Source organism: Vanacampus margaritifer, chromosome 12 (genome assembly GCF_051991255.1).
Source record: "Vanacampus margaritifer isolate UIUO_Vmar chromosome 12, RoL_Vmar_1.0, whole genome shotgun sequence".
Lineage (NCBI taxonomy): Eukaryota > Metazoa > Chordata > Actinopteri > Syngnathiformes > Syngnathidae > Vanacampus > Vanacampus margaritifer.
Genome location: NC_135443.1, coordinates 11,691,773 through 11,761,967, shown reverse-complemented (window position 1 = coordinate 11,761,967; position 70,195 = coordinate 11,691,773). Strand labels below are relative to the sequence as shown.

Sequence of the window (70,195 nt, the reverse complement as noted above, 5' to 3'; positions counted from 1 at the left end):
ATCTGGTTTCCTGATTCGGACCAGCTGTTGGCTTAATAAGTTGCAGATTCAACATTCGACCCAGACAGTCATGCTTAATTAGTGAGGCGAAACAGGACTCAGACATTCAAATGGAAGTAAACACATTTGCGCTGAAGCACTAAAACTAACAATCACCACACATGAATGGACATTGCGATGATGGTAGGTGAGAGAGTTACAGCTAAGTTGACTGAGCTTGTGGACTGGGGAGGGAATTGATGGGAGCTTTATCGTTGCTGAGCTGTGAAAAGGAGATTAGACAGTTGAGATAAAATTTTGCTTTCAAATTGAATTTGAAATTCTTTTAAAGATTCAGCCAGCAAAAATCTATTAGTGAAGGTAAATTGTCTAATGACCAACCTTTCAAGCATCAAATCTCCTGTGGTCATATGTAATAACATTTTCTCCCATAAAAACACCATTTTCACCTGAATTTTTAAGAAGCTTACAGGGATGCCATACTCAGTGGTTCATCAAATTTTACTTTTAAATTGTGTTCCCCTGCAGCTATAATCACTACAGAGGTTCTTTTAGTCTCATTCTTCTTTAACAAGAAACCTTTGCTCCCTAAGAAGAAAAGGAAAACTTCTTAGAGTTAAAGTGCACACTGAAGGGCAACTGTTCTTTATACGCGTCACAAGATGTGGGTCTAAAGAGCAAAGGCCTCAATTCACATCAAAGTTAGCATTTTAAATTCTACAAATTGCTTCAACTGAATCAACTACTTGGGGTTTGTATGCCCTCTGTCCTCTCTATGTGGGTGACAGTGAGACCTTGGTGGGATTAGAGATGCTGTTCAGAAAGAGCTGGACTTAACTTTGATGTTGGCTGAAGCAGGACCATTGTCAGCTTGACCTTGTGTGTGCTGGCTGACCTTTGCAGCTGTAGCACTGGCTCATCTCCAACTTAGAATGTCTACAAAAGAGGGGCCAGGGGGCCTTTTTATATCCTTGCTGTCTCTGGGATCTTCTTTTCATGTTCAGCATGTCTGTTTTACTTCCCTTTTAGTTGTCAATGGGGTCCAATCATCTACAGCTGATTAAACTACGTTCTTGCCTTTATGAGGAAATGTAAGTGCATAGAAATACTTTTAATAATACTTTTTTTTTTTTAAAAACAACGGTCTTGGAGACAACTGGGCCATGAATGCACAGTTGTGTGAGTTAAATATTTAAGGATACTATTACCTGGATATTTTATTAGCCTTGAAGTTAAGTCGATGTATTTTGTTTTAAAGGTGTGAGGCTCTTTCCGAAATACTCCCCATGGGTACCTGTCAAGTCATAATGAAGGACTGCAGATGTCGTGTGGGATCTCATTACACAGATTGTCGTTCAGGCGCTCTGATTCTGACATCAAGTGCAAGAACACACATGGCCAGATGTCAGTTCTCATCAATATCATACACGTTTGTGCTGACACCACAAAGACTGCTGGAAATATCACGGCTAGTTGCCAAAGCAAAGAAAGAACGAATCACGGCTCTTTTCGAGAACCACGCATCTGAGTTTAATCAGATGGAGCTCTGTTAAAAGGCAGGGATTTCTATATTGTGGCTAAATTAGTTTCTAAAGGGATTTAATAGGACGGGAAATATATTATAGCAGCAACTGGTTAGTTTGGTTACTAGTACAGTATGGCTAGATTTCATGAATCACAATGAGGTTCCACTTGCACATGTTCTAAAACCCAGTCAGAAGCACATCGTTGTGAATATTCAAAGAGATATACAATAGGTAAACGTGCTCTCGGCACTGGAAAGGATGATCACTCAGGTCATTAGAACGCAAGTCACTGAGCGGCTTTAGACAGTGATCTTATTACATGTTACGCATAAGGTCACCGAGCTACGACTCTCGCTGCTAGCACGACAGTCAAAACGTAATTATATTGTCTAAAGTTGCGTAACAAAGTAACCAATCAAAAATATCAGTTGTGTATTGTCACACCGCTTCAAGAATTCTGTGACAGTGTGACAAGTGTGAAACAAGAACAACATTGCAAACAAACGCAAAAGAGAGCATAGAGAGGACTAAGAACAACAAAGGGTGTGCCGCAGACAGGTGCTAATTAAACTTTGACTTGGTTCATTTGAGCCACAGTTGGAGGAGGGGTTCTCCTTTTACGTGGGGATGAGGTAATCCCCAATCCTAATTTATACCAGCCCGTCACAGTCTGTCTCCAGGCTCATCATAACACACCTCTTTGCTCTACCTCAGGGGTCAGCAACCTTTCCTGTCAAAGGAGCCATTTTAGGCCAAGTAAATAACAAAAAAAATCTGTCTGGAGTCTCTAGTTTCATTTTATTTTACCTTTTATCTACATTTTTTGATTTGATTAGATTTTTATTTTTCATACATTTTTAGACTGTTCTCCCTTTCTGGCAAATGTCTGACTATTTTGACAATTTTACGGACAGATTATATTAATTTCTGGCCTCTCTTTTTCCTTTTTGGACATTGTATAGCTATTTTTGTACTTCTTTTCCTGTCTTTTTTGCTATACATTTTCTGAAAATTTTTGGCAACTTTGTGAACATTTTATGGTAGTTTTCGGGATTTTTTTCTCTTTTGTTTTTAGACATTTTATAGTTAGTTTTTGAATGTTTTCTTTTTCCTTTCATTTCTTTTTTTTAAATAAATTTTCTGACAATGTAAACATTTGAACTCTGCCATTTTTTAATATTTAATTATTCATGTTTTATTTAATCACTAGTTATATTATTTCTAAACAAAAATCAAAATAAATATGCAAAAAACAGAACAAAACAAACAAAAAGACTAACTTCTACTAATATTTTTAGAGATCCAGGTGCAGACCCCTGCTCTGTCTCTTCACCATTCATCTTTATTTCCAGTGCAGCCATTCATATTTACTGTACCATTGGTTTATTGCAGTAAAGCTTTTTGTTGTTGTTTTTTAAGAGCTGAACATAGTCAGTGTTTATCTTGCATTGTTTCTGGTTTATGAATATTTCTTCTGTTTCTACTGGGTGCTTTTGAGTCATGTGAGAGGCGATGTGACTTCTTTGACGGAAAAAAAAACTTGGGAAGGGGAAGCCAGGTCTTTTTATAGATGTAGATTTGGGACTGGCGGGGAGGGACTCATTAATGTCCAGCTTTCCACTGGCAGCAGCGAGGATATCAAGCTTTCTTGTGGAGAATCAGCTTACATCAAGTATTTAATTTAAGTCTAATGTATAAACTTAACTATATAGATCAGTTACGTTCAGCTAGTATAAATATCCTTCTGTTGCATAATAAATAATCATATTGTATACACCTCTCTAGCTGGGTACTATTAGTTATGCCTGCACATATTTAAATTTATATATTTTAGATTTGTAGATAATGCACTTATTAAGATAAACATGCCTTCTTTATGGGGGATGGGTTCTATAGTATATTTTGTCCCTTAGCTAACTGTACATATGAATGGGGCTGGACTGGAATGTCCAATCTCATGAATGTCAATTGTCTGCAGCCGGATTTAAAGATCAGGCTTCTCTGGTTGTGTAGAAGTGGACAATGAAGATAGAAAACAGATTTCAAGACATTGAAAGTGAAGGAAAAGAAGTGAGCAAGACAAATATAAAAGAGACGTGCATTGAAGGCCAAAGCAAATGGTGAACAAGCCAAAAGAGATTCACGCTGTCCGACTCGTGCAAGGCTTAGCAGGCCCTTCCTTTGCCACCACCTGCTCCTCTTTAAGCACATCCTGTCATTTAATAGCTAATCCCTTCATTCACTCCACTGTGTTTGCTTACCATTGTTTCAACTCCCTTCAAGCTGTGGTCAAGGGGTGGTTCAAAAGTTCGCAGTGTATGGAGAGCACGCACACTCAGTGACTGAGGGCAAAGTGAGTGCATTTGCCCCTGCCAAGCAATTGTCTAGTAGAGAAAATCCTTGCGCATGTATGCGCAAGCAGTGTTTGGTTGGAACCTTTGCGGCCAAGGAATTTTTTGCGGTGTAATATGTGTGTGTGCATAAAAAATTTTGGGGGAAAATGGGCGAGTAATGATACCTAATATCAGGCCGATACTGTTATCGGCCACCCTTTTGTGGCTGTTTTACGATCATTACGAAATGCCACATTGGGATACAGTATATAGCTTTCATTAAAATTATCTGTTTTGGCGGGAAATAATTTTGTATCAAAAGTACTTGGTATCGTTACTTGGTATCAGTGACTACTCAAGCTTTGAGTACTCAGACTGCTTGTACTTTGTAATTGTACTTTGTTAAAAAAAAAAAGAGTCAATATTTGTGTCATTATGCTCAGTTACATTATTAGCACGTTTGTTATGCTGTTCATGGGACTGCTGTTGATCAATGTGTCATTTTCCAACTGTAAAGTTGGGAAAATTGGAGAGAATAACAAGTAATTATACAAGAAATTAACCAGTAAACTTAAAAAAAAAAAATACACATTTTACATCTTTGGCTGTCTGAAACCTGTTGGCTTTACATTTGCCTCAGTCTGGCTGATGCAACTTTTTGGGCTTGAGTAGGCAAAAATAATCACGCCATTCTGGCAGAAGCAGTGGGACTGTGCGCACATTTCAAAAGAGGCCATGCGCTCATCAAGGGAAGTAGTGAGTGTTTCTGTTGAATGCATGGTGCTTCCTCTATTATCAGACTCGGTTTCTCTGTAAGGATGTCCTGACTGTTTTATGAGCAGGATGTCCTGTGTCACTTCAGAGGATTGCCTCTCTTTTGTCGACCCTGAAGGCTCTCAACTACTCATTTCAGCTGTCCCGGCCCCACATGTGTCCTTGGGCTGGGACTATCTTGCATTATCTTGCTTTTTTTTTTTTTCAACTATGGGGTTTGTCTACTTTACCTACCAACAAAGCCACTTAAATCTCATGGTGATCAAAAACAAGGCTGCTCTGAAATGGTGAGTGTGAGCTCTGGAAGAGGACATCAAAAGCGCAGCAAGAGTGACAGCTGGTCCTCCTCTTGGCCAGGCCCCCTGATAAGATCAGAGTGACAGGAGTACATGGGACCCTACAGGTACCCCCCCTACAGCCCCATGGCACTCCTTTCTGCTCCCATATGGCCACTAACAAGTCCCTCACCTACCAACGTAAATTCCTCCTGACATGTGACCCTTTTTTCTTCATAGATCCCCTGAGTGATCAATATTAGACTTTTACTGAAACTGTATATCCAGGACTATTATTGAGACAGTGACAGAGTTGTGGTTTTTGCCTTTATACATCACCACAATTAATTTTAAATAAAACACGTAATTGAAGTCTACAGGTTTCACGGGAATAAAAAGTTGAGCATTTGATTTGTGTTAATCATTTTTTGCAGAGTACCTCAATTTTCAGAGCAATGTGCGGTCCATTCCCTTGTTACTTTTTTTCCTTTTTTTTCTCTTTTTTTTCTTTCTGGAGAGCTCAGTATTGTTCATTCGGTAATTTTACCGATTTGACATGTCCCATTCCCTTGTTACTTCAAGACAAATGAAATATAAAAGTCTGGAGTTGACGTCACAACTGCCAATTTGGACTCAAACACTATTTCAGGACAACACAATTTACAGACTATGGCTATGTGACAGTTTGGTTCATTCTTAGGAGATTAATGCGCTTATACTTTTGGCCCTAACTATTGTTTATCTGTCTTGAATTACACTACTAAGAGTATTTATCCATGCAATTTACTTGATGCAGATCTCTCCACTTCCTTCCTCCACACTATTTGGCTGCTCTTCACGTGTGACTGCTCTGTTCTACAAGAGGTCATAAATCCACAGCAAGCACTTTCACAATGGCTGCTGGAAATCTGGAGCTTCCTTCAGTAAAACCAACAAAAGGCCTAATGGATTCAAGTCTGACACTGATTAAAATATTCTAGACTTAATGCAAAGATCCCTGCTTGTCTCTCTCCAAATGTGCTTGAGCCTTTTTAAATGTCAAGTCTGAAAGTGTCAATATTCTATTAATTTTATGATCACAAATCCACTATTTTATGGCCTGGGTTTAAATTCATTTATTTTAAAGGAATGTATCTATGTTGGAGCGCATGATTAAAGTCGAAAAATCAATACAGATATAACTCCATGTACACAAACGCACAATACATTTTCCAAAGCATGTGAGGCTGTCCAATTAAATTTTATTCAGCAGGGGGAAGTTGCTTATTACTGGGCAAAGTGTGGCATTTCCTTGGGGTCAATATTGCTGTTTGGTTTGTTCGCTTTTGTCTCTCAGGTATTGTTAGTGATTGGCTTCTTCTCCCCAGATGAAACAGAGAAAAGCTCACAGGTGCAGTGAAGAGGCTCCCGTCACTGTGAGATTGCAGAAGATGCTTTCTTCAGCATGCACAGAGTTCTGGATGTCTGCTCTGCAGTTTCACTTATTTCATTAGTGTCTGTTTTTTTTGGGTTTTTTTATACTGTTTTTGTATTTCAGGGCAAAAAAAAAAAAAGGCAAACAAACATGATACTGTGAAGCATACAAAGGTAATCTCAGCCGACTCCACTAACAAGTCGCAAGACTCCCTGAGGTCTTGCCTCTTGAGTGATTTGGACAAGCCGCCCCTCTCTTAGTGCAGAGGTCAGGGGTCATGCAGGGAACAGACTGATCGAGTCTTTGCACCCAGAAGTTCAGACAGCTGTCACTATCTACCCAGAAGTATGGAGCACAGATAATCACTGTGGTAAAATCACTTCTTCTTTTTTTTTTGCTCAATTCCATATGTAAAAACACACAAGAGTGACAAATGATATAACAATATCATGTGTTGTTGGAAGATTTAAATAATCCAGTTAAAAGGTCAAAAGTTTGAAATGGTGCATGGTATGTTATTTGTATACATCATACTGATGAATGTTTCTTAGAAACATGACTCAAAGTAACTTATGGGGGAGGGCTGGCCATAACCTTTTGCACTGAGAATAGGAAGAAAATTTATCTTGTGATGTAAGCAGGAGAAAGCAGACAATAGATTGGAGAGTAGGAGGCATCAGTTTCTCATAAATTATATTTATTTAGAATAAGACATAATGATATATTTCAAAGCAGTGCATCAAGACAACATATGGCGTATCTTCCTTTATCTTCCCCTGACAGTTCGCACCATGGCTTCCTGGCATAAACAAGTTAAATAAAAAGGTGGCAACTGGACTTCCTTTTACGGCTGTTAAGATAAACATTAACACCTGACGGTGAATGTGCTTCAAGATAAACCAAGCCTAATGCATTTGATTTATTGGGCTACAGGCACAGATGACGGCATCTGTTGAGAACATTTTGTGTGCTGGTCATGATGTTAAGAACACAGATGGATAAATCTTAACAATCTGGACCCACGGCTCAGTGAAAAGTCCCCCAGAGGGCTGAATGGTGACATGTGGATGATATGTTTATATGGACTGTGTACCCATGCAGTAAATCACAACAGGTCTGGAGTGTAAGGGGGAATGACAGTCTAAACTGGGGCCCCATGTGTTTCTAGAGAAAATGGGGTTAGTTTGGGGCTAACTTTGTTACTTTTAGGGAGGTTGACCCAGCTGGTTTGACCCCAAAGTTTCTTTGAACAGGACAACCCAGGGTGACACTCTTGACTAGTTTGTTGAGGGATTTACACATGAAGGACAGGATTTAGAGGATCTCAGAGGACTGCTTGCAACTGAGCTCCCTCATCTTTTTGAATGAGGCATTTCAGACATTAAAATCAAAACAGATGAGCTTCACTTGCGCTGCAGCATGTCTCCCCTGAGAGGAAATATTGCTGGTGAGTGAGTTTCCACAGATCTGGATGAGGTCAAGAATGAACTTCAAAGAATCGTTGGTAAACCACATGCTCAGTTTGTGGCGAAAAGCCTATCTCGACAGGTTGGATTACGATACAAAAAGAGGGGGTTTAGTATTCAGCAACTCACAAAATATCACAAGACAACACAAAGTAAGATTAAAAAACAAGATTAAATGCGTCTACAAGCATTAATTTAGCAACACATCATACAAACATGCTTAGATGTGCCAGTTCAAAGCATCACTTATAACTCATGCACTACATGACCTCATCGAGGATTATGTGCTTGGCGCCACTTTGTAAATACTGCAATCATAAAAGAACGAAGAAAATATGGCAGAGAGGATGACAGGGGTCTTATAGGCTCCAGTCAGGCTGCTCACCAGCATCCGGCAGGCGTCATATAATAAAGGTTGACACCCACGCACTCATGGCTCCCTGGCAGATCTATGTCATTGATTAGGGTTGTGTGCACTTAAGTGGGATCAATGCCCAACCCTTTTCATTGCTGTGCTCGTAACGATCTTTACAGGCATATTGTCCCTCTGTGAGATCCATAAAAGTTGAGACATCCTTCGGCAATATGAGAGTATGAAAACAACAAAAGCTAAACAAAAGAAGGCAGTCATTCCATTCGACACAATGACTTTTCAGCTTGCCGTAACACTGTTTAGAATAGCAAACCTGAGCTCTGACTTGTTAACTGTACATACTGTGGATGCTCACTATACACACATGAAAAGAGCATTGAATTATTGGCCTACATACTGTAGGTAAAGCTCCATTATCAAAGGTGGCTATTTGACATCTTGTTTACTCTCTTAGGCCACTTTCTACAGCACAGCAACAGTTCAGTTTGCCACAGCTGTTTCCCCACTTCAAACAGTACAGCAGGAATGTGCCAAAACCACACCAAATTGAACCCACCATGAGGATGAGGCTATCAAAAAAAAACATAAATGGAGGAGAACATCGAGCTCCTTCTGCTTCTCGGCATGTATGAAACATTTTAGCAAATTGTGCCACGACAGCAAAGAGACTGTGGAGTAGAATTTTGCAATTGTGCATCTGCAATGGTATTTTTGTAATTAGCCAGAAAGTTGATTTGAAATGATTTCAGGCACCTATATTGTATTTACATCAGTTTTAAAGGGGAAGTCAACCCCGACAAAAATTTCTCGACAATATGTTCTATGCAGCCCCACTGGTCTAACTACGATACTCTGGTTAGTATTGCATTAGTGGAATATGAGTAAAGCAGCAAAATCCAGCAGTTTTTTAATCAATATCAGAAGGCAGCCATTTTGTTACTCTCTGTCGAGTGAAAATGACATCACAGCTGCTCAGGTTTCAGGTAACAACCAATCACAGCTCGGCTTCAGAAAACAGGTTGTTGCCTGAGCCCTGAGCAACTGTGATATCATCTTCAGTCGACAGCAAGTGGCCAAATTGAGATGGATAAAAACGGCTGGATTTTGCTGCTTAACTCATATTCCACAAAAGTAATATTAATTAAAATGTCATGTTTAGATTAGCGAGGTCACATATAAAATATTGTTGGCAAGAATTTTTTAAGGTTGACTTCCCCTTTAAAAGTCAGTTTTTTTTTTTGGATTAAACCAATTATATGATTAGCCATGAAAAAAATAGTAAGTGCAACCCACTGATAAACTGTCAATACAAATATTGAAAGAGTACCAAAAATGTTTTGGCAAAAATCAGCTTTGAATGTTCTTTGATTATGTTGTCACAGAGCATTTACGTTCTACTCCGTTCCTGTGTACACTCTATGACTACATTAGCATGCACTCGCTAACCGTTTCAAATATTGGCAATATTCAGATTTTGAAATGTCATGTTAACACAAAAAAAACTGAATGTGCTCCTATTCATCTTTTTAAAAACCCGCTTAAAAAGGCGCCTTGGTTGCCCTTTTTCAGCTCAGTGGACTAGTGGTAGAGTGTCCGCCCTGAGACTGGGAAGTTATGGGTTCAATCCCTGGCTGGGTCATACCAAAGACTCTGAAAAACGGGACCCATTTGCTTCCCTGCTTGACACTCAGCATTAAGGGTTGGAATTGGGGGGTTAGATCACCAAATGATTCCCGAGCGCGGCCGCTGCTGCTGCTCACCCCTCCCTCAGGGGATGGGTCAAATGTGGAGAATGAATTTCGCCCCACTTGGTGGGTGTGACAATCAGTGAATCTTAATCTTAATTTGAATTCAGTATTTGGTCATATAAACACACTCAGGGTACTGCCATTGAATGGAACATTGGTTTGTGTTCTGCACATGCGCTATTTGTCAGGAATCTTACAGAGGAACTACTTACACGCCAGCCATCTTACGTTGCCACTTGCTAAGCAAGCAGAACTTGAAAATATTACTCTGCTGTTTTTACATTATACATTATGACTGTGGTGTCTTCCTCCACCTACTGTGATTGATACTGTAATGAAAGGGTGGCAGAAACTTTTTGGCAAAAAGTGTTATGGTTATTTGGATACCTTTATGCCTTTTTATAATGGGTGCAGTGCAAAAAAAGGTGCAACTGTAAGTGAATACAGGGCCTGGGGGTTGTGCTACTTTGGCTCGGATGTGGTATCCAGATGACCTTTGCTTTGGTCTGAGTAGAAAGGGGGGGGGGGGGGGTCATCTGGCTGGGGTGATCCATGGTCATGCAAAACAAATGCCAGAGCATATCCTGTGTCAAAACCCAGGGTGTAGTTAATGCAGCCTTATCTACAACCTTAAGATAAAACACCAAGATTAGAGTATTTACATTTGGTTAATTTTTTTTATCCCGCCTGGCATTCCTTCACAAGCCTCAAACAAATGCCAAGTCTCTGCAGTGAGGCCCTTCTTACTTTGACAGACAGCCCACAAGATAAAGTTACACCCTATTGCACAGGAGGGCACAGCTTGGACATATCTCAGTGTGTCTCCAGCTAACAAACAGCCCAGCTCTCCAGGAGATCCCCTATGTGTTGTCATGGCAGTCTTCCAAACACAGTAGGGATGCATTTAGGGGCTTTGTATTTCCTGTGTTTACCAAGCGTCTTGGGCAATCCTGCAGTGAGGCGCAGGATGCCTTCTCCACAATGGCAGCAGTGAAGTTGTTGGATCCTCCATGGAGGAACAGCACACACACAGGCAGAAGAGGGAAGCTAATCCCCGATGACAATAGTGTGCAAGGCCAGAGCTGTTATGTCACCTTACCACGGTGGTGGCTCCAAAGCTAATAACAGACACTTAACATTCTCCCTCATCTTACTTGAGCCATCACACAAGTAGACAGAAGTAATCATTTGGTGCGATGTTGCACATAGGCTTGGAGATCTTCGTTGGCCATAAGTGGATTTGTCAAGCAGGAAACCAGGCTGTATTTAGAGAAGGATCTAAGTAAAGGTCAGAGGATCTGATCTGTTTTTAGCTTGACATCAGCTAATATAGTACAACGCGATTTGGGTTGGAGATCTAAGTGGCTTTTCCAGGTGTGAGCTCAATTTGAGACATTGTTCCCATTCACCAAGCACGCAATAAGCACCAGTAATGGGCTACTGTAAATCATTAAAACCCCAGCAATAGTGGTGGCAGGGGACTAACTGTCATCAGTTTGCATCTGTCTTTGTTAAGATCAGCTCAATTATGCGCTAATGCGTTCTACTGTTTAGCATAATGAAAAGCTCTTCATGTGAAGTTGCTTCCAAGACAATAGAAAGAGTCTGCTAACAGCTGTCATTCGGGAGGAATATACTTTATTATCTCTCTGGCTGCAACAACAAAAAAAGTTTAATGATTCAATTTAATTGTTTTTTTATTAGCTTGTTAATTGGTGGTACATTTGTATGTATTGTATATTATGTATCATATAACTAACATAGATTAAAACAAATTAAATGCATGACATTTGTGTCATGCATGTAAATATGATGGTCCATATTCAACAGTTTTGCACGCATTAGTCATCTTGCAACCAGGATATTCAATGGCTTTTTCTTCTAGAAGCCATCAGTGTACAGGAAAATATTAGCTTGTGCCTAAATATTTCTAGAGTCCTCTGCTGTGTCTCTGTTTTATTTGACTTCTCAGTTCTGTAACTTCCAACTGCTTTTATATTTCCTGTTTGTTTTACTGCCCCCGAACGTCTTCCCCTTTTCTTGTCCTTTTGTTTGTGTTTATGCGTTTAACAGTTAAAACATGAAGTTGATGAACAAGAGAAACAATGCAAGGCCCATCACTTGGTTTTATTTGACTTAATGAAACACTCTTCATTCATTCAAAGCATGAAGTGCAAGAGACTCATGAACCAAAGAGAGGGTCCGTTTGCTTTGCGTTGTCAGCTGACTTGTACTTCACAACACATTCCTAGTGTTCTTCCATTTCTCATAGCAAAACTGACATTGCAACCCCCTGCAGAGTAGCGTCCTTCATCCCTCAGTGAGTCTGCTGTCTAATGAGCGGCTTAAAGCCATTACTTCACTGCACAGTGCTTTGGTGTTGCCGTCATGTTATACAGCCTATCTGCATTTGCCTCATTTCAGCTTAACTGTTTAAAGTGCTTTTTAAAGTGAACGCTGAGGGAACTGAGTGGAGGCTGGGCTCCATAATTATGTGTATTTGCCCAACATGCACTCAGCATAAAGCCTGTAAGGAAGCTGTCACTGCTGCATGATGCTAATCTTTAAATTTGGTTTTACTATGTGACGTTTGCATGTTCTCCCCATTTTTTTTCCGGGTACTCCGGTTTCTTGTTTCTGGATGGTTGGATGGGTGGATGGATGGATTATCATAAGCCAAGTAGCAACGTGTGTATATGTGTAAAAAAAAAACATCAATGACGCTAAATATTCAGCAGCAGTGCTTGGAAAATCAAAACAATAATTCAAATTGCTGTATCAGTATATCAGAAAAAAAGCTCCCTAAATCATGAAACTATTATATTTATTTATTTATCTATATAAAAGGGGCATTATCCTATTTTCAAATGTGTATACATATTTTACCTAACCTGCACTTATGGATATTGCATAATTGTATCTCGTCTCATTGAAGTAATTATAAAATGAGTAGGCAACCAGCCAGTGCTATTGCACTCACAAAAATATTTCAATCCTAACTTAAGATTCATGTAATTTTTTGTTCTTTCTGATTTTTTTACATGACAAATTCCCATTTACTTTTTTTTTTTAGATCATTTTAACACAAACCTACGAAATAAACCTTATATAATACATATTAATTAGTCTAATAAAGTCTATTTATTTGAAATGCATAATCGACAGGTTTATGTATTTAGTATTAATAAAGTATAATTACTCAAAATTATTAATAATGAGAGTATTTATTTAAAATACATAAAGGATATTCTTAGAATTGCATAATAATCTTGTTGCCTATACACGATAAATATACTGCTATGTGAAAAACACTTATGTCCGTTTTTTTTTTTCATGTTTTTGGGACAAAACTGAATGCAGACATCCCAAAAACATTTTTTTTTTAAATTATACTTTATTAATACTAAATACATAAACCTGAGGATTATGCATTTCAAATAAATTGGTTTAATTAGACTAATGAATATGTATCATAGAAGGTTTATTTGGTAGATTTGTGCTAAAATTATCTATAAATAAATAAATAAAAGTAAATGGGAATTTGTCAATACAATACACAAATCTTAAGTTAAGCTTGAAATATTTCTGTGAGTGTGTAATCATAATGCACGATTACTCCTAAGTACAGGTAAAGGTAAAATGATATAATACATTCATTGCCCTGACAAAACAATAAAACCCAAAAATATATTTGAGTTACATACAGCTAAATAACAATATGAAGTGGTGCAGATAATCATGCTGTTTTGAGCAGACTGTGGCAAATCAAAGTCCTCTTCTCACACAAACGCAACATGTCTGAAATGAGTTTTGGTGTGGATCTTCTCCCTCTTGCTGTGAGGTGCTTTTTTCATGTAACACCCATTCACCAAATGTCAATTGGCAAATAAAGCAGAGCCCACACCCAGAGAAGACCCTGATTAAGATACCAGTTCTCTTTAGACAGGGTGGGAGGCAAGGAGACGCTAAATGTGGGTAAATAAAGAATTATAGACCTTTAAATGGCTGCAAGCTCACAAACACACAAATACACAAGGTAACGCCACAGCCACTACCTGAATGACAGTTGTCTTATTTATGGTTTGCTTTTTACACACAAACTTCAGATGCTTGGAATATCACCATTATCACTCCATCACAATATAAAAGGAGAAAAACAAACTGAGGAAATATGCTAATAAATCATCTGCAGCACAAAAGGTCCTCATCTCTGACAAGATAAGGTCACTCATGACAAGCCCCTGGTAAGTAGACAACATTCCTTTGTTAGCTTTTGAACCTTCTTTTTGCTGCGGGGCTTTTCTACTCCTCCAAGAGGACCATTGTTCCAGTGTGGTCTTCACAATGTCTCAAGTGTGTAGCTCATCTGCAGCGCTACGTGCCTCTGATCCTTGATTTGCCATCTGAATGGACTTGGACGACATAATCAGTATCAATTGAAGTTATCATCAAGTAAAGCAAGGATGATGAAAACAGATACAATACTTGCCTTCCACGGCATAGTTCGGTCCCCCCCCAAAAAAATCTAAACATGTAGCATTCATGAAGTGTAATCAAAACATAGTTATGATGATAGTTCAACTACTCTTAAATAAAATTATACATGCACACATACTGTAAATGTTAAGTAGGGATGCCTTGCTCAAGGGCAAAGAGGTTGGGGGGGGGGGGGGGGGGGTTGAGCCAGTATAAACTTCACAGTCCACATTCTTTATCACTCATTCACAGGTACCCTTCATAAATGTACTACCAACAAAAAAAAATCACTGCACCAATCCCATTGCTTGAGGAACAATGCCCAAATTATATCTACTCAACATGTTCTCATTGAAAAGCTCGTCATGGGTTCAACCCCTCAAGTGTCCAGAGTGCAAGCAACAGAAACATCAAAAGATTATTATTATTCCTGTTTGATCCGCTTTCCTTGCCTGTTGTATCAATTATTCCGGTTGTCTTTTTCAGTGCTGAATGAAGCTTTTCCAAAGTTTTTGTGGTTTATTTTTAATTTGTGTCAAAGATCTATCTAATGTAGACTACTGAAAATGGGGATATAAGTACCGTTGCTTATCGCAAGTTTCAGGGACATGTAACAGTTTCCCATGGAAATGGAGATCTGTGCATTACCCTTCTTAACTTGATGTTTATTCTATAATTATGTGGTATAAAAATTGTACAGTACGTCATACGAAATGTAGACTCCCAATGCCGCAACCCACCACAGAGCCACATGCAAAATTTGTTTTTCACTCCCTGTCTTCTATGCTGCTTATCCTCGCTAGGGTCGCAGGTGTGTTGGAGCCTATCCCAGTTAACTTTTGGGATAGAGGCAGTGTACATCCTGCACTGGTCACAGCACTGCTTCATTTCATTCATGATCAATTTATCAATGAGTTTGGTTGGAATGCAAATAACCTGTGAAATGTGCTCCTGTCCAGCATATGCTTAGTTATCTCACTTTAACAAGCCCAACGGGAAAACCACAACACAACAATGTGCATCTGGTTGTTTACAGAATCTAATTTGCTTTCCAGGTCCTGACCATGCTGTCCACATTGAATAGCCCCTATCAAACTACACGTGCACACTTTTAAGACACTACCCTCCCCCTGCACATTCACCCCATGTTACGTTCCTGGAAGCTTGCAAAGAAGTAATCAATGAGTCATGTGTCCTGATAACAGCCAACTCCCTATGGGGCATCTTCAAAGGGCTCCTGAGGAGATGGAGAGGGAGAAGCATTGCTCTCCATGGGGTAATTACAAGTTGGAGCTCAATGGTTTCTTCTTCTTTTCAGAAGCGAGCTTAAAGACAGTCCTGTAAACAATTGAACGAGTTCTGTTAGTGCAGCAGGAGGCTGCTTCAACCACTGTTCTCCAACTGGTGATGCATGTAGACCAGTCATGTACACAAACGCACATAACATGGCACATGTACAGTACTGTACCGCACTGTATTGTGGTGCAATAGTTACTAGGTGAGAACAATATACAACAGCTGAATAGGCAGGAGACACACATGGAGACAATTTCATGTTTGGTGCAGCTGAGTACACGGCTGTCTGTCCCGGGACAACCAAGCCAAGTGTTTTTGTGCTACTCGGTTAAAAGGGTAATAAACTAGGCAAACAACACTGTCTGGCAGTCTTATAGTATTTTGTTTGTCTACCCTGCTTGCATCAAGTGCTCATTCAATAATGCAACTCATTTATTTCTTATAGACGAAACATTAAATCACAGTCATTCAAAAGAGAATTTCTATGTTTGTTAACTTTGAGGCAAAAAAAAAAAAAGACACCGCAGCAGCTGCACAGCAGAATCAAGTGACGCACATCTGATGTGTATTTAGGTGAAACATTATCACAATATCCATGAAAGCTAGATAATCAGCACTTGAAAGACTGTGACTAAATTGAGACAGCATGACTGAGGACATCTTGGGTTATAACTCCTTTAAGCCTTGTCAGCACAATAGTAGAAAAAGCTGAAGACAAACCATTAATTAGCTCCATGTTATGAGACAGTGCCATAATGCAGTGCTTGAACATTTAACCAATGGATAATTATTTTCTGTCAAGAATTAAATAATTGATTAATTATTATTATTATTATTATCATCATCATCATTATTCATATTATTATCATCATCTCGATATATTGCATTGACGTTATACGTCACTAAATAACTGCAACCGAATAGTTCATTGGTTGATAAACGAAAAGTATCATTCCAAATGAAGCTCTAGACTTACCTAGTTAGTGGGTTTACTTAATTAAGTGGCCCATGAGTTTAGTGAAAGTGTGACGCCCTGACAAACGTTAAGAAATGATCAGCTACTACCCCCTTGTGGCCATGAACAGAGAGTGCAGTTTAGAAAGGGTATTCATTGTAGCTGGTAGGTTCAGTACATAAAATAGTACTTAATATTGAAAATTTAAACTGTAACGTCTATTGTAATGTTGTAAAATTCATGAAACCTAATATAATTATTGGCTACGAAACTATTAAATGTCAAATATGGATAAAACGTCCTTGTGGCCTGTCTTGCGGGAAAGCTAAATTGTGTAAAAGGTTTTTAGATGTCACGTCATGCAACTTGTAACAACTTGCCCACGTCGTGTCATGAAACAATCGCCTACGAGATTTGCGATCATTGAACGCACCATCACGCCCTAATTTTTCCCAACATCCGGGAACTTTAGAGCTAACCAGTGTGGAGACTGGTAAGGAGGGCAGTGGTGGAAAGGCGAACTGATGACAGCTGTCAGTGGGGACAAAAACACTCCCAAATACTGAAGAGAGGACTAATGTCGGACCCTTAAGACACAGACGGGGGAGGATAACACCTTTGCTGTGTCGAGGGGTATTTATAGACGTCGGGAAGGTAATTTGACTTTTTTTGAGTGGGAAATCTCAGTGGCGAGCACTGCCAGTTTTCCCTGTCTAGTGAGAGAATCGAGGGCTAGCTTCAGTGTTAGCAAGCTAACGCCAGCTGAATCAGTCTGCTCGACTTTTACTACTTGTACTGGGTTGGGAGCGTTGTTGAAACATGGACATATCTGTACAAAAGTTACGTTTTTGTTTCGCGTTAGTAAAATGTGTGTTAAAACTAGTTAGGCCAATAGTTAATGGCAAATAAGAGGGGAAATGCTAGTTAGCTAGCTTACCAGTATGCAGACAAGCGTAACATTTTCCTTCGCGTTACGAGAGAACTTGTTTTTACCGAACATTTCCACAAGATCAGTTAAATGATACGCTTCCTAAATTATAGAGATCAAAGGCATTTGAATTTTATTTGGGATTTGATCGTGGGTGGAAAACTTGTGGGGTTTTCAGTGACGTTAGCTTTTCAAATGTAGTTAACGCTTGCATTGATTGTTGATCATAAACTACAACAATGAATTAATTAAAATGATAGTGTTTTTAAAGACGTTAACATGTTCGTCTAACTTAAAGATTGTTCCCCCCCAAATGCGATCGGACGGTAATGGTTTCAACGTCCTTATGGCGGTTTTCTTTCTTTTGTCTGTACCAGCCAGTCAAGGTGCTGTGCTTTCTGTAAATATAATCCGGCAACTGAATCATAGTGTCTAAATCGCACGTCACAGTGTTGACGGTGAGGAATATCATCTAGTCAGACCGCTCAGTCATAGCATGAACCTCCAGTTCAAACCAGACAGTTATACTGTAGTCTGTTATTGTTTTTTTTATCAGTCTTCTTTTTCTTTTTTACAGCTGCATGCTCAAATGCTATGCTTGTCACATTTCAAACTGGTTCATGTCACACACAACCGTTATCCGAAGCCCTTGTTGCATACATGAGTGATGTGTTTTTGCTGGAATAGAAGTTTAAGATAGGGAGAGTTGGTCTGTAATGGTCTATATTGCCTGCAATGATATGGAGAGTTTAAAATGTACAGCAATATCAGCAAGTGCAGTTGTGTTGTTGTTGGCCAGATTAAGTAAGACTTGCCCTCTGATTTCCCACTAGGTTTTTACAACAGTCAAATTCACACCATAAATTTTGCACATCACTGGAGGAGCTGCTACAGTTGAAGGGACAACATGGGCACACAAGGCACTGGTAGGAAGCGTGCCCCGCTGAAAGATCGCTTCTCTGCAGAGGATGAGGCCTTGAGCAGTATTGCACGAGAGGTAAGTTTTCAAATAGTGATTAAAATACATGCTTTTTCATTAGGGTGTTTCAATAATAGAATAGTTTGTTTTCAGCGCTTGCAGTTCACATCAGTTTACAGCCTACTTTCCATTCACAGGTAGATGATTTATTACTCAATGTTAAATGCAGGCAGTATTTAAAGTCTTTATCAGCACTTTATCAAAAGCTTTGGACATTGATCTAAGATAGAAAGGATATTCAGATGAAAATCAAAAGTAGGTAACTAAAAGTCTCCATTCATTTAATTAAATTTTTTGATTTACAGTACATGAATATTATTAAAATAATAGTACACAATACATTTACATGATTAGTGTCTCTCAAACAGCACCATAAACTAGCCTTCAGATTGGCCGTAAATATGTTCCGATGTAGTATTCTGAATTCATTTTGTTTCGGATTAAATCAGCATGTAAATCTGCATGCTACCCCTGTTATTAACAACGTATAATCTATGTATATTGTTCAAGTATTCTTTCTTAAGATGTCAGTTGATTAAAATAGCAACTCAATTTTGGAAAGATGAACTGCTTCCTGATTACTTTTCGGTGTGCAACAAAATATATACACAATTAGTATGATATGTGATACAATACATACGACAAATTAATTTTAAAATTATTTTATTCACAAATTATGCATTTGTTTTGAAGCGTAGTGGCTATCAATATGTCAACTCACACTAATATGTGGATATTCAGGTTGCGCTACGGACAGCTGGTTTCGCTGCACCATGTTTTTGTCTGAGGGAAGCTACCTGTCTTGTAACAACTTGCCTGTGTGTGTTACTTCACATTGTTCTACTACAGGGCTGCCATTCTTTGGTTCTGTTTTTTCTGAATGCTGTTACTACTAACATGGAAGGAAAGCATAATGGAAAGAAAATTCCTTTTCAATGACAAGTTGGCCAAGTGGTCACTTTTTTTTTCTTGTGGTTTGTAACGTGTTTCATACCTTTGCATAAATCTATTTTTAATGACTTGTTTTAAGAATGATTCCTGTCTAAAAGCTGTCCAGGCCCTCACTCTTGGGCACTAAGCACAAGGCTCCATTTGCTTTCTTTATAGTCATGGAGGCCCGTCATTGAAACATGAGTCATCTGATCCACCCGACCAGCTTCTAAATTTGAATCTCTTTGCAACAAAACAGTGATTAGATTGACTCTGCGGGGAGTTCAGGGGGTCAGTGTGCAACCTGTCGAATATTGGTCTTACAAATCAGCATCTGCCTTGTGTTTTAGAATTGTCTTCACTTGGTGTGACTCACTTCAATGATTTTTATTATTAGTACTGTCACTAGAGTAATTATTACTATCATATTGGTTATAGGTCAGTCAGTGATCAAGAATCTTTAAACTCAAGGAGTTTGTTGTTCTGTTAAAATGCTTAATGAGGTAAAAGATAATCCTGGCCTATTGACTAAAGAGGCATAGAAATCTTTCATAAATTTCAGCTGATTTCTCTCTGTTGACAAATGTACGCTAAATAAGTATAAAACCGGAATGGATGTATTAGGAAGAAGCCACTACTGTCCAAAAAAAACATGCTACAGGTTGGAAGTTAGGCAAAAGATGGAAAAACAAATGTCAACATTATGAGGACATTTTTCAGGACATCATCGTTCTGCTAATTGGAGTGTAACGAAAGATGCTTGATGCAAGTCAAGTCAATTTTATTTATATAGCACCTTATCATGTAAAGAAACAACTCAAAGTGCTTTACACATAAAAAAAAAAAAAAAAAAAAACACTCCCTCCACCTCACCCAACCTCTAGACACACAATCCAATAATAACATCATATTCCCACACATAAGTATAACAAACGGATTAATGGCCACACAAGTGAGGATACGCCGTCCTTGATGCAACAGGAAAACGACCCAAAGGACAGAAGTCAATCAACAACCGAATGGCTTCAAAATAAGGAGTCTTAAGTGGTCCAGTCAGAGTCCTGACCTCAACCCAAATGAAATCCTTTAGTATGACATCACCACCAGACATCTCATGAATTTTGCAGGACTTGAAACAATTTTGAAAAGAGGGACGGTCCAAAATTTCTGCAGGTCTGAAAATGTTTTGATTGAGGTTATTGCTGCCAAAGGAAGGCTCAACCAGTAATTGAAGCCAAAGGTTCTCATACTTATTCCAGTAAAATCATAGAAACATATAATTGTTTGTGTGGTTTCAGTTGAAGGAATCAGTCTATTTTTGCGAGACTACGTTCACACTGCAGGGTAATTCCACCCCCCAATACAGTATGTGGCATGCAGTGTAGACAGTACAACTCCGATAAAAAATAATAATAATATCTGACCCAGGCTTTTTCGTACGTAGATAGAAATTGGACATGCATCCCTTACATTCGCTAACAGTTTTTCTTGTCGCCTTTGCATTTTGAACATCGAAGGTGGCCTCAATTTGGGATTCTTTTCTTTCTTTCTTTCTTTCTTTCTTTCACGGTATTTTACAGAAATAAGGTAGGTGCGACCACGGTTGAGTTGATGTTCGAATTTGTGTTCCGATTAGTTAAAACAGTCCCATAATGTGCTTGTCAGTGAGCTGAGGCTATAGATAGACAGAGGCAAACCTCAGCTGTGCGAATGTGCAGAGCAGCTCATCAGGCAGACAGTTCAACAGGTGCAAAGTACAGGGCCAGCCATTTCATTGGTATCTTCTGATTATTGCACAAAGCATATTTCATTTAGGCCATCCCCTTAAAGTCATCCTCTTAAAGTATTTAGCTGATTTTTTTTTTAAGGAACACAAACATTTTGGAAGCACAAAGATGATTTATTTTATAGAATGGAAACGCTAACAGCCCATCCTGACTGATCTTTTACCGGCATAGTAGATAAGAAATTCCTGGCTTGATGTCTGCATTGAGATAATGAGCACAATAAGAAATGAGAAATACTTCGGAATGATGTTTGTTTGTTAATATTCTACTGAAATCTGGCCCACGGGAATAGTGATATGTAATATATTTTTGATATGAGTCACTCAATCAATTTGACTTAAGTTCATGAATAACCAGAGAGAAAAAAAAGCCTTATTATTTAATTTTTCTTGTGGATTTTTCCATGGTGGCACTCTTCTATATTACTTTGTTTCCTATGCAGTTTGCACTCACCAATTGCTTTCCTTTTGTGCCAGTTTATTGTAGTTATGATGGGTCTAGGTATTGTTTGGATTGTTTTTTTTTTGCTCTACCGCTAATGCTACAGTTTCATGAAACACATTCTAGTAATGTTTTCATGGTTTCCAAAGTGTCTCAATTATCGAGTGGCTAACAAGTGTGTTCATGTCGTGTCCCACAGGCGGAGGCCAGGCTTGCAGCGAAGAGAGCCGCACGGGCAGAGGCCAGGGATATTCGAATGAGGGAACTAGAGCGTCAGCAGAAAGAGGTATATAGATCCATTTTATAAACAATATGTAAAAAAAAAAATTTTATTATTATTATTATAGCACTGACCAACATGGTCTGTAAGAATTAGTCAACCTAAAAAGTCCTTTGCCGTTTACAGTGTTTTACAGCCTGGGGATTCACATCGAGTTTTTGCTTGTACATTCTGTCTATGTCTGGTTGATGTTATTCTGCGCTCACTTGGTTGTAAACTTAATTATCTTCTACATGACAACCATTTCCCCATCTGATGCCGAAGACTTGTTTAGCTTTGAAGCTCAAAATATTTATTACAAACAAAATAAACATGCAAAAAAAAAAAAAACCTGTTGCATGTCCACACAAATAACAGCTTTTTTATTTTTGCAACAGTTGTTGGCCAGGTTTGTCATGTCAGCAGTTTTGGGTGCTGTATGATTGTATGTTTTTCCTGGCACTTCCTCCCTCTGTCCAGCTTTCTTACCGCTCGTCTAGCAGCAGTAGCAGTAAAAAATGGGGTCAAATCCACCAGTGGATGGTAGGCGAGTGGGAGTGTTGCAGAACACTAATGAAGCCTGTTGTGTGGGATTGAGCTCCAATCGGTTTTGACCCATAATACGCCACTCTTGAGTTACTGACCATAATAATTCTCCGTTAGTGAATTTGGTTCGGATAATGCTCAGTGACTTTATTAATGGTGGATGCATGCAATTTAGACACAGAATTATTATTTTTTTCTTTTCAAATTTCACTTTAGTTGTAATTAATTGTCTTGCATGTTAATGGACTCTCTTTGCATGGTATTATTCTACCTATTGAAGAATTGCTACATTAAGGAGTGTGAGATTAATACTGTGTTATTGTAATAATGTTTTTGAATTTTTGAATGTTGGGATGAAATGCAAATAGCAGCTACTTTTGTTTGAATACACTTCTCTAAAAAGAATATTAACTGACTTAAAAGGAAAGACAGATATGGTATCCATTTAGTGATAAGCAGGATGATTTGCTTTGCATGGTTTGGCCTTTCCATAAGCAACTTTTTGACATTATCCACCCCTGTCATTGTACCTTCTAATTCTTACCAACTTTCTTTCTTGACTCCAGGCTGACTCAGAAAAAGCTACAGCCACTAGTAGTAGTAGATCAAGCAGCCGTCATCGGGTGTGTATATTTCCCCCCTACTTTCCTGCTTCCTTTTTTCTTGCTTGTATTTTCTTTTATCTCTCCTTTTCTTTTCTTTTTTGCTTCAACATCACCAGGGTCTGGATGACGATGTCATGTCTGTCCGCAGCTACAGAGTGCGTACATTTTCGCACACTCAAATGAAATTGAAAATGTCTTTATTTATTTAGGAAATCCTTTGTTAAATAATTATAAACAAAGGTAAAATACATGTTTTTTTTGTTCATGTTCATTGTGAATGTACGATCATGTTTATGTACTACTGCATTTGAAGTCAACCTCCTCAGCCATCCGTGATTTGGGTTCGAACAAGAGTCGATCCAGTTCCCGTAGAAAAGACATCTTGGTGCGTTTTGCGTGAATGTGTCGTTATCTTTGTGTGCTGCGTGCTGATTTGCGAGGACTGCGTACTTGTTGAGCATGACCGTTTCCTGGTTTGCTTTTAACTCATTCACTGCCATTGACGGCTATAAACGTCCAAAATTAATTTGAACTATTTCTATTAGTTTAAAACTTTTTTCCACTTTTCTTAACAAGAGTATGAAAGTGTATATTTAGAACAGATATAAAATTTGTGGTTAATCATGAGTTAACTAGTGAAGTCATGCGATTAATAACAAAAAAAAAAAATTATCACCTGACAAGATGATTATTAAAAATTAGGGGCGTCAGGCGATTAAAAATTTTAATCACTAATTTATATCGGTTCTAAATGTACAATAAAAAAATCTAGGTTTTCATACTCTTGTTAAAAGTTGAAAAAAAAAAGTTAAACTAATAGAAATAGTTAAAATCATTTTTTGACGTCTCTAACAGTCAACGGCGGTGAATGAGTTAAAATTGGTTATTTTAGTTCATTTAAAGACTCATTTAAATGAACTAAGATATCTCTTGTGGTACATTGATGTTGTCCTTTTTTGTCAAATGGATTTACCTTCATCAAGTAGCAGCTTGTTGTGAAAATTGGTGTTCTTGAGTGTTTGCTGGATGGTTTGACTGACTTACTAAGTTACTGTATTGAGGCGTATGAAAGGTGCTCCCCTCCTCATTTGACATGAAGTTGTTTTTTTTCCCCCTCCTTGCTCCTGTTTTCTCTTCAGTCTGATGGTGTGGCAAATAGCTCCACTCTCAAGAGCTCGCGTTCCACTGTATGTATTTGCTTACACACGCATACCTGATTAATCAGCGATACTCATTGGGATGAATTTCTTCATGGGGAAAACAGAGCTCTGTATACAATGATCTACATGGCCATAAAAAGTCTTCATCTAGCTCCTCAAGGAAGGATTTGCTGGTCAGTAGTACTTCAATTTCATGATATCTGCTTTGACCTCATGGATGTCTAACTTATTACTGCATTTGTCGTAGAATTGATACTTTTAGTTAAGTGGTGCCTTTTGTGAAAAAGCCTTAGAGCTGTTCACAAGCACTATATAAAAAAAACTCTTACGCGTGAAGTCTCTCCGATGTATTTGTTTCTAATTTTTGATGCTGCTGCATCGAGAGGTTGAACATTGAACTTGGCAGGCGGGCAAAAGACTGGCACAGAGTAATCAATCCATTTACATGCTTTTCAAAACTTAAGTATACTTTTGGCTCTGGATCCCATTTCATCAGAAGAAATATTGATCCCCTGTTAACCGAAACTCTACGGCGATAGCAAAGTTGCATACTTGCGGACCTGCACATTTTCGTGGAATGTTACACATTAATGTATAGATAGGAATCTTAGATGGCAGTTTGATCGTCTTTTTGTTTTTTACTTTTTGGGGTGTTGTGCTATGTTGCTGCCAATGCAGACTGGACTATACCACGATCAAAGGAAATACACCAGCCTATCGAAGACCAAACTTCCGCCTCCTTCCACCATATCTTCCTATCAGCCACGGGTCTGTCCTCCTATCTAACTCATTTTCATGTCATACAGACTGCTAGGTATAAAAGTCTGACTAATACGATAGCTTTCGCACAGTATTAACGAGTCTCAAATTGTAATTTTGATGATTGGCGTTGGCATTAAAACTTTTGCTAGCCTTGTCGAAAGTTTGTAAGTTCAGCAAATCATGCATCCGTTTACATGTACTTCTACTCTTACCACTAAGCAATTCTCCTCCTCACATGAACTGACATTCCACTGTTCCCCTCCTCTTTGACAGGCCACCACTTCCTCCTCTTCCACCGCTGGCACAGGGCTGTCACGCAGCTATAGCATGGTCAGTTTCTGTCCGTTGTATGGAGGCTCTCATTGCACGCGTTTACTTCAGAAGTAGACCTCCCCCTCTCCCGTGGCCATTTACATGCTTGTAGGATGCCCAGGCTGGGTGACTCAGATTGTTTATTTTTAGCTCCTTGACAAGCTGAGCTATTGGCAGTGGCCGCTGGTTTATGCCGTAGCAAAATTAGGTGTGTGTGTGTGATCATATGTCTGGCTCAACAAGCATTCCCATCATAATTAAGATTTTTCTTATCTCAATTTGAACTAGTGCTCTCACTATAAAAAAAAAAAAAATTTTAATTGACTAATCTGATTCATTTTAATTTGGCATTAAAGTGTATTACAAAAGCATTTTTTCCCTGATTACTGTTTCTTAACTAGCATTGATGTAGTGCTGCTCGATTATGGAAAAAAATAATAATTATGATTATTTTTGGCAATAACTGAAATCACGATTATTCAAACAATTATTAATTTTTTGGTACAAAGCAAGACAATTTTTACACAATAAAAAAATGTTAAGACCAATAAAAAATAGAAACACTATAATTATGTAAGATCCCTTTTGGACCAAACAGAATTGTAATAATATATATTTATAATAATATAATATAATATATATTTATTTATTTATTCATGTTGGCATATTTATTTTCGTACAAAACAAGAAAATATTTAAATGTAAAAAACAGACAATATTAAACAAATAAAATAGTTTGAAACACTATAATTAACAAAATTTATTAAATTACTTATTTTAAAATTTTAAAAGGTGCAAATGTATAATTCAAACAACTCAAAAAGTATTATTAATAATAATTTTTTAACGATTATGCTAATTTTGTAATTGTGGAGTGGAATAATTGAAATTGTAATTGAATTTCAATTAATTGCACAGCCCTAGATTGATGTTTATTTCGTACTTTGTATTCGTATAGAGATTTTTTTTTAAAGGCGGGGATTGATGTACTGTGTTACCGATTCGGTCATTGTTTTCCAAAGTAAAAACAGATGTTTGCAAATGTCTTATTTTGATTAAACACAGAAGTTAACCAGTCTTCTTTCATGAAGGGCTACAGAAATAAGTGAACAATTACTGTTGATGTGCTCAAATCAGAGGATTTGGACAATTTTAAATTAAAACGTGGCTCCAAACGATTACTCGATTAATAAAATAGTTGTCAACTAGTTTGATAATCAATTAATTGTCGATTAATCAATTTTGAGTTTACTACCTGTTATCAGACTCATTTTTGTACGCAATGCAACAAAAAGCTGCATGACACAAATACCATACTAGCATGTTTATTTCAAATCCATAAATGGATCATTTAGAAACGGCACAAATCCTATACTTTTATAATCCTTTTATTCGTCAAAAACATATTCAGTTCAGTTCAGTGATATACCATATCTCATAGCAGCTGTATTATTCCCGGAAAAGTCGCTTCAAAATTTCTGCCTATAAATTAAGTGGAAGGACAGATTTTGAATGAAATCAGCCATACAACTCTAAAAGAACATGGCCCAACCTAATAATGGAATACAGTGAGTGCCTCTGCTTACTGCATGAGCCTCTCTAGCCTAACCACAACACAGTTCTGCACCCTCTCTGTTTTTGCTGAGTCCTGCATTGTCTCCAATGTGTACCCCCAGGCCTCTATATATGACGACGCCGCTCTTTACGGCTCAAGTCAGGTTTCAAGAGCAGTAAGTCTTGCTCGTGTAAAATGGCCACCACGGCAAACAACGTTGTGCTATTGTCCCTCTCATCTTAATCACAGTTTCTGCCTCATCTGTCACCTCTATTCCCTTTCACACAGCCCTCTGAATATAGCTGGTACTCCTCTGGAGCCAGTTCCACTCGCAGCAGCCCTGTGGTGAGCGCTCGAGTTCAGCCTCCAATTGCATGATGTGACATTCACTAACATCACACACAAGATGCCCCCCCCCCACCATCATTCTGTGGCTTAATATTAAGGGCAGTATGTAAATCGAGATTTGAGAAGATGTCTTAGAATGAAGTAAAGGCTTGGCGTTATCAATTTGAGTGTCGTGTGGATCCTCACAGTGTATGTATGTTGTGGTGTGTGCGCTTCTGTCAATTTTTTGCGTGCGTGCCCATGTCAGTCTTCTTCAGATGATGACACTGTGAGCAGCGTGTCCCAAGAACGCTTCAGGAGAGGCCGCAGGGACAGTGCGGTGAGCTTTAGGGACAAGACAGTGCTCCGTCTAAAATGCTCTTCACTTGTCACAGATGCCAACTATTGCTCTTGTGTTCTCAATACTATATATTGATGTATTCTTTTTCTGTCTTCATCTTTCATCTTGTGTCTGTTGAAAGTAGTCGTCCGACTTCTCTGACATTAGTGAGTCTGCAGCCGATTATTTCAGCCGCTCCAACAGAAGGGGCAGCATTGTATCCGATCTGGATGATTTGAGCATTCCAGATCTGGATGCTGTAAGTCAAAAAAATTCCAGCACTTGAGTGATGGATTTCTTTCATCGCATGGTTTGAAACTAACATTAGTTTAACGTTCATCTCACAGTTTGTGATTTGGCAATCTTACGGCTCAGTATATAATTGGTTGGAAGCCTTCTAGCTTAGCGTGTGTGTGTGTTAGGGTTTGGGTATTGCCAACAACCTCACGATACAATGTGTATCACAATACAGGGATCACGATACACGTGTCCCGATACATGGCCTTCAAGGGTGATACATATGCCATGATTGCTCATTACTTTGCATATGTTTTCATTAAAACTGTCATATGTATGTACACTCAACTGATATTTTTATTATGTTGAATGGCAAAAAAAAAATTCTTCTTTGTCTAAATGAGTGCGCACTGCATAGCAAAAACAGCTTTCAGAGAAGCCCCGGGAAACTTTATGAATGAATGTGCAATATTGATACGTGTTTTGTGAAGAGGCCCATAACGATATTTTCCTATATCGATTTTTTTTCTTTTTGCACACCTAACTTAGCGTGTGTGTTAAATGAAATGTAATAAATGCTGTGTTTTCATGAGTAGCGAATTGTTCTGATTAGTTGTGTTGAGTCTGTGATGCAGCATTTGTCCTGATTGACCTGATGCAATTTCCCCCATTTTCAGAGGGAAAGACCGCTACCAGCATGATTACTAATAATGTCTCAAATCAATTGTCTCCTTATGTAACATATAACAATATTTCTGTTTTTTTTTTCAGCTGGATGAAAAATGTGACAAACAGTATACAGATTACAGTCGGGTAAGTCCAGCCCCTACCCCCCGCCAACATTTTTTTAAGTTTAGTACATACAGTAAAAATGTTATGCAGTCAGCATTTGTAAATTTTACCCCCAACTTACTCCAAAAAAAGTATTTTTTTCTCTGATAAACAGCTATCCCAGAACAAATATTCGCAAAGCATAATAAGCTAAGAAATCAGGAGCAGGCATTGGCACAGCGAAATTTGCATATGCCACTGATAATATCTTGCCTCCCCTGGCTCGAGGAAGCAGCCAATCAGGAAGGAGCGTGAAACCAGCTCACCAATCGGGAGCGCGCGTTTGCACAGCAAAATTTGCATACGCTGCTAATAGTAGCTTGCATCTGTGGCTTAGCTGGAAAGAAAACGTTGAATCTCCGCCCAGAAATGTCCTGGACAGGCCAAAACAAATCCTTCGGACTACACCTTTTAAGGTCTTTCAAAGTATTTTTAAAAACATGTTTTTGAAAATCTTGTTCTTGCACTGTATGCTCTGGTAATTTTTTTATTTTACTTTGCTTTTAAATCTCTTTAACTCTGTTACTGCTTTTAAATGTTGTACTTTTAATTCCAATATGTGAAGCATATATATCAGTGATTGTATTTTTATTTTATTTTTACAACCCCAGAGGTACTGGTAAACATCTAAACAAAGTTACAAATTTTCATTTCTTGTTAAGATTTGGGATTTTTTTTCCTTAAAAAAAAACAATGTTATTCACATGATTTTAGAGTATGTATAAATGGGCTGCTAACTATTGTTTTCATAGGCAACTATTTTTGTCGATTAATGTAAAATACCATCATGTATTGTGATCCAAACGTGGCCGTGAAAGGGTCACAGTGATAACAGTTCCTTAATCAACAATAAACTAAAAGTGATACCTGAATTTTGTACACTTGCACAACTTGAGGAATCTCAAGAGCCGGTTTATCAGGCTTACAGTAGCAATGTCGGCCACCGAAAAATTTTGTGCATACTTTTTGTATGGATGATTTATTTTTTATGGACCGGTATGTTATGTTTCCAGCCATCTTCCCGCTGTGCCACCCCAGGCCTATCAGCAGCGACTTTAGCCTCGCTGGGTGGAACCTCGTCACGACGGGGCAGCGCAGATGCCGGCAGCGCATATGACCCAGATGCGAGTCTGAGCGAGATAAGGGTAAGGAAAAACAAACAGAAATCAGCAATATATTGGGGAGGGGGCGGGGGGGCACAGACACAAATAATGAATCGCAATATAGCTGGGAAACACTGTATATTTTTACTCTAACTGTACTTGCCCATGAATCTCTGCAAAGCATTGCTTCATTTTTTTTTGTTGTTCTCTTTGCCAGTTTTTCCTTTTATATATGCACGGGAGTCCGGGATGTGATGTGACCTTTTTGAAGCTGTTCCTTATATGTGGGTGTGCTGGTAACTGTGTATTCCAGCCGGGTTGTCTTTTATGAGATGGCAGCACGTGTGCTTTGTAATCTCTCCTTGATCATCCCTACCCTCTTTGTGTAGCCCCCAGTTCAACCAACCCCTCCATTTGCTCCACAGGATATCTATGAACTAAAGGACCAGATTCAGGATGTAGAAGGGCGATACATGCAAGGGCTTAAAGAGCTGAAGGTAGAGGGGCTTGAGCTCACGGCATGCCTTCTCTTGTCCTCTGGGAGCCGTATGGCGTCACTAACCCACATGCCTACCCTCTCATATCCCCCACCCACGTACCCCCTAACACCACGGCCATGTCATCGGCGTGCTCCCCTGTCTGAATTGCAATGACGTTTCTTTTGCATGATCTTCCCACACTTCCTGTTTTCATCCAAGTTTACTGTCTGTGGCCACAAATGAAGACACGCCCACGTTTGTGTGGAAGACGTAGCAGCGACATGCTTCACCTGCTGAATGATGGCAGAGATGTTTTGAATTTTTGCCTTTTATAATTGGCTGACTGTAGGCTTGCTCTTGATACTGTTTCTTGTAGCTTACATCCAGTATTTGAAGTAGATTACATCATCTTTCCTAGTTCACATTAGTTTTTGTACTTTAGGTGCTTGCTCCGCAAATTTTGTGCAAATGGCTTTAGAGGACAAAACAAGCGTCAAGAAGGTGTAGGACAGGGGTCGGCAACCTTTACTGTGCTAATTTGAGCTACACCATAACAGAAAAATGTGCAGCGTCCGATAATTTGAGATTCATTTTCGTCTACCGTTAATCTTGTTTGTTTTTGTTTTGTTTTTTGTTTTTGTGGCAATTTTTTAGACTTCGTTTTTTTGGCAATTTTTTAGACTTCATTTTTTTGTTGTTGCTTTTTTAAATACATTTTTAGACTTTTCTGCCTTTCTGTCAGATTACTTAAATGTTTACAATTTTATGGTAATTTTTCTGCCTCTTCCTTTTTTGGACATTTTATGGCTTTTTTTTAAATAAATTTTTTGTAGCATTTTTGCAATCATTTTTTTGTGTGACATTTTTGGCCATTTTGTGGACATTTTATGGTAATTTTCAAGACTCCTTGTTTTTTGGACATTTTCTTTCCTGCCTTTTCTTAATTAAATTTGCAGACGTGTGTTTTTTTTGTGTGGGGGGGGGTTAATGTTTACATTCTGTGGTAATTATCTGCTTTTCCTCATCCTTTTTGGACATTTTTAGGTAATTTTTAAGTTTTTCATCTACCTACCTTTTGTCTCTTTGTCTGACAACCTAAATTTGTGGACGCAATTTTTTTTGAACATTTAATTATACATTTTTGGCATCTAAATCAATCAATTTAAATAATATTTTATCTTAAAATAAAGATAAATATGTTTTAAAAAGTTTTTTTTTTTTTTTGGGAGATCCTCAGGGAGCCACAAGAGAGGGTCTAAAGAGCCACATGTGGCTCCAGATCTGCAGGTTGCAGACCCCTGGTGTCGGAGATTCCTAGGCCACAAAAAATGTTATTTTCGTTCAGATCTTATACAAAGTGGTGAGCGGTGCTTCAGTCATGGTGCCGTGTTATTAACATGCTCCATTTCATGTCAGGAATCCCTTACCGAGGTGGAGGAGAAGTATAAGAAAGCAATGGTATCGAATGCACAGCTGGACAACGACAAAGGCAACTTCATCTACCAAGTGGACACATTAAAAGACGTCATAGAGGAGATGGAGGAGCAAATGTCAGAAATGAAACGGGAACTAGAAGAAAAATCGAAGGTGAAATCCTAACCAATCACCTCCGGATTCACATATTAAATTGTGAAAGCTAGTCTGCTGGAATTTGGTGTGTTTTAGGTCACGTGTTTTAAACCTATTGTCCTTTTTTTTCCAGGAACTTGAAAGGCAAAAGCACACATGTACTGTCCTGCAGCATAAACAGGAGGAATTGAAAGAGGGAATCCGTCAGAGAGATGAACTTATTGAGGTACGTCTATGTGACCAATGACCATGTCCTAGCAATACTGTCAGCACAATGAAAGTGCTAGTGGCTCCGTGCAGGCGCCTGGTGGGACTGCAGTAACTTGATAAGGACTGATTGACACTGGCCTCCCTCTATTTCGTGTATATTTAGTTTAGTCCGTTATCACCACAATCCTTCCTTTTCCTTACTGCTATGACAAAAGCGCATTCTCACCCTGTTTCAATTTTGTACGTCTGTGCCTTTTTGCTTATTCTTGTCTTCCATTGAATATTTCCTTCCTGTCTTGTACTTTGCATCCTTGTTACCGTTCATCGCATCTCCAGGAGAACCAACGATCGCAGGCTAAGTTAGATGCTCTCACCAGAGAGGTGTTTGACCTGCAGGAAACAGTAAACTGGAAGGACAAAAAGATTGGGGTAGGCGGTCCCACATAGATCTCTGAGAGGCACAAGACGGTCCGGCTTTCAAGCCACACAGATCTTGTGTCTCTCACACTCTGCATAATGGACCTTTGTGTCATTGGCAGCACACTCACACGTAGCAGTTTGTGCATGTCAGAATAACAAGGTGTTTAAATGTGAGTTTAGCGCACAGGGGGGAAAAAACTGCTTGGTGTGAACACCCTGCAGCATAAAAAACATGCTGGCTAGTGTTATATAAACGTATACAATGTTTTGGGTGGAACAAATGTGTGTTTAAAAGTTAATAATCCAGCATGATACGTGAACAGTTTGACAGGCCATGAAGTGTTTGCGTTTCCCTCCTCACGCACTCCGTCATTCATCCTTTTTCTTTGCCTCTCCTTTCCCATTAGCTATCTCCTTGCTACGTTCTCACTGTGGGTTTGGCATGCACGACGCACGGTTGTGCATGAGGCACTGCTAGCATGTGCGGGTGCATGTATGTCCACTGTCCAACTTCACTGCCTCTTGTCCATTCTCTTCTTCTGTCGTCTGTTCGGCCAGGCCCTAGAGAGGCAGAAAGAGTACTTTGATTGCATTAGGAATGAGAGAGACGAGCTCAGACATGAGCTTGCTGACCTCAAGGGGAAGGCCAAAGCAGGAGAGGTAGGTTGTCCCGCAGCTTGGTAACAAATAAAGCTAAGACATGGGTTGCTTGTCAATAATGACTTTTGGGTGTGTTGGAAATTACTTTTTTTTTTTTTTTTTAAGTGTGTTGTTTTTATACATGTTAATGTATCTTAAAAAGTCTTTCGATTTTCCAAGATTAAGCATTTAACTAATTTGCTCCCAAAAACGTATTAAACTGTTCTATTTTGAATATGGCCATGGTCCCAATAACATATGTATGTTTTTTAAATGTTTTTTTTTTTATGCTAGCGCATACAGAAGGCTTTAATGCAGTCTCTTAACTGAAGAGAACGCTTAAAGCAATAGTAGTTATTACAAAAACGGTCAGCAGGTTGCAGCAGAGTATAAGAGCTCAACCAGGGCCCTGTTGCAAAAAAGCTCTTTCCCACAGTGTTTTCAACAGATTTGTGAATAATTATGAAACTTAGCTATATTCTGTGGGCCTTGCAAAATCACTCAAAAGCCAGTAAAACAGCCAGGAGCAAAGGGGGTTGCTTCAGTGAATATGGCCGGGAGCGAATGAGTTAATTTCCTTGTATCTTTTGTTTGTTTGTTTTTAAATGTTTACACTGAAGCTTGATTTCAGAAGAAGCCTTGGAAGATTAGAGATTTGGTTATTATCAATATCGACAGATTTTTTTTAAATTATTATTATTTTACAGACAATGGGGATATAAGTGTTTCCTTATAATAAAAATGTAAACAAGTTTCTTAATAAATTAACTTTAGAAATGTTAAACAAAATAAACTGAGCTATCACTGAATGGCTAGTTCGAATTTTTGTTGCAAGCTCTCTCATGGTGTCTTATGATGTATAGTTTTACTGTTGCAAAGCTTTCCCGGCAAATATTTGCAGCTTGAAAGAAACTTCTGGTCAAAAGTTCCCTACATGTCAATAAATCACTCACTGCTTTTGCAACATATATGAGTGGGCAATGTTCAGCAATATTGACTTTGACCGGCCTCAAAACAATTTGAGAATTATTCTGCTCACGCTGTCCGTTTCTTAGCTGGTATTAAACTCGCTAGTATGTATGTTGTAATGTACCGTAGACATAAAAAAAAAAAAAAAAAGCTGTATACAGTGGTACCTTGAGACGTGAATGACTCCGAAACGACCTATGAATGCAGTAAACTCAACTTGACTCAATTCACAGAAAGCAGTAGTTTGAGCAGTTAGTGAACAATTCTTAAAAAAATTGTTTCAAGCTGTTTAATGCCGCACTCAGTTGAAGTTTACTGTCGAACTACACATAAAAACAAAGAGTTACTTGTCAATTTAAAACGCATACCTTTGCCTCAATGACCACTAGCTTAATGCTAACACACAATAACCAACACCATAGATGGGCTAATAAATAGCATATATGTGGTAGTGTTAAAATGCTATAAGCAACAATTTTTTTTGGAGGGGTGGGGGGGTGCAGTGGAGCAAGACATGCAGACAAACAATACAACAATGCTCACAGGTGTGACACACTGGTGTCGAGCAGAATCCTCACATCTTCAAATCCATCACTTTTCAGGTATCATCAGGGGTGCAAACCATTTTCAACACTATATATATATATATATATATATATAAAATAGCGTGGGCACTGACTTACAGTATTGATTTATGGAAAAAATATTTTACATAGGAGTTTTATGCTAACTGTGACAACATCGTTATCATATCACTATTACTGCAACTGTCAGCCACTTCCAGTAGTTGTGAAACTCTTCTTCGTTTAGATCTATGTGACTGTATTATACTGCCCCCTGGTGGCCAGGTCACCACACCGCAATGAATTCATCTGTTAAGTTTGTTACTTCCTATTTAATAGTGTTTATTTGTACTGGATTTTTGGGGGCAACACACTAATGTCATTTCAGTGGGAAAAGATGACTTGATATTAGTGTTTTGAGTTAAGACCATGGTCAAGGGTCAAATTAACCTTGTACAGTATGTGGCGTTGAGGCTGGCACCATATAATGAACAATTGGCCTCAATCACACTTGTGTTGTCTCCTGACAGACACACGGGCTAGTCATCATCCCAGATGGCACACCAAACGGAGACATCAACCACGAGCCCGTGTCCTCGGGAATCACCGTAGTCTCGCAAGAAGCTGCCCAGGTACTGGAATCTGCAGGAGATGGTCCGCTTGGTAAGTCCTAGAAGTGCTTGTTTGGAATGTGGTATTACTGTTCGCACAAAAATATTTAATGAGCGAGTACGATGGTAGGACACCAACGTCCAAGTGGCGGTTTTGGGGGTGAATTCCACGATTTGAGTCAAGCTTGCAAACCAATTGCAATATGTGTCTTTTTTTTCTGTTTGATAGATGTCAGGCTACGAAAGTTAGCAGAAGAGAAGGATGAGCTTTTGGCTCAGATCAGAAAGTTGAAGAATCAGTTGGAGGAGGAGCGACAGAAACATTCAAAGGTGGACAGCGTGTACGTAGACGGCGAGAAGATGGAGAACGGCACCGACCTGCACCTCATTGAAATGCAGAGTAAGTTAACCGGATCATCATCGGTCATCTTTCGTCAAACTCCTCATTTTTCATTTCAAAAATCTTCTCATCTTCAGGAGACGCCAACAGGCAGATTAGCGAATACAAATTCAAGCTTTCGAAGGCAGAGCAGGAAATGGGTACAATGGAACAAAATGTAAGTGTGGCTTGCTCGTCAAAGGCTTCAGAAATGTGGAAGTAACCAAGTGGTTTCCTCGTCGTCTTGTTTCAGATAAACAGGCTGGAAGGACAAGTGTCCAGGTACAAGACTTCTGCAGACAACTCTGAGAAAATAGAAGACGAGCTTAAAGCAGAGAAGCGCAAACTCCAGAGAGAGGTAAGTACAAACGCTTTGACTTAATAGGAATCGAATTTCACAAAAAGGGAAACCGGCTACAACTAGTGACAGCAGCTGAAAACATTTTAGTTAACTTGTCTGGGAAACTAGGATCAAATGTTTTTCTTTTAGCTATATATATATATATATATATATATATATATATATAGTTTAAAAGTTAAATACAGCTGAGAAGGTATTGGATTTTAAAATAAATTTAAAAAGCCACTGCAATATGCATTTTGAGCATATAATTCAGTGAATCTTTCACTTGCCACTAGAGGGAGCCCACGTACTTCACTTTGAGAATCACTGCAGCGTACACAAGGTGGTCATTTCATTTTCGTATGGCGTGTGTAATCCGCTTTGTTGTCGCCCGGCAGCTGCGCACAGCTTTGGACAAGAACGAAGAGATGGAGATGACCAACAACCACCTCGTCAAGCGGCTGGAAAAGATGAAGGCCAACAGGAACGCTCTCCTCTCCCAGCAGTGAGGCAAAGGCGGCATCACCACATTTGCCCTTAAAAATGCACCGCCAAGTAGCGCCCGGAGCACGCGTGCGCTCCAAGCTCCGACACTTCAACACGTGTAGCACTCAACTGCGCAAATGGACAAAATAATGAGCAGAGCTGCATTTCTTTGCAAACCAAACGTTTTGGTTCGTCCCAGCCGGCAGTTGCCAAGACTCAAATGTAACGAACTGTAAAATCAATGGGAGATACATGTGAGGAAATTTCTAGTTTCATTTTTGTTCTGCAACATTTTATTCACATGATTTAAGGCTGGCTGGGTGCTTGGCTGTTCTTTTTTTTTTTTTTTTGACTAAGTTGCATGAATGATGCTTTTTAAAGGACTGTCACAAGCTGCTCTGGCCCTGCACCTTCCAGCTTCCCTCACACAAGTTAAGTGCCTTCTCCATCAAACAAGAATTGTTTTAACTGGTGGTACAATATATATTTAAACAGGTGCAGATGGGAAAATATAGCCAGCCAATTGCTGCAGTTTCCTTCACTTTTTTGTCAAATATTTAAAAGATTTCTTGAAAATAAATGTGTAATTTACAGAATTGTGTAACCTGTACTTTTTATTATTATTTTTTTTTAACAGGCCTGTTACTCGAGTAGTTGAGGTCTTTGCTTAGGGTGTGCAGTCATTGACCCCCCCCCCCCCCCCCCCCCTATGGTGGAAACTTTGAAATTGCCCATGATTTTCCACCCTTATAGTGCCATTACAACCCAAGTGAAAGTTCCGCCCACTATGCTAGTGACTATTTGGGCGTGGAATGTTAACATGTCATGACGAATTTAGGCGGTTTCAGACCAAAAAAAAAAAAAAAGGTTTAACTTCAGATTGCTCAGAACCAGGGTCTCTACCTTATGGGAATCCATTTGAGCATTCATTTGATATCCAGTTTAAGGTCCATGTGCTAGTTTGCTCTCACTAGTAAGCTAACTTATAGGGGAGAAAAACCAATAAGGCTAATTCTGCTAGTGCGCTGAATTGTCTTACCAGTAATGACAAGGAGCCTACTAGTGAATTCAAGGCTGGATATAAACAATGTTGAATAAATGCCCTAAAAGTCTTCCATTCTGCCTCCTTGAACGTCGCTTGAGTAAAACACGTACAAAGAATAAATTTAATGGCAACAACATACAAAAAGCTACACAAAGTGAAACTGTGATTTCTAGTTATCTAACACCTCTCAAACACTTTATAGAGATCCGGTAAATTGGCGATCTGCAGCACCGTGCCGTCCTCACTCATGTGTTTGGGAGGACTGATGAGCGAACGGAAAGCCTTGCAGAGGACGTGCTCGACGTTCCATCGCCACGAGTTCAGCTCTGCATCCTGACGTGACCAAAAAAAAATAGATCAATGATGACCTTTAAGCTACACGTGTTGACAAGCATCTCGTGTCCTCTGACCTGCCCCTCTCCGGGCTCCGCCTCCAGAATGTATTGCTTCCTCATTGAGTAGAACGCGCTGCACTCTTTGCCCAAGTCTCGGAAGCAGTCTTTTTCGCTGTCCCAGTTCACCTGCATGACAAAGCGAAAGCCTTAAGGTGCTGTCATGAGCATCTCGCTGAGGAGCCTTCAACGACTAGGCCATCACCTCTGTTGCCAGGCGGAGGACGAACATGGGCAGACCCTCCATGACAGGTGTGTACTTGTCGAGCAACAAGGGCAGTCCTCTTAAATTGCCCTCCTGCGGCACACAAAAACTGTCACCACATGAATGCATCACAAATGCGTGTGACTGAATGAAACTCAACCTGATCGATCTCTATGGAGAAATAGTCCTCCAGCATCTCCGCTTTCTTTTTCAGGAAGTCCACAATATACTGAGCCAGGCCTTCTTTAGGTCCATCCTCCTCAGTCCAGCCGCTCTCCTCAGAGTCCAGAGCCAACATGGCCAGCTCGTAAATGGGAGCTGGCGTCTAGAATCCCACAAAGGTCCGTTTAAAAAAAAAAAAACACACAAAAACATCCAAATGTGATCACTTGCCACTTACTGATAGTCTGAGAACACCAAAGTTCCCAAAGTCGTAGATGAGGATTTGGTAGAAGAGCTCCTGGCTGCAGCAAGGACAATCGCGCGTTAGCTAAACGAAAGGTTTGGTAATTGTGTGTGAGTGACTAACCTTAGGGTTGTGGTGTTGAGCAGGTAGAGTTTCGTGTGATGCTGGATCAGAGTCCACTGTGGGTTGACGCAGCCCACAAACGAGTGATTCTGCAGCATCTCCTGAAGACCTGGAGGCACATAGGAGACCAATTTATTTTGTCTTGGCTCAAGTGGGATTTAAAGGAAAAGTCAACCCAAAAAGTTTCTTTAAAATTATATCATATAACAGAGTGTAATATTGCAAGTTGTGGAATGTGAATTAAGCAGCAAAATCCACCTTTTTTCTTAATCCATCTCAGGGGGCGGCCATTTTGTCCATTGCTGTCGATTGAAGATAACATCACAGATGCTCAGGCGACGACCAATCACGGCTCACCTGTCTTTGCAAGCTGAGCTGTGATTGGTTGCTACTTGAGCCCTGAGCAAATGTCATTTTCAGTCGACAGCAAGTGATAAAATGGATAAAACGCCCACTGAGATGGATAAAAATGGGTGGATTTTGCTGCTTAAGTCATATTCTACAAACACAATAATAATCAGAATGCCTAGTGGGGGGGTACGTGCATTATTATAAAGACAATTTTGGGGTTGACTTACCTTTCAATTACAATTTTCTATAAAAAAATAAATAAATTTAAAAGAGGATTTCTAGATTATATAAATTATTTATTTTTAGCTCATTCACTGCCATAAATTCATTTTTTAAAAAAAGATTATAAAATATTAGTGGCAAGAGATTATTTTTTTTAAATTGTAATTAATCACAGGACTTCATTAGTTAACTCACGATTAATCACAAATTCTATGTTCTAAATGTACAATAAAAAAATTCTAGGTTTTCATACTCTTGTTAACAAAAGTGGAAAAAAATGCTAAACATTTTTTTACTAATTGACGTTTATAGCCTTCAACGGCAGTGAATGAAATAAATTTAAAAAATAAAAAGAAAGAAAATATTAAAAATTCGGTGCGTCAGGCGATTAAAGTTTTTAATTTTATGTACAATAAAAAAAATCAAAATTTTCAACTAAAGTGGGAAAAAAATGTTAAACTAATAGAAATAGTTCAAATTAATTTTTGCAGTGAATGAGTTAATCGCGCGAATGAGGCGCTAGTTCACTGTAGCATCTTTGTACCTTTGTGTGCGTTGTCGCTAATCTCGCCTCTCAGCTCTTTGATGCTGTTTAGTTTGATGACCCGCCTTTTGGGCGTGGCTGCAGCCGTCAGGTCCTCCTCTTGTGCCTCTTCCGTCTCCTCCTCTGCCTCCTGCTCTTTCCTGGGACGCTTCCTGGTGTTTATAAGTTCATGTAGTAATTATTTAGGCCAGTTGGGGGCGATATAAATCCACTAATAGTAGCAATCAGGTGTTCAGCTTCAGCTAGCCATCTAATCCCGCACAGTAAGGGAGGAAGTCACCTTTGCACTTCCTCGCTTCTCTCCTTCTCACTTTCAGGCAGCTCTGCCTCCATCTGGTCCAGGACCTCAAGCATGTCCACGTCATCCGGCTCGGCGGTTTGGGGCTCGGAATCGGCGCCGCTCTGCCCGGCGGGTTCGGGCTGGGGAAGCGGCTTCTCCTTTGGCTGGAGGAAGGCGTCCAGTTTCTGAGCACGACAGTCGGTCCTCACCATCTGATGCGCGTAGACACGCTCGGCCGACTCGGACGCGCCGCTGGATGATTTGACCTCACCTGCGCCACACAGAGACAGGCCGGGCAGCAATGTCTGTGCAAAAACAAAGCAAGGCAAGTTTATTTCTCTACACCAGGGGTCTGCAACTTGCGGCTTTAGCGCCACATGTGGCTCTTTAGTCCCTCTCCTTTGGCTCTCTGAAAACATTAGTAGAAATGTTTCTTTTTTTCTTTCTTTTTTTTTTTTACATATTTATTTTTTTGATCAAATATTATTTAAATTAGTTAATCACTAAATAAAAAAAAAGAATTAATTATTTTAAAAATGTCAGAATCCAAATTTTTACGTTGTCAGAAAAAGACAGGCGAAAGGTAGATGGAAAAAAGTGACAATAAAATGTCCAAAAAGAAAGAAAAGCAAAAAATACAATAAATGTAATTACCAAAAAAAGTCTCTTTTTTTAAAAACAAAAAAGGAAAAAATTCAAAAAGTAATTGTGTCCACAAATAAAAGAAATCCCAAAAACTACCATAAAATATCCACAAAATTGCCAAAAATGTCAGAAAATTGATAGCAACAAAGGCAGAAAAAAGTAAAAATAAAAATAAAAAGACAATGTCCAAAAAGGAAGAAGAAAAGCAAAAAAAATACAATAAATGTAATTAACAAAAAAGTCAGAAAATTGATAGTAACAAAGGCAGAAAAAAGTTTAAAAATAAATAAAAATAAAGACATCAAATGTCCAAAAAGAAAGAAAAGCAAAAAATTACAATAAATGTACTTACCAAAAAAGTCAGATTTTTTTTAACAAAAAAAAGAAAACATTCAAAAATAACTATAAATTTTTCAAAAATAAAAGAAATCCAGAAAACTACCATAAAATGTTCACAAAATTGCCCAAAATGTCAGAAAATTGATAGCAACAAAGGCAGAAAAAAAGTTACAAAAAAAATAAAAATAAAACATAAAATGTCCAAAAAGGAAGGATAGGTAGAAAATTGTGCCTCTCTATTAATATTATTAATTATTATTCTAATCAAGAAAGTCAGAAAAGTCTTTCTTCGTTCTTTTTTTTTTTTTTTTTAAACAAAAAATGGAAAACAAAAAGGTAGAAGAAAACAAATCTCTCCGGATTAGATGCTGCATATTTTTCTGTTAAGGTGCAGCCGCCAATAATTTATTTTGCCTAAAATGGCTCTTGACAGAAAAGCTTGCTGGCAGGAAAATATGTTACAGTAGCAGAGCCATTTTAGCTTCAAGTCATACGATCAAAACCCAATGTATTTCAGAGACTAGGTTTTGTCCTGCTCAATCAATTCAGTCCATAACACCACCACACAATCAGTAGTACCTGAGTGAAGTACGTGCGTGAGGAGTTGGAACCGAGCAGCTTGCCCTCAATGTGCTTCTGAACGCTTTCAATGACGCTGTCCTCGTGCAGGAAATGCACCTCATGCTTGGTCGGGTGCACGTTCACGTCTACGTTCTGAGGAGCAATCTCTAAACTGCGGAGATCAGGTCAAACCAAAACACAATTTTTAATAATCTTTTTGTTTTTAACATTTTTATTTTTTTTTTATAAAATTAAAAAAACGAAAAGATTTTTAAAAATTAAGGGCATCAGGCCATTAAAATTTGTAATCGGAATTAATCTCATGACTTCACTAGTTAACTCACGATTAATCACAAATCTGTTCTAAATGTACAAAAAAAATAATTTCTAGGTTTCATACTCTTGTTAACAAAAATGGGAAAAAAAAATTAAACCAATAGAAATAGTTCAAATGAATTTTTGACGTCTATAGCCGTCAATGGCAGTGAATGAGTTAAATTGTAAAAGAAAATTGCATACCAAATCTCTTTTAACACGTCATTACCTGAGATAAAGAAAAGGGTGTGTGCTTTTGGGCAGGTACGCAGCATAAACCGTCTCCACTGCTTTCTTCAGCGCACTCGACTCCACCAGTCGGTCTGCAAGACCGCAAACGCCATTCAATCCCAATTGCAACACTTCCTGTATGCTTGCTACTTACGGTTGATGAAGAGGACCATGATGCATTTCTTGACCGAGTAGTTGGCGTTGGAGATGTAACCCTTGAGCTTGAAGGCCAACTTCTGGTCCTCGCAGCCAACCTCGATCAGCTCCCTGAGAACATCAGCGATTGTCAGCGGCGCAGTGGCTCGAGTTTTGGTATTTCCTATCTCGACTGACTAATACCTGCTGACTGCGTTGCCAAAAACTCCTCGAATGTTATCCACCACTGACGCATTGGGTAAAGTCCTCACGTCTGCTACCGTCTCTCCTTGCTAGAAAATAATGTATTTTTAAAAAAAATTATAAATATAATTCACTTAAGTTATTCTCTCACCTTCTTGACAGAAAAGCTTTTCCCGGAATTGTGTATGGCATACCTAGAAAACAAAAGCCCGAATGTTGAATACACAAAAACGTGTTATCAGAACTAACTTTCTGATATGACGAAGTTGTTCACGACAGCACCTGCTCACCACCTCTACGATCCTGGAGTACTCATCGCTGGGGCTTTTTAAAGCTTTCCTCCTGGTGGACACGTTGTAGAAGAGATCCTCCGCCTGGGCACGGAGAGAGCACATTATCAGCAAGCACAATTTTAGGTACGCCTGAACAATCTAATGAGAGAGAAAACGTCCGGCCGTGCTGAAGCTAATAATGATTTGATTGACGCTCGTTTAACAATTTTGCTCCTCACTTAAGCATATTAGAAACAGCTTTTAGTGAGATGCAGTACAGTTCGGCACAACTGCAAACTACAACCACAATAATAAACATTGTCACATTCAAGTGGACTAAAACTAAACTGAAAACTTTAAATTAGGGCCCAACAGATATAGATTTTTTGGGGGCTGATTCTGATATTTGGCAGAATAAAATTCCGATAACCAATTGAAATAGCCTAAATCATATTTTAACAAAAACATTGTCACATTCAAGTGGACTAAAACTAAACTGAAAACTTTAAATTAGGGCCCAACAGATATGGATTTTTTGGGGGCTGATTCTGATATTTGGCAGAATAAAATTCCGATAACCAATTGAAATAGCCTAAATCATATTTTAACAAAAACAATTATATTTTTTATTTTAAACATCTTTTCAGGGTGCTGATTATTTACAGTAGAATCATTCAATTCTACCCCTGATATATAATATACACCTTTTTTTTTTTTTTATTCCGTGAATAACAGTCCCCCCACCAAAATAACCCTTAAAAAGTGTTTTTTTTCCCCCCTCTATACTTTTGTATAATACGGCCCCCCGATTTTCTGGTATCCTTAACTATCAGAGTGCATAATTTGAATAAATAAAGATTCAAAGCATACCAATAAAGTGTAAATGTTTTTAACTCATTCACTGCCATTGACGGCTATAAACGTCAAAAAATTATTTTTTGTTTTATTTTTTTATGTCACTTTTTCTATTTTTTTAAACTATTTCTATTAGTTTAACTTTTTTTTTTCTTTTGTTAACAAGAGTATGAAAACCTAGAGCAAAAAAATTACATTTCGAACAGATATAAAATTTGTGATTAATTGTGAGTTAACTAGTGAAGTCATGCGATTAATTACGATTGCTAATATTAATTGCCTGACGCCCCTAAATTTAAATAATCTTTTCTATTCTTTTTTTAAAGAATAAAAGATGATTAAAAATTAGGGGCGTCAGGTGATTACATTTTTTAATTGTAATAAATCACATGACTTCACTAGTTAACTCACGATTAATCACAATTTTTATATCTGTTCTAAATTTACAATAAAAAAAATCAAAGTTTTCTTAATCTTGTTAACAAAAGTAGAAAAACGTTAAACTAATAGAAATAGTTCAAATGAATTTACAGTATGGCAGTGAATGAGTTAAAGACCGGTTCAACTCACTAGTATTTGTGTCCCCTGGTTTCCAGCGCAGGGTTTCGGAGGGCCTTTTAGTTTACCGTCACTGTAGTTGCCTCTGCAAGTTAAAAGAAGCGGCAACGTCATCCATCGCCCTCATTAAGAAACCTATTTCACATGTGACTTACCTATAGGCGCATTTGGCATCAGCTGTCTTTGTCGTTATGGTTACATGAGCAACATGGCTTATACTGGCCAGGGCCTGCAAACAGACAGCGGGGATATGAGTGTATTGTTTATATGTATTAGTAACTGATAGTGCTTACTTACCTCTCCTCTGAAGCCATAAGTAGAAATGGCAGAGAGGTCTTCAAATGTCTGCAGCTTGCTTGTGGTAAAACGCTCGCAAACAATTTCCATGTCTTCTCTCTGCAACACAAATAAAGATGTCATGGTCGGAGCCTTGTAGGGAGCTGTCAGCACTTCACATAAACAATTGGGTTAGTACTGTTTTGGCCTCATGAAAGCTGGAGTGATGTATGACAAGAGACACAAACCAAACAACATGACAGGAGCTGGAACAGGATCTATGGCAATTCTAAATATATATATATATTGATATACTCTAATTATATAATTAACAGGCCACGCCTTGACTAGAATTAGGTGAAATGGAAAATATAAAAATAAAGAAACACGTAATGTGGGAGACACTTGAAAATGTTGACTTCAATGACAGAGGCGACTACCCAGGTGTCCTACCCGAATTCCCGTGCCGTTGTCCTGAATCTGGAGCAGCTTCAGTCCGCCGTCTTTCACCGTCACCTGGATGTTGGTGGACTTGGCATCCAGACTGCAACATTTAAACACACGATGCACTCACTTATTTATCTCGAGGGAAACACACTTTTGTTGTTGGTTCTGAGAGCGCGTCAGTTACCAGTTTTCAATCATTTCTTTGACAGCGTTAGCAGGGCGCTGGATAACCTCTCCCGCGGCTATCCGGTTGACAACCGTCTCATCGAGCCTCCGGATAACCCCCGCCATCATTAACAAGACTCGACAGTTTTTTCTTAGGTGCTAATCGATTGGCGCTGCATCGCCATGCTGTTTACACCCGTGTGTTTACAAGTGAAGTCGCAGGAAAGTTGCGTTGCAAGCGAGAACAGCTTTATACATGGATGATGAAGATATCTCACTCTTGGTTTAAAAAGATAGGAAGAAAAAACTTTATTCTCACTGTCTCGTTTGCTTTTGTTACAATATAAGTGTTTATTTTATATTATCACGGAATATAAAACTAAATTTACAATAATTTGGCCGACGTATGCCTTTGTCTGTAACTGTGCTAGTGCTTTGGTGCATCTGTACATTGTATTCACGATCTTTGAAGACACCAGCGCGCGCGCCGATAATGGGGCGGGGTCTAACGTCGTTCCAGATAGACGTCATCGCGTCGTTTCTTTCGTAGAAATAGTGTAGCTTAATGGAGCATAAAAATATGCACAGCGCTACCAAATGTATTTATAAAATTACACTTCCCCCATAAAAAGAATTCACTGAACCATTTTTTACGAGAATATGTATACTTTTTTTGTACACATTACTGGTTGGACGCACAGTATAATTTATTATTGTTAATTTAGTGGCACATGTTTGCTAATGTTAACGTGCTCTCTATGGAGGTCCTGGAGGACGAAAACGACCAAAATACTATTTTTTAAAGAATGGAATTTACAGTACAACCATCGTAATGAAAAGCTAGGAAATTTGATAAATCCGTATTGTGCAACTTAAAAATATTAGTCAAATAATTGTTAGTAAAATGTAAACAATAATTTAAATGTGCATTACATATGTTAGTGTATCAAATATTTATAGAACATCTCTCTTCTTGGATATCAAGGGGATGATGAAAACTCAGCAAATATTAAATTCTAAATTATGTGAAGCCAGTAACTAGTTTAATGATTGATTTTATTTTTATTCATACAAGTAACACCTGTTATGTTACGATTTATGGTTTTATGAATCGATATCGGCCTATGAAAAGGAAAAACGATTTGGTGTCGATTTTTTAAAAACCAGCCCTGCAAATTAGAAAAGATGATAAGGAGGAAATACTTGTTGAACTTTGTCGTCAAGCAGGATGACTTCATCAGAATGAACGCTGGCTCCCCTGGGAGAGGCGCTGTTGAGTAATCCGACCAGGCAGAGATTTTTGGATTTTGTGCAGCCCAAATGAACTTTGGTCCAGCTTCAAGAAAGTCATTAAAAATGTTCTATCCATCATACTGTATATAGTAAACATGGCTTGAATGGAAAATGATATTCTGTATAATGGAAAGATTGCCCTCAAAGCTTTTAAGTTGGTTTACTCTTATTATAGCATGTCAGTTTTGCAGCTCTGAAAAAAATGGCCTATAGTGTAACCCTAACCATACTGGACTCATTAACATTCTCCCTCAAGGGCAGTTTTCATTTCTTTCATACGAGGTTGACCTTGACACACGCAGGTGCTGTTTACTAGCTTAATTTCATAGAAACAGTATAAGCATTCCAGGGGATCACTTTGAACACCAACTTGGCACAGGCCACTTCTTCTGCAGCTTGTTACGTGGCTTTTTGAACCTTAGTTTCAGTACAGTCAATAAACATGCCTCTGGCAAATGCACGGCATAACCTGAAAGGTCACTGAAAGTATGAAAGGAACCATTTTCAACTGTAACAATTGATGTCTTTCAATTGTTATGCTTGCTCAGGCATGTTAACTCGCGTTGTGGTAAAAATGTGTGCCACAAAACATGGTGGAAATTCTGAATTTCCAGAATTTTTGCTGTCTTTTAGATTGGCTTGTTGACATTTCATATCTTTATCTTACATTAGCAGCATGGTACACTGGTGATTTGCTCGTCTGCCTCACTGCCAGGAGGTCTCGGGTTCGGAACTCAGATCGGGTAAAACTTTATGGAATTTGCATGTTCTCTATATGCTTGCATCAAGGTTATTATAGTTAATGGCAACTAATGGTAAAACCAAAAGAGGGGGGACATTTTTGTTCAGTCAAATAATATAAATAGATTTTAAAAATAATAATAATAATTTAATTAATAAATACACATTGATTGATTGATTGATTGATTGAATCGAATCCAAACAAGAGGGCTTTCAAAAAAAAACACAAGAACTATCCATCCATCCATCCATTTTCCTCACAAGGGTTGCGGGGGTGCTGGAGCCTATCCCAGCTGGCTTCGGGCAGTAGGCGGGGTACACCCTGAACTGGTTGCCAGCCAATCGCAGGGCACACAGAGACAAACAACCACACTCACATTCACACCTAGGGACAATTTGGAGTGTTCAATTAACCTGCCATGCATGTTTTTTTTGGAATGTGGGAGGAAACCGGAGTACCTGGTGAAAACCCACGCAAGCACGGGGAGAACATGCAAACTCCACCCAGGAAGGAAGGCCGAAGCCCGGACTCGATCTCACGTCCTCTGCACTGGGAGGCGGACGTGCTAACCAGTCAGCCACCGTGCTGCCCCCACAAGAACTAAATTAAATTATATTTTATAGTTATAAGACCAACTATAATTATGGAAAAAAAGTTCCTTCATTTTCATCTTTGTCAATTCATTTCCTAAACTTTCAGAGTTTATTTTAAATGTATTTATTTTAGTCTTACTATATAACCAGTACTGTAGAGGAAAGGTTTAATAGTCGTTTCGGAATTACAATTTATTGCACACAATACTGTCATTGTACAGGTATATATATATATATATATATATATATATAAACTAAAACTTATAAAAAACTAAAGTAAAATGACGCATTAAAAAAATACCCCAAAAAAACGAACAAACCTGCTCTGAAATCTAAATAAAAACTAGCTGAATTTGAAAAACAAATAAACAAAATCAAAACAACCAACTTGCCCATGTTTTAAAAACATGAAATCACCCATAGGCGTGAATGTGAATGGTTGTTTGTTATATATGCTCCATATTGGCTGGGGCAAACTCACCTGTGACCTTAATGAGGACAAACAGTATAGAAAATGTATGAATGGTATTTTTTTATCAAATATTTATTGGAAGGAAATGACGTGCATCCTGTACCTGTCATTGACGTAGTGCAGGAAGGAACATTCCAAAAGACTGTTGCATCCACAGGATGTGACTCAGGACACACTACAATAGAATGAAATCAAGTCAAATGGAAGGAAGACACCACGCTAAATATAATGCTATGGACTGTTTATGTTATCAGGCAGCCATTATTACGTAATGGTGAACCACTCAGTGTTTTTCCATCAAGCTACTGTTTAATTATTTTTGGAAAGGCTCAAATAAATGGTAGCCTGTGAGAGGTCACAAGTGGTTGCGTAAAACTCCCTTCTTTTTTTTTTCTAACACTGTTACAGCTATGCCATTTTTTCAGTTTTACAAAGTAGGAGCTCACAGTACAACAGTACAAAAGCCACACCTTTGACGGGTCGCCACATGCGACGACAAGCATTTAGAAGCATCCAAGTTTATACGATTGCGCCCTTTCACGGGTGAATAATAAAAAGTCAAACGTGTGTTTTTGGGTTGGTATAGAAAAAGCTCACAGGATCACAGAATCAATCGTTTTACTCATTTGGCTTTTCAGAGATTAAAAGTCACGTAAGACATACATAACTTGGGATCATTCTACACCTTCATGCTACTGTGACTGATGCATGGCTGACATACTTTCCACGCTAACAACAGCCCCCGCAGTGTGATCAGGTTTCGCATATAAAGTTGTCTTTAAAAAAAAAGAAATTATCTCTTTTAGTCAGTAAGGTGACTTTAACTGGTTGAACACCTCCCGCTTCATTTGTGGACCATCGTTCATATCACATCCCCTGGAAGTAAGTTGGTTATGTCTTGGAAACATCAAATATTGTGGAAATGCAGTCATGTGTGGAATTTGTTATGGCCTCTACAATGACAGAGATACCGTACAGTAGATGAGACGGTGTTCCCTCTTCACGAGGAGTTCAAGTTCAAAGATAGCCTTTTTTGTGTGTGAGTGTTTTGTTGTCATGCAACTTTATAGAGTTTATTTTTTCTATATGTGAAAACCTTCAGAAAAGGAAAAGAGATACAGTACATGGTATTTACAATATGATCAACTGCATGTCTCTGTCCAATCTCATGAAATTTAACAGATTTTTTTTGGGTGTGTGGTTCAAAAGTAACCCAATTATAGGTCAAAAATTTACCGATAAACTTTATGGGTCAATCTAACCCAATATCCTTGGTTGTTTTATACAAAATTACCCAATTTTTACCCAACGTTGGGTCAAATTAACCCAAGTAGAGGATCTCCCAACTTTATGGGTTGCTATATACAAAACAATCCTTTTTCCCCTTTTTTTTTGTACAAATCATCCAGAAAGTTTGAGTAGTACCCAAGTAGAGGATCTGCCACAACTTTTGGGGTTGTTTTATACAAAATGACCCAATTTTATCCGAAAGTTGGGTCAAATTGGTCCAAGTAGAGGATCTGCCCCAACTTTCTGGGTTGTTAACTTATTCTCTTTTTTTTCTTTTTTCTTTTGGGAGAGGGTAAGGGTGCAAGTCAACCCAGAAAGTTGGATCAGATTAACCCAAGTAAAGGATCAGCCCCAATTTTCTGGGTTGTTTTGTACAAAATTACCCAATTTTTACCCAACGTTGGGTCAAATTAACCCAAGTAGAGGATCTCCCAATTTTTGGGGTTGCTATATACAAAATGATTATTTTTTCTTTTTTTTTCTGTACAAATCAACCACAACATTTGATCCAAGTAGGGGATCTGCCTCAACTTTTTGGGTTGTTTTATACAAAATGACTCAGGTTTTGACTCAAAGTTGGGTCAAATGAACCCAACTAGAGGATCTGTCCTTTTTTAACCAATAATTGTGTTATTTATGACCCAGCTGCTCTTAAAGTGTCGGAATTTATCTGATCAACATTGTGCACTTTAAATACGAGTTGGAAAATCCCATTTATGATCAGATGCACGCAGTTGTGAAATCCCTTCAGATCAAGTTGCAACTTGTTTGATTCCAGACTGAGACAGTCGTTTGTTTTGTCTAATTTCACATGACAAATGTTGAACTGTGGCTGCACTTAAAACTGATGTAGGTGTTTTTTATTTTTTTGTTGGTCGTTGTTCTCGATTTCACTTACATCAAATTATCTTTAGTAGTAATGATTGGCATGTATGTCTCACATTTTGGGGGTTTTAATCTCAGTTTCAGCCTTCCTGTGTGGAGTTTGCATGGTTTCCCCATGCTTGCATGGATTTGATACTTTTACACCGGCTTCTTTCCACATTCCATAAAGTTGTGAACTTGAGTGTGAATGCTTGTTTGTCTCTATGCCCTGCAGTTGGCTGGCAACTAGAACAGGATGTACCCCGCATCTCGCCCGAAGTCAGCTGAGACAGGCTCCAGCCTATCCATGGATGGACTCATTGGTGCTCATTCATCATGATTTGAATGTCTCTCCATTTGAGCATAACCTCATCTCCTCCAGGAAACCTCCTGTGCTGCTGCATGAAAGGCTTCACCCAGTAATGAATCTTACAGCTGCTGTGCTTCCTTTTCCTCTTTTGTTTTCCAAAGTCACATTTCCCACCGTAGCTTTAAAGAAGTACATCATGCAATTACAGCCTTCTTTCAGTACATACAATACTTTCTGCAGAATAACATAGGGATGTTCGATATTAATGTTTCAGACTGATACGAGTACGAGTATTCACTCTTTCAGTACTCGCAGAGTACCTCTAATACTTTTGACATTACGTTTTTAATTAAACACATAGTAACAAAAAAATGTGAACAGACCTTTGTCTCTGACGCAGACGATGATTTGCAATGTAGCGCCAACTACTGCTGAGGAGGACTTACTCAATGTCAGATTTGTTTTTCCTTTAAAGCTGAGGTCTTTAGTTTTCACTCAGAAATAAACACTTCTTAAACACTGGATGTACACACATGTAATCGTTCTTAATTAACACCTCTGGGCTTCTGTTAACTCATTCACTGCCATTGACGGCTACTAACGTCAAAAACTTCTATTAGTTTCACTTTTTTTCACTTTTGTTACAAAAGTATGAAAACCTAGAAAAAAAATGTATTGTGCATTTAGAACAAATATAAAAATTTGATTAATCATGAGTTAACTAGTGAAGACATGCAATTAATTACAAAATAAAAATTTTAATCGCCTGACCAGATGATATTAAAAATTAGGGATGTCAGGCATTTAAATTTTTTAATTGTAATTAATCGCATGACTTCTCTAGTTAACTCACAATTAATCACAAATTTTATATCTGTTTTAAATGAACAATTAAAAAAAATCTAGGTTTTCATACTACTCTTGTTAACAAAAGTAGAACAAAAAGTTAAACTAATAGAAATAGTTAAAATGATTTTTTGACGTTTATAACCGTCAATGGCAGTGAATGAGTTAATGTGTGGTGGTGATTTTGTCATCATCCACCACCACCCCAGCCTGTATTTTGCCATGTTGTTGTGTTTTGCCAAGAGAGCGAGTTTGTGGGCGAAAAAAGTCTATGTTTACCCCTCCAGCCAATCACAGAGCGGGGGGCGTGTCACTGAAGGCAGGCGCAATGTTGATGAGAAGAGTGGGGGTTGAGCCATGGGAGGAGTCAATTTTGAATTGGTTGTTTACAAACAGCAACGGACAAAACTAAAGACCCCACCTTTAAGTATCAGTCAATTTAGCTTGTGCGCTTACCAAGCGATCATTTGTCTATGCAAGCGCGTCAGTGTGTATTTAGCCAAACTTTCCCAGAGAGATTTTTCTGGAAGCGGGGCTGTACCTCAGTGTTTAAATGCATCATAACCGAAGCCATCAGTCACTAAGTCATTGACTAAATACCAAATGTATGATTCTCTCGGAGCCACAGAGGTTACAAGAATGCAGCGGTGAATGGCGCACTGAGGTATGTAGTGTAACAACTATCTATGAACACTTTCAACATACATTTTAATCTTTAGTCCCCCCCCCCCCCCCACACATAACTCCTCTGTGTGTTTTGGGTGGTGCTTGGAAGGAACAATGAGGGATTGTCTTCAAATCTCGACTTCAGCAGATCGATTGCATCACTTCCTTTACTTAAGTTACATCATAGTGCATCACAAGGCATGGCTATTTTAGGGCCGAGTTTGGAGCAAACCTCACGGACAATGTCACAATATTTGGTTTCTCCCTCTCTCTCCTTCTATGGTTTAAACAAAACATGCAGACAATGTCCTTAATTCCTTGGAGTCCAACTTCTGACATGTTTAATGAGAGAAGATGCATTATCCTCAGTCAGATGTGGCATTCCGGGACATTGTTGTAATTGTTTATATTGCATGAAAAGAAGATTCAAAGTTGACAGAGCACTTATACACTGTGTGCTGTTGCTGTAGGTTTATAGTAGGGCATTTATACACCAACACATAGTATTTATTCATAGGACATGACAAGTCTTTACAAGAATCCTCCTTATTTAGTCCATTGTCTGTTAACGGTTTGAGAACTTGATGTACTATACACTATGGCAACCCGGAAGGTTGAATGAAATGTTGTCTTAGCCAAAGAGAAAGTTACAGGCTTTAGTTTCTTGTGTCTCTCTTACAAGTGTGTTTCATTTTGTCTAAGTTTGCGAACTTGTGACTATACAGGCGCTGTAAAATTCTGAAAGTGCTGGATTGCCTTCCCGTTTGTGGGTTTGATTGTGCACCCTCATTAATTAATTGCTTTTGTACGAAAGCATGCATTTGTGTACGCTAAAGCTACCATGGTAACGGCCTACTCTCTCAATGTGAATTCACTTTCTCGGGGAGAGAAAAAAACACACACATTGTTTTGGATTTAAGTAGCATGAATACAGTAAGTGTAGTTAGCTCCTTCATGCTAATGATAAAGAATGCTTGTAGACATGGCTCTGCTGGACATACACTCGGGAGGAATGAAACATGAAGTACCATTACCAGTATATAAATATATTTTTTAAAAGTATATGTTTTTGAGGGATTCAGCTGTTTAGAAGACTGGAAATGAATGCTGAAGGGAAAAGTGTGCAAATCTTCACAAATGCAAACTAATACATCAATTCAAGAATATATAGTACTTTTCAGTTAATTTTCAGCTTCCCCCCACAGTTTTTTCCCATTTTATTCTTCAGAGCGACACCCATCCATCCATCCATCCATCCATCCATCCAATGACTTGTGTTTTCTCAGAATGTTAAAGTGGTCTCATAAAGTACGCACATCTTATTTTCACAGATGTTTGAGAAAGCAGCAGCTTGGATCTTGTGCTTATCGGTCGGCTGATTAAACCACAAGCAGCGTTCTCGAGACTCACAGCCCAAGTGGAGAGACAAGAGGACGGACATTCAGAGAGAGGGAGGGAGGGAGAGAGGGAGAGAGAGAGGGCGAGAGAGAGAGAGTGAGAGAGGCGGTGCTCGGTTGAACCCCTCCACTTCTTCTCTGTGTTAGCTCGCAATAATCGTCGACTACATGCCTAAAGCGTGACAGTAAACTGGTTTATCTGGGTGACAGGAAAAAAATAAAAAAAACAAAAGCGATGTGTGAGAGGACTTTCGACTGGCCTCACTTGTATTAGAGGCGCGACTGAGCGGAAACACGGCAAAATGGCCCGTTTCGAGTTCAAACGACGGGAACCGTGACGACGACTTGACGTTTGTTAACTCGGTAAGTTCACCGAATAGCGCCTACTTGTTTTGTTTGTGTGTGTAAGCGTTAATGTGTATGTGTGTTATGACATCATGGAGTGTAACATATGTCCCATAACATTTTGGCCAAGTGTGCTACGTTTTTACCTGTACTCGTCATTGACAGAAACATAACTTATGAACATGGAACCTTGCGAGCGCCATTAGCTCGTCACTTTGTACGGTTTTTTCCTTTTGGCTGCCGAATTTTATGGGTTTCGATGCTGTTGCTAAAGTTTTTTTTTTTTTGGTGGGTAAACTCACAAATGGAGACTCGTGTTTTTGGCCAGAGGGAGGAGCCGCACCCATAACTGTTCTTTACTGGAATTTCATCTCCCCTCATTCATTTGCCTTTAACACCCAATTTGTAGGAAAGTAGGGTGAAGAAATTTACTATAGAGCTCCATAATGTTGCTCTTTCAAGTTTAAAAATGTGTTGTTGGATAACAGTATTGGAATAAATGCCATATTACTATGTTAAGAAAAGAGAAGTGTATTATCTGGAGTCATTGTGATTGTACATTTGTAAAGTGATAGCTGAATGACATTGACAATTAATATCTTATCCTTTAGTTATATGTTTGTGTCACATTCCAAAATGGCCTGCATAGAAGGCTATAAAAGCATACATTTATATGTATTTATTTGGGAGTGCTGTTTTATCTGTAGTGTTGTTTTGTTCCATATGTATTTGGATGTGAGGCATCTAATGGATTGTGCTTTCTTTTGCCCTCACCATCTCCTCAGCCAGCAGTATGGCTCGTCGCTCTCAATGTTCTTCAGCGGGGGATAACCCCCTGCACCCAAACTACCTTCCTCCTCACTATCGGGAAGAGTACCGCCTGGCAATTGACGCACTAATTGAAGAAGAGCTGGAAGGATATTATGATTTTCTCCAAAAAGCAGATGTGGTGGATTTCCTGTCCACACCTGAGATCCAGTACATTCAGAGCTCAGCCCACCTTCCTCAACAGACCACCTGCCAAGAGCAAAGTTTCCCCGAGATTGGAGAAGACAGCTCCTCGGATACATACTGGCCAATCCACTCGGACCTGGATGTCCCCGGCCTGGATCTTGGCTGGCCGCAGCTGCATCTTTTTGGTGGTCCCACAGAGGTCACCACTCTGGTTAACCCTCCTGAGCCTGACATGCCGAGTATCAAGGAGCAGGCCCGGCGACTTATCAAGAATGCTCAGCAAGTCGGTCTTTGTTCTTTTATGGCAGCAGACTACATGACCCTCACAGTGTTTTCACAGTTGCCTAATGTGGTTTTTGTCTCCACAGATGATTGCCATAGTGATGGACATGTTTACTGATGTTGACATATTTGCCGATATTTTAAATGCTGCCATGAGAAACGTTGCCGTCTATATTCTTTTAGACGAGCAGAACGTACATCATTTCATGAACATGGTGTCCAACTGCAGAGTAAATCTACAGAGTACCCAAGTGAGTCCTTTACAATATACAGTACAGTGTACTTTATGTCCAAGGAAGTCTTGAGCCATTCTGTCACACTACCTATAATTTACATATTTTGTTTTTGTCATCTCGGCTCCTCTCAACACTAACTCAAACGGTTAATGATTTCTTAGCTTTACTGCTATTCTCAGGGCCCAGACTGTTGATACCAGTACCATTATTAATTCTGCTTACATTTTTACATGTCGAATTGCTCATTTGCTTTGGGAAGGAAAGAAACAATCGTCGATTCATGAGTAGCAATTGCCATTCTGCAGTTTATGCAGATAAAAATTTGTGCAAATTTAAAACATGGACCTCTCCTTCTTCAACAATGTAGTAAATGTCTGCTCGTGAGAAAGCAAGGAGCATAATTAGGGTTGTAACTATAACAATAGCAAAACAGAAACAAGTTGGCAAAATAGCTCACTGAGCCATAGTCATGTGTGGTGAGTAAGCGGGTTTATGTTCATATCCTAAGACGTGCCTATCTACCAGTATACAGTATGCAAGCAGTACACAGGAAGAAATGACCGACCATAAACTGATGAAATTAGCATTACTTATTGACAAGTACTTTGATAACTATGTCAAATGTTGCGCAGACATTAAAGTTCTAATGATATAAGAAATAAAAACAAGATAAATGTTTTTATTGATTAATGTCACCTATGAACTGTACAACAAATTGAAAATAAAGTAATAGCTTTTGGAGAGGGGAAGGGAAAATAAAAAACTAAGATAACATGGTTGCACAAGTGTGCATACCCTCTTATAATTGGAAATGTGGCTGTGTTCAGCATTAACCAATCACATTCAAGCTCATTTAAATGAAAGTCAGCACACATCTGCCACCATTGAAATAAAGTACCTCTGGTGAACTTCAAATAAGATTAGGATGTTTTAGTAGGCTTTTCCTGACATATTTTTAGTCACATCTTACAGCAGAGGGATATTATTGTTTTAAGATATCAGTCAAAAGAAGTGTGCAAAAGATTTTCCAAGGCATTTAAAATACCATGGAACACAGTAAAGACCATGGAAAATATGGGCGGAAAGTCTATGTTATTTTTAAAATGAAAGAAAAAAATGAGAAGAAAGTTTCTCAGGAAGACAGCCAAGAGGCAGAGAGCAATGTTATAGGAACTCCAGGAATTTATGGGTAGTATTTGCTGTTTAGAATATGTGACAACAATCTCCCGTCTTCTTCATATGTCTGGGATATGGGGTAGGGTAAAAAGAAAGGTAGCGAGACTGAGGCAATTCACATCCAAACAGCAGTTCTTGGAGGCTATTCTGACATCCTGGAAATTAATTCCAGCAGATAATAGAAGCGATAAGAGGTCCTATGTTAAAATGTAGCTTTACCTGTTAAGAAGTTTGTGATTGGAATAGGTTTTGATTTAATCAAAGAAGTTTGTGACTGAAATTGCATTTGATTTAATCAAAATCAAGATCCTTCCAGCAAGTGTTTCCCCCCCCTGTTTTTTTTTACAACCTATGAAATGTCTTGAAACACTGCCGTGCATAATAATTTGGAACAGTGCATTTTATCAAATACAATGGATGGATGGCTGGAAGGACATTTTTATATTTGAAAAAAAAAATACTGTTTTGTTTGGGAGTTTTTTTTTAAAGCAGTCAAATTACTCTCTAACAGCTGATGACTTGAATATTATAATGAACGTCATTTACACAGGCTATAAAAATCAGAGAAAAATATTTGCGTACTAATTTGGAACATATAGATGCATACATACAATACATACATTAATAAATGTGTGTGCATATGTTAATTGTTTATATTGCTGGTGTCAGGCCAAAACCTTCTACCTCCAAAATCGTCACTTTTCAGGAGACCCCAAAAACGGCATGTCTGCTCTCAACCATTAATATTTTGTCATCAAAGAGAGCAAGCCATTTTTAACACTTAAAGTTTGGTCAATAATTCGTAAAAATGACACCCACAAGTATGGACTGACCAAAATAGTTTACTTTTTTTTTAAAGAAATATGAACTACCAAATTGTGACTTAATGAAGATTCTGCCCAACACCAGCGATTTATATGTATATTAGGCCGGCAACTAACAATTATTTTAAGAATCGATTAATCTGTCAATTTATTAATTTTTGTATTCACCAATTAAGTTTAAATAAACATTTTTAAAATGTACATCCTTTTATTCACAAATAGGACATCATTTCAAATTGATGCTGCAGAAAATGGAATTGAGTCACTTACTGGTTCAGCCCATAAGACTAAAATGGGCAGAAATGTTAATCATTGTTTTCCCAAAATGAATGCAAACGTCTTATTTTGATTCAACACAAAGATAATCAGTCAGCTTTCGTGGGTAACAGAAATCTCACAATATTAACTGTTGAGAGGCTGAAACTGGATTTAGATTTGGACAGTTTTAAGTTAAACAACATTTTGCCAACCAATTAATTGGCTGTGCAGGAAATTAACCATTTTGCCTACCAAAAAAACTGGGCTGGAGTAAAACAGGTACTTTTCATTGTATAGTCATTGTTTGCTCAGTGCTATATAAATTTGGAAGAGCAATGCAAAACTGCCACCCTACTTTGATTTTAACATAACCACTACAATATTTCTCTTGCAGTTTCTACGCGTAAGAACTGTATCTGGAATCACTTACCACTGCCGCTCAGGGAAATCCTTCAAAGGTCAGATGATGGATCGCTTCTTGCTGACAGACTGCAGGGCCGTACTAAGTGGGAACTACAGGTAATGTTCCTACCTGCTGTAGAGTAGAACATTTAGAACAAAGCAATGAGGTGTTTACATTGCAATAAAATCAATTAGCATATGTTTGTGCAATTAATTCTGAAAGACTGAACATTTATTAATACATTTTCATTGTTTTTGTTTAGCTTCATGTGGTCTTTTGAGAAACTGCATCGTTGTATGGCACACCTTTTCCTTGGACAGCTCGTATCGACTTTTGATGAAGAGTTTCGGATCCTCTTTGCTCAGTCACAACCATTATTGACTGATGTGCCTGCTGCGACGGAAGACATTGGCCTTTTACAAAAGAGGCAATACCCCAGTAAAAGAACTTCATTTGTGTACAGAGAGCCCAGAAAGCTGGTGCCACTGGACATGTCTCATTCAGAGGATTGGAATAAACCATCATACGATGAACAAATGGAAACCGACTGGAGAATGTTGCCCCTCAAAAGGAATGAATCTTTCCATGGACCTATTGATATATACAGTCGATTTCCATCACAGCAATCAGGAATGGAGCAGCAAGGTCACTCCAAGTTTCCCATGATGGAAAGCCCTTCTTTGAAACGCAACATTTATGCTGAAGGTGTTCATGGCAGGTACAATTACCCATTCCAGACTCAACCCACACCAGACTTTGAGGCCCGGGGAAGGCTGTTTCACAGGGGGCCGCAGAAAAATGTGGGGCCAGGCCCTGAAGTCGATTATAGGGGCCCTGAGAAATTCTGGGGCCAAAACTATCCATCTGCAGATCAGTATTCTGAACCAGGTTTACCACAAGAGATGGAGCCATTTGATAACTTTGACCCTGTGCTTAACTATTTATCATCCACCAGGAATGTGGACTTTGAGCAGGTCTCAGAGAAATTACAACCTCCTGTAGATTTACCTCAGCCTACAGTGGATGACAAGCCGTTTTTCCAAGAGCCGAAGACAGACCGCAAAGACCCCACGGTAAAGCAGGGTTTAAGGAACTGGAGAATTAACTCTTACCTCAGTGCATATGATAATCCAGGAGATGAAGGCCTGCCATTGATGCCATCTCAGGCAACAGATCCTTTCGAGGAGCCATCCAACCCTGGACAGCCAACAGCTCCCATCGCAGATTCATCATTTCCTAAAATTCCAAATGTTCGAGAGTTTAAGATTCCTGCCATCCCGAGAGTAAGTCAATTGCCATGCTATGCCAAAGCTTTTGTACTGGAATCAGAGCAGTCCAATAAATTGCAAGAAGAAAGTACAGCTGTACCAGCTGACACCAAAACAACACCAACACCCTCAGAATCATCATCAACAACTGAAGGGGACAAACCAGAGGAGGCAGACCAAAAGGAGCCCAATACTGTTGTTCGAAAGGATGAGTCATTTCGGAGAAAATACAACGCAGCAATGCCGAGAAGCTCGAGGTTAAGATCATCTCTGATATTTAACTCTTTAGAGCAGCATACAGCAGGCCAACAAGATGAAGAAAGTGACAAGAATGAGAGCGAGCAGACAAAGCTACCCTTTGCTTCTCAAGTTTTTGGACAAAGGAGATCAGCTGCAAGAGAGTCTTTCGGATGGACTCGTTACTTAAAGTCGTTTGATAGCTCTGCGCCAGAAGCGTCAAAACAAGAAGGAAACAGCAAAGCAGAGGATAAAGATTCATCAAAGGAAGATTTAAAGAGTTCCTCAGAAAATCTCCATGTACAAGAACCGTTCAAACGTCCAGATATTGAACAAGGAAAAGTTTCTCCATCACCATCCAGATTGAAGCGGTCTGAATCTGATATGGCCAAACCCGGTCAGCCACCCAAGCCTTTGGGCAACAGTTTGTTGTCTGTCGATATGAGCGATCCTGATAAGAGACTCATGTTTTTCAAAGAGCTGGCGGCAAAACGCAAAGCTGCTAAGGCTGCAGAAGCTGAAAAAAGAACAGCAAAGACTGCCATGAAAACACCAACTGATCTTGACAGAGTGAGTGTTGAAAAGGGGGACACTGTACCAAATGATGGAAGGAAAGGTGACAAGACTTCCCAAATGTCAATCTCATTATCATCAAGTGTTACGACAACGGATTTCAGTCAAGCAAAAACCACAGAGCCACTTGGTGATGTCAGTGATGAGGCAAACAAGCAAGAGGGCCAGGTCAGTAATCTCACCGTCATCTCCCAAAGCTCAAAAAGTGAACAAGCTAGAGTTTCATCTGCGTTAAAGAAGGTAGAATTGGGGAGCAGCCAAACGGCAGTATCTTTATCTGTTTCTGCAGAAACAGAGGCTCTTCAGTGTGAATCAGACGATGCAGAGCTTCACAAATCCGCCTTGAGTGAGTTTAGCTCTGGTCAACAACCCATTAGAACTCAAGAAATACATTCTAATCTTCCATCGCTTGAGCTTAGAATCGATAAAAGTCTGTCACCAGTTCTTCAATCTACCTCTAATGAGTCCACATTATTGACTCCCAGTATGGGGGATTCTGCATCATCTTCTGCATCTACCATGTTTACTTCTAACATCCAAACTCGAGACTCATCACAGGTCAAGACCAGCGTGGCATCTTCTCCGCTGGCATCACCATCTAGCATAGCACAACCAGATGCAGAAAGCTCTAACGCTGAACACCCGCTACTCATTTCTAGTCATCAAACCGCTTCCAGTCCTCATGACTCTAACATAAACTCACCTAGCATACAGTCCCTAACTTGTGACAGACTACACCAAGAAGAATCTCTCAGCGCCTCCCCGCCTAGATCCAACCAGTCTACTGAGGAAAAATCATCCTCTTCGTTATATGATTCTTTTTCACGTGATTCCCACAGCTCAGTAACTAAAACAACAGTAGATGAGTCTGGAGTGTCACCCATTGTCATTACTTCATCCCTCACACACGACAAAGGTGACATCACAGCTGCATCTTCGACTCCTGCTGTGACCGATTTATGTTCGTCTGTGTTAGCTCAATCTGTTTTGCCTTCCCATAGTGAAAGAACAGAAGGTACAATGTCATCGTCGCTTGGGTCCTATGACACCAACATTTTAACCAATGGGAATCCAGCTGACACAAACAAACTTACAATGCACCCTACCTCAGTTTTCACATCTGTTACGGCCAACTCTGATCAATCTGAAGTTTGCACATCAGAGTTAGCCACACCTCTTGCTAGCAATTCTCTGAGCTATGAAAATGATGTCAGCAAAGATTCCATATCGCCTTGTGAGAATAAAACAGAGGACAATGAAAAAATAAATGACCCAGCAGGGCAAATTAAATGTTCAGGAGTGACAGTAGAGGAAGGGGCACCATCATCACAGCAATCCAAGCAGCCAAAGGTGAGCCAGTCTCGCTACCAGTCATCAACCGCCGGCGTGCTCTCCAGCAGCAACCTCCGAGATGATACCAAGCTGCTGCTGGAACAAATTTCGGCAAATAGCCAAAGCAGGAACGAGTCTACAAAGGAGTCGCCTGTCACTGATGATGAGAAAGAAGATGAAGCTGACAAAAATGCCAAAAGGGAAAAAGATAGAGAGATTGGGTCACTAAGCAGCAACCTGCCAAAATCGTCTCAGGACCGTGACAAGCTGCTGGAGAAACTCCAAAGCATGAGGAAGGAGAGGAAAGTTTACAGTCGCTTTGATGTAAGTTGAATTACTCGCACGTTAAGATTTGTGTTCACCTCCCTAACAAGAAGTATTTTTTCTCTTGTTTTCAGATGACTCATTAACTGGGATCCAGAGAGAAAGCTGAGCGAAAGGATTAGAGAGTAGACTGAAGTACAGCAGAAACCCGACATGCTGACTAAGATATTTACATGATCAGTAAAGACCAATAGGGTAGGATTTCTATTTGTCAATCACTATCAGTTTAGTCAGCGTGGAGTGCGTTTACTGACGGTTGACAGTGCAAAAGTACGTGATAAAATGTTTTAATGACACGGATGGGTAAAGTGCAATTTGTTACAGCTGATCCTTTGAGGTGCCCTGTGCAGTATTTTTTTACTGCAGTGGTAGTAGCCACAATACATAAATACGATTACTGTTTGCCACGAATGAAACTGCTACAGCTTTGATGTCTTGTGTAGAATAGTAATCATAAGATCCCTGGTTTTATGACATGTGGGTCTTAAAAATATATGATGATGAAGTAAGACCATTTCGTTTCTTACCAATTGGCTGGATGAACTCCAGCTTTCCAAATAGAAGTCAATTCTATGCTTGTGAGCTTCTTATTCTTTGTGCAGAAACTGAACTTGTTGTAAAGTATCTTCTGCCACCTAGTGGGTCTGTTTATAACTACAGCCCTTAAGTCTACATTGTTCTCATACCTTAGGGCAAACCAACACGTTACCACATTGGTGACTTGTTGGAAGTGTGATGAAATTCCACATAAATGCCTCACTTGTTTCAGCAGAAGTCATGGTGTTGTGTAAATGTTCCTTTGAAGCAAGCCAACTCATGCCCGTGTCTTCATTTCCCCCCCCTGAATACACAAGTAGTCATTTGGAAAAGTCAGAAGAGACTTCTTAGGGTGAGTTCAGAAATGAAAATTGCAATACCACTACTGGATGTTTGCCTCCATTAATTTAGAATAGGTATTTAATCCAATAATATAGATCATGCGTTGGAAACATGAGGACTGTAAGTGTGATACCCACATCTTAAACCTGATGTATCTAGAATTTTAAGTATCTTTGCTTATTGTTTTTTTTTTTAAACTGACTTTAATAATGAAGGTATTCATTAGCGGATAAGCTCCACCAATACAAACAAGTTAAATTTTAAAAAAAAAAATGAATCTGTTCTGCGCCATGTTATGTAAAGCCAACACTTTTGTGTGTGTGTTGTGATGTCTGTACAGCTTTGTCACATTGTTGGTGAGTTTTTGCAGATTTTGTAACATTACATTTGTAACATTAAAAAAAAACACATTTTCCTCAAGGGACCTCAAAGCCTGACCATGTACATTTATGAAGTTCTTGTAGGGGTGAATGACAAACTGTTGTGTTATATTTTGGAATTTGGAGAAACTAAGCTCTTGTGTCTTTGTGTTCTTAAGAAATTGTGCCTTACCTATAAAACCAGTCAAATGAAACAAACTAACAAAATTTAAATATCTTGAAGATATCTTTAATGGATGTCTGGTCTTCGGGACCAAATAATGAAAATAAAATGCCTTCAAAATGTATATTTTGGATCTTTGCACTCAGTTTTGGTTAAGATGAGATTCCTGGCGTGTGTGTGTGTGTGTGTGTGTGTGTGTGTGTGTGTGTGTGTGTGTGTGTGTGTGTGTGTGTGTGTGTGTGTGTGTGCGTGTGTGTGTGTGTGTGTGTGTGTGTGTGTGTGAGTGTGTGTGTGTGTGTCTGTGTGTGTGTGTGAATTGGATAAAACGGTCATGTAATCGTTTTTTTTTAAATTATGACATTTTGTTGAGCAATGTATTTCTGATGTGAAATAACATGATGTATTGTAGCCTGAATGCATGACTTTGAGTCGTGTTTTATAATGCCACCATAAGACATTTAAGACTTCACTGTTTAATTCAAAACTGATTTTTTTTTAACCTACCGTACTTACGTCAGACTCTTTCAAAACTGCGTAACCGTGATTAAGCTCACTGAGAGTAAAATAGCAATCAGGTCACATGCTGCCGAGCGCCGCTTATGAAAGGCACACTCCTCTGCAGTACTTCATAACGAACAGTGGGCCTCTTGAGCTGCACATTTTTACTACGGTAATCTTCTTTACAGTTTTCACGCTTCAGCCTGGAGATTGAGCCGGTCTTGACTTGGTACAGATTTTGCTTAGTGGAAGTCAGAAATAATATAAAATGACTTCAAGCTGGAATGGAGTTTATCACATTACAGCATTCAGCTGGTATGCTTTTGTTGTAACCACTCTGGCTGCTAAAGATGGGGAAGAATTACCAGCTGGGATCTTTGTGTATGGGGGACCTTGGAAATACCTCACCTTTTTGAATTTAGTAAGTACAATATATTGTGCAGTGCAATATGATTGAAGCGGAGGTCATATGGAAGAAATATCTTAATTGCTTTTTTTCAGTTACTACAAATGTTATTTTTTGGACTGGCTGCCTTGAACGATCTTCAGCCAGGGAAAAATTCTGATAGCACCCTGAACAGATGTACAGATCTAATATTCTCAGTCTTTGCCTTCCCTGTGGGCATGGTGAGATATATGTTTAAAATATTTTTTTCTTAAGTTACACAACAAATCAAATAACTTACATTAAGTCTTGTTTAGTTTGTTGTTGTTATTTTTTGGGCTATCTTTGCCTATGACAGAGAGTTGGTCTACCCGGCAACAATTGACGCCTTCCTCCCTCCTTGGATAAACCATGCAATGGTCTGGAAAATATATTTTTTAAACTCTTTATGCCAAATTACATTCTCTCATTTTAACCCATATAATAACTAATTTCTGACTTGTTTTCTTAGCACACGTTTGTACTTCCTTTGTTACTTGGAGAAATTGTGGCGCAGCCGCATGCCTACCCACAAACAAAGAATGCACTGGCCACACTGGGATTAGTGGGCGTGGGTTACCTCTTCTGGTAAGTGCCAAATCAGCATAAATATAGATTGAAATGATAACAAAAGAACTGAACTGCTGTTGCCGCAACTTTAATTGCCATCCATAACATGTTCTCAATTTCCTGCCTATGAAGTACAACTGTGTTTATTCAAAATGAACAGTAACAAATTTTATACACACATCTTGAGTCAAAACACATTTTGATGAACTTATTTCCCCCGATCATCTCTGCAGGATTCTCTGGGTGTACGTCTCAGCAGGAATTTGGGTGTATCCCCTCCTTGGGCATTTCAGTGCTGTTGGCCTGCTGGGCTTCTTTTGTTTTAACATGTCTGCGGTGACCTTGCTGTACCTTCTCGGAGGCAAACTCAACAGCCGCGTGTGGAAAAACTCACATCATCAACAGTGACAGGAAAAGTCAACTGGGCTCTGACCATTCCGAGAGCAATTGCAATGTATGAAGAAAGTCGAAGGATTTGCGACTTTCATCACTTTCTGTTTATAACACTGACTGTACCTTTTTCAAAGTTATAACTGTAATGGTATAGTTTCATATCAGCATGAAACATTTTTCATTTGAGTGCGGACAAAACCTAAAAACAAAAAAACAAATAAAGCACGTTCCAGAGACAACCTGTGTCTGCCATTTTCTTGTCAACTCCAATCCTTTGTATCAATAAAGTTATGGATTCAAGAGCCAAAGGTAACATTCTCTGCCTGTGTTTCTACGAAGTCATCATCATCATGTCATCAATAAATTCACCAACTGCACCGTTGTTGTGGTGTTAAGTAAACACGCGTGAAATGTCCACGTCATCCACCTCTGAGGTCTCTGTAGCCTTTAAGATGTTGGAGGTAGTCAGGATCTGCATCTACCAGTCCAACTGAAAGGATCTTGGCCAATAAATGCAGATCTGCCTCACTCAGGTCCTGTTGATGCACAAAAACATCAATTCTTGAATCTGTTATTATATACACCGAGAGCCTTTATCACGAGTACTAACCTTCTTGTTGCCGTTGGATTCCGGTGTCTGTGATTTTTGAAGTTTGGTTCCCTGTTTAGGACAATAGTCTTATTAAAACCTCACCCACTCAGTGGTGTAGTCCAGAGTATATACACAGTATACCCACTTCTTTTTCAGTCAGTATTGAGTATACCCACTTCTAAATCCCCCGATGCACAACGTTCAGCCATGGCCTACCCTCCTCTGCCTCTAATTGGCTGCTACCCGTTGCCTACACTGATTAGATTGGCTAACTTTTGGTATGAGGACTGATCAGCCAATCGGAGGCAGAGTAGGGCGGGTCATGTCGGGAAAAACAATCCTCCCCCGAGCCACAATGGTGACCCAGAAATTTAGCTAAGGTGAACTGTGACACGCTGCTGGTTACACACTAACTACATGCTCTAGATAAGTTTTATAGTAGCTATATAGGCTGGTACTTGATTTTTAAGTACCGGTAAATTAATTCATTCACTGCCATTGACGGCTATAGACGTAAAAAAAAAATTGATTTGAACTATTTCTATTAGTTTCACATTTTTTTCTACTTTTGTTAACAAGAGTATGAAAACCTAGGATTTTTTTTATTGTACATTTAGAACAGAGATCAAATTTGTGATTAATTGTGAGTTAACTAGTGAAGTCATGCGATCAATTACGATTACAATTTTTAACCGCCTGACGCCCCTAATTTTTAATAATCTTTTCTTTTTTTTAAATCGCGTCAGGCGATTACATTTTTTAATAAGTAATTAATTGCATGACTTCAATACTTAACTCACGATTAATCAAATTTTTTTTATCTGTTCTAAATGTACAATAACATTTTTTCTAGGTTTTCATACTCTTGTTAACAAAAGTGGAAAAAATGTTAAACTAATAGAAATAGTTCAAATAAATTTTTGATGACTATAGCCGTCAATGGCAGTGAATGGGTTAAAACACAAGAATGTAGAACAAAACAATGCTGAAGTCTAATCAGACTATTTTTCACATTTTTTGTTAATTTTTCACTAAATATTGTAATTTGTTTTATAATATATACTTTATGTTTGCCTCATGTTAAATACATTTTACATTATTTCAGGCTGCTTGTGTTACCAAACTGTTCTTAACAAGACATGATAAATGTATTTTTGTGAGCAAGTACAAATGACGGCTTTTTAAATCTTACATGTTTCTAAAACAAGACGTTTTTCTGGACTACGTAAAAATACATGTGTGTGTGTATATATATACCACTACACCACTGCACCCGCTTAACACTTGCATCTTTTCTTTTGGTGTCGGTTCTTCAGAATTCGACCATTTAAAGAACACTGGTCACATTCAAGCTCAGTTGATCTAATTTAGCAGTTGGCAACCTTTACTGTCAAAAGAGCCATTTTAGGCCAAATAAATAACCAAAAATTAGTGTGGAGTCACAAAACATTTGAAGATTGTGATGAAGGAAACAGTGCATTAGTGTCTAATGTACCAGGGCCCCAGACACTGTTAATTTGAGCTACACCATGACAGAAAAATATGCAGAATCCAACACTTTGAAGATTCTTTATTTTCTTCCTTTAATCTTCCGTTTTTGGATTTATATTTTTTTTGGGGGTGGGGGGGGGGGTAATTTTTCAAACTTTGTTTTTCATACATTTTTAGACTTTTCTGGCTTTCTGACATTTTTGACAATTTTATGGACATACATTTATATTTTTACCTTTCTTTTTTTTTTTACATTTTATGGCTATTTTTGACATTTTTCTGCCTTATTTCCTCTAAATTTTCTGACATTTTTTGACAATTTCTGGACATATTATGGTTAATTTTCGGGATTCGTTCTTGTTTTTGGACATTTTATAGTTACTTTTTGAACATTTTCTTTCGTGCCTTTCATTAAATAAATTTTCAGAGTACTTCTTTTGCAATGTTGAAGACATTTTATGGTAATTTTCTGCTTTTCCAGTTCCTTTTAGGACATTTTTAGTTCATTTTAAAATGTTTTTCATTTACCTTTCGTCTCTCATTTTTTTTGACAACTTAAACATTTGGATATTTTTTGAATATTAAATTATACATTTTTTTAATATAAATTATTAGTTCATTTAGAGACTTTTTTTTCTTCTAAAAATCAAGATAAATATGTTAAAAAAATAAAATAAAAAATCTGTTAAGTGTTTTTTAGAGAGTCACATGTGGCCAGAGCGGCAGGTTGCAGACACCTGACCTAATTTAAAAAAGCAAGACCAATTTTAAAGTTTACTCGCCTCTGTGAGTCCTTTCGAGAAGCACATGATGATAACTAGAAGGCCGACAACTGTCTGTGGGTTCAAACAGAAATGCTGCGGTCAACATCACAAGTGTCGGTTTTAGTTACAAAGCAATAAAGAAAATGTTTTTACTTACCCCAAGCAAGTACAGCATATTTCTTCTTCTCGGTGCGAACTACTCTATACTGCTTGAACCAAAAGAGAGTACCTGTCAGACAGGATATGCAACAATTTCCATTCTTACGTAGACAACTGCGTCAGAAAGGGTGTGGTTTTCATTCAATTCTCAACTTCTTTTCCCACTGTTATTGTTTTCCTTTTTTGCCAACAATTGGGTTGAAGAATGGGGAAAGATTTGACATTTAAATGCAACTGAAACACACCTTACGGTGGAACTTCCAGTACAGTATAGAGTTCACCTTCCTCCCACTTTCTAAAAGCACATCTTAGCAACTGAGGCTAAAATGTTGGTAGGCGTTTTATGTTTATGCATGTAGCTTGTTACTTTTAAGTCCATTTGGACAGGCTCCAACTAATCTGTGAGCAGAATGAGGCATTCAATATTTGTTATTATCTGTCAGTGGATTTTTTGTTAAGGCATGTTAAAAAGTCAAAAATTTAGTTGTTTTAATGGGTGTGTGGCAGTGTGGTGCTTTCCTCCATGTTACTGCTGGATCATTCCAAAATTGGAACACATTTTATATCCCACCCATCAAATTTTAAATAGTACACATACAAAACACTAAAATGTGCAGTTTCTGAGTAAATTTACTTGTCCTAAAACCAAATCTGAAAAAAAAAACTGAGAAAAGAATGCTTGAAAATAGTTTTTAAAATACCAAATAAGTCTGGAGTACCCTCTAAAATGTATTTTTTCTCTTGTCCCACCCCCTACTGACCAAATTGAATCCCTCAAATAAAGTTGAAATGTCACTTGTAACTGTCGGAACATTTGTTTTAATATACACACACTTATTATTCATGGACGAATTTTAAAAAAGACTGTCTACATCAGAGGTGGGCAATCTCGGTCCTCGAGGGCCGGAGTCCTGCAGGTTTTGGAGGTTTCTCACTTCCAACACAAGCTGATTCCAATCAACAGGATCGTTATCAGGTTTAGGCAGAGCTTGCTGATGAGCTGATCATGTATCAGCTGTGTTGGAGAAGGGCAACATGGAAAACCTGCAGGACGTCGGCCCTCATGCCCACCTCTCTGGTCTACATGGACCAATTAAATCAGTACCCAAAGCAATGTAAAAACATTGTAGTTGCCACTTTAATCCACGGGGAGGCAGTGTAGCACATACAAAAAATGATTTTTATAAAAGAAGAAATTGACTTAAAAAAATTACTTGATGAAAATATATTGCGTGACGCGTTGTGTGCGCGTGTTTTGGAACGAGGATTAATTGTAAAAGACTGTGTCTCACTGTATTGCTCAGGCTGCACTACAGCGTCTATTCACAGGCGCGATCCCGCTACTGAGCGGTACGGGGGCTTTGACCTGCTCCGTTGCCGACCTGGGCCGGTGCACCCCTCTTTAGGCGACCTGGTAGTCCCGAGCTCCCCCGGGAGCACCATATCGATACCGAACTTAGCGCGGACACCCGCTCGACATAGTGCACTGTAGCTCAGAACCCCTGAGCTCAAACGATCCGCCAGCCTCAGCCTCCCAGTAGCTTGGATTACAGGCGCGCGCCACCGCACCCGGCGAGAAAAACCTTCACGAATAGTGCTTTTAAGTTAAACACATATGGCGTGAGTAGGTGTTATGGCGACATCTACTGGGTGCTTCAAATATTGCTGTCGGCACAATACTCCCAGGAGCAATTGGTTAATTAAAGCCCTGAGAAATAATTGACTTGGATAAATTAGAATATCCACTTCTTGTCCATGTCATTATTATTTAAAAAGAAAATGCATAAATAGTTGGGGGTCATTGAGCTGCTGCTGCTGCTGCTGATGATGATGATTAGATGTGTTGGGAATAAAAGTATAGTTGTCAGAAAAATAAATACTTTGTGAAAAATCTACTTGCTCGAGTAGAGTGAAGTATACAGTATTTTGAATGTCGTCAAAATAGGGCTGTGCAATTAATCGAAATTTGATTCCAATTACAAAATCAGTATAATCGTCCAAAATTATTATTATTTTGAGTTCTAAACGTATACATTTGCACCTTTTTTTTATTTTAAAAATAACTTCTTCTTCTTTTTTTAATCCATTTAGTTTCGTCCAAAAGGAACTTGCATAATTATAGTGTTACAAATAATTGTATTTGTCTTAATATATATATATTTTTTTCGTTTAAACATTTTCTTGTTTTGTACTAAAACAAAAAAAATGATGTCACGTATT

At 38.7% G+C, this 70,195-nt stretch overlaps 4 protein-coding genes and 2 long non-coding RNA genes across 17 annotated transcripts; 4 read left to right on the top strand and 2 right to left on the bottom strand.

Moving 5' to 3' along the window:
• The first annotated feature begins 17,127 nt into the window (after positions 1-17,127).
• lrrfip2 (leucine rich repeat (in FLII) interacting protein 2) lies at positions 17,128-37,002 on the top strand. 9 transcript variants are annotated; one of them, XM_077582875.1, is made up of 26 exons: positions 17,128-17,290; positions 18,398-18,561; positions 21,901-21,987; positions 23,073-23,129; positions 23,228-23,266; positions 23,425-23,496; positions 24,251-24,298; positions 24,376-24,444; positions 24,950-25,039; positions 25,307-25,363; positions 27,022-27,075; positions 27,189-27,245; positions 27,496-27,567; positions 27,713-27,826; positions 28,576-28,617; positions 29,649-29,780; positions 30,164-30,235; positions 31,634-31,804; positions 31,920-32,012; positions 32,333-32,425; positions 32,975-33,076; positions 35,118-35,250; positions 35,428-35,598; positions 35,676-35,755; positions 35,831-35,935; positions 36,319-37,002. In XM_077582875.1, the coding sequence occupies exons 2-26, from the start codon at positions 18,472-18,474 to the stop codon at positions 36,427-36,429; spliced, it is 2,211 nt and encodes a 736-aa protein (XP_077439001.1). In that variant the 5' UTR covers positions 17,128-17,290; positions 18,398-18,471; the 3' UTR covers positions 36,430-37,002. The 9 variants fall into 9 exon arrangements, with proteins under 9 accessions (XP_077439001.1, XP_077439003.1, XP_077439004.1 ...); XM_077582877.1 differs by lacking the exons at positions 27,496-27,567; positions 27,713-27,826; XM_077582878.1 differs by lacking the exons at positions 27,022-27,075; positions 27,189-27,245; positions 27,496-27,567; positions 27,713-27,826.
• Positions 37,003-37,558: 556 nt separating this feature from the next.
• mlh1 (mutL homolog 1, colon cancer, nonpolyposis type 2 (E. coli)) lies at positions 37,559-45,218 on the bottom strand. Its single transcript, XM_077582885.1, has 19 exons — positions 44,997-45,218; positions 44,819-44,909; positions 44,387-44,485; positions 44,245-44,318; positions 44,102-44,174; positions 42,687-42,778; positions 42,556-42,598; positions 42,405-42,493; positions 42,220-42,332; positions 42,064-42,157; positions 41,538-41,691; positions 39,975-40,279; positions 39,695-39,846; positions 38,578-38,686; positions 38,449-38,512; positions 38,209-38,373; positions 38,049-38,141; positions 37,862-37,972; positions 37,559-37,784 (listed from the first exon to the last, which is right to left on the bottom strand). Exons 1-19 carry the CDS (start codon positions 45,104-45,106, stop codon positions 37,629-37,631), a joined length of 2,187 nt encoding a protein of 728 aa, XP_077439011.1. The 5' UTR covers positions 45,107-45,218; the 3' UTR covers positions 37,559-37,628.
• On the top strand, positions 40,174-51,030 carry LOC144061935 (uncharacterized). The gene is made up of 4 exons (XR_013296318.1): positions 40,174-40,299; positions 42,099-42,459; positions 42,567-42,820; positions 50,467-51,030. It is a non-coding gene; the product is annotated as an uncharacterized LOC144061935 (long non-coding RNA).
• A 557-nt stretch (positions 51,031-51,587) lies between these two features.
• Positions 51,588-63,208, top strand: fam83ha (family with sequence similarity 83 member Ha). 3 transcript variants are annotated; one of them, XM_077582873.1, is made up of 7 exons: positions 51,589-52,051; positions 53,385-53,813; positions 54,581-55,032; positions 55,118-55,282; positions 57,920-58,044; positions 58,191-60,174; positions 60,296-60,507. In XM_077582873.1, the coding sequence occupies exons 3-7, from the start codon at positions 54,589-54,591 to the stop codon at positions 60,350-60,352; spliced, it is 2,775 nt and encodes a 924-aa protein (XP_077438999.1). In that variant the 5' UTR covers positions 51,589-52,051; positions 53,385-53,813; positions 54,581-54,588; the 3' UTR covers positions 60,353-60,507. The 3 variants fall into 3 exon arrangements, with proteins under 3 accessions (XP_077439000.1, XP_077438999.1, XP_077438998.1); XM_077582872.1 differs by adding an exon at positions 61,737-63,208 and having other exon boundaries at positions 51,594-52,051; positions 58,191-61,662; XM_077582874.1 differs by lacking the exons at positions 58,191-60,174; positions 60,296-60,507 and having other exon boundaries at positions 51,588-52,051; positions 57,920-58,048.
• Positions 61,749-65,277, top strand: LOC144061932 (androgen-dependent TFPI-regulating protein). Its single transcript, XM_077582886.1, has 6 exons — positions 61,749-61,857; positions 63,771-64,003; positions 64,084-64,209; positions 64,285-64,386; positions 64,479-64,594; positions 64,810-65,277. The coding sequence occupies exons 2-6, from the start codon at positions 63,851-63,853 to the stop codon at positions 64,982-64,984; spliced, it is 672 nt and encodes a 223-aa protein (XP_077439012.1). The 5' UTR covers positions 61,749-61,857; positions 63,771-63,850; the 3' UTR covers positions 64,985-65,277.
• Positions 64,649-68,489, bottom strand: LOC144061934 (uncharacterized). 2 transcript variants are annotated; one of them, XR_013296316.1, is made up of 5 exons: positions 68,221-68,489; positions 67,974-68,022; positions 67,835-67,888; positions 65,580-65,630; positions 64,649-65,505 (listed from the first exon to the last, which is right to left on the bottom strand). It is a non-coding gene; the product is annotated as an uncharacterized LOC144061934 (long non-coding RNA). The 2 variants fall into 2 exon arrangements; XR_013296317.1 differs by lacking the exon at positions 68,221-68,489 and having other exon boundaries at positions 67,974-68,041.
• Between the last annotated feature and the right edge of the window lie 1,706 nt (positions 68,490-70,195).

Bases quoted from the DNA above. Each gene is read 5' to 3' on its own strand.
- lrrfip2 (XM_077582875.1), top strand. From the start codon at position 18,472: ATGGGCACACAAGGCACTGGTAGGAAGCGTGCCCCGCTGAAAGATCGC. The intron at 28,618-29,648 runs GTAAGTCCAGCC...TTATGTTTCCAG, and splicing joins AGTATACAGATTACAGTCGG to CCATCTTCCCGCTGTGCCAC. The intron at 35,251-35,427 runs GTAAGTCCTAGA...TCTGTTTGATAG, and splicing joins TGCAGGAGATGGTCCGCTTG to ATGTCAGGCTACGAAAGTTA.
- mlh1 (XM_077582885.1), bottom strand. From the start codon at position 45,106: ATGATGGCGGGGGTTATCCGGAGGCTCGATGAGACGGTTGTCAACCGG. The intron at 42,333-42,404 runs GTATTAGTCAGT...TGATGTTCTCAG, and splicing joins TTTGGCAACGCAGTCAGCAG to GGAGCTGATCGAGGTTGGCT. The intron at 42,158-42,219 runs GTAAGTAGCAAG...GCGGTCTTGCAG, and splicing joins CATGGTCCTCTTCATCAACC to ACCGACTGGTGGAGTCGAGT.
- fam83ha (XM_077582872.1), top strand. From the start codon at position 54,589: ATGGCTCGTCGCTCTCAATGTTCTTCAGCGGGGGATAACCCCCTGCAC. The intron at 55,033-55,117 runs GTCGGTCTTTGT...TTGTCTCCACAG, and splicing joins TTATCAAGAATGCTCAGCAA to ATGATTGCCATAGTGATGGA. The intron at 55,283-57,919 runs GTGAGTCCTTTA...TTTCTCTTGCAG, and splicing joins TAAATCTACAGAGTACCCAA to TTTCTACGCGTAAGAACTGT.
- LOC144061932 (XM_077582886.1), top strand. From the start codon at position 63,851: ATGACTTCAAGCTGGAATGGAGTTTATCACATTACAGCATTCAGCTGG. The intron at 64,004-64,083 runs GTAAGTACAATA...GCTTTTTTTCAG, and splicing joins ACCTCACCTTTTTGAATTTA to TTACTACAAATGTTATTTTT. The intron at 64,595-64,809 runs GTAAGTGCCAAA...TCATCTCTGCAG, and splicing joins GGCGTGGGTTACCTCTTCTG to GATTCTCTGGGTGTACGTCT.